At 39.2% G+C, this 72,089-nt stretch overlaps 2 protein-coding genes across 4 annotated transcripts in view; one reads left to right on the plus strand and one right to left on the minus strand.

Annotated features, from left to right (window-relative positions):
* Window positions 1-390: 390 nt before the first annotated feature.
* On the minus strand, window positions 391-40,824 carry PTPN21 (protein tyrosine phosphatase non-receptor type 21). Its single transcript, XM_075712511.1, has 18 exons — window positions 40,645-40,824; window positions 29,205-29,374; window positions 26,446-26,543; window positions 23,883-23,950; window positions 23,368-23,438; window positions 21,578-21,665; window positions 21,299-21,387; window positions 16,199-16,286; window positions 15,407-15,486; window positions 13,418-13,478; window positions 12,805-12,889; window positions 9,134-10,596; window positions 6,712-6,849; window positions 3,943-4,164; window positions 2,607-2,735; window positions 2,057-2,291; window positions 1,358-1,518; window positions 391-519 (listed from the first exon to the last, which is right to left on the minus strand). Exons 1-18 carry the CDS (start codon window positions 40,822-40,824, stop codon window positions 391-393), a joined length of 3,555 nt encoding a protein of 1,184 aa, XP_075568626.1.
* Window positions 40,825-49,672: 8,848 nt separating this feature from the next.
* Window positions 49,673-72,089, plus strand: part of ZC3H14 (zinc finger CCCH-type containing 14) — a 26,901-nt gene continuing 4,484 nt past the window's right edge. Inside the window, exons 1-12 of one of the 3 annotated variants that reach the window (XM_075711790.1) lie at window positions 49,673-49,724; window positions 50,622-50,664; window positions 53,940-54,054; window positions 57,895-57,935; window positions 58,276-58,471; window positions 58,828-59,248; window positions 61,149-61,309; window positions 62,430-62,530; window positions 65,757-65,912; window positions 67,336-67,410; window positions 67,878-68,034; window positions 69,773-69,996. In XM_075711790.1, coding sequence (XP_075567905.1) covers window positions 49,689-49,724; window positions 50,622-50,664; window positions 53,940-54,054; window positions 57,895-57,935; window positions 58,276-58,471; window positions 58,828-59,248; window positions 61,149-61,309; window positions 62,430-62,530; window positions 65,757-65,912; window positions 67,336-67,410; window positions 67,878-68,034; window positions 69,773-69,996 — 1,726 coding nt within the window. In that variant the 5' untranslated portion in view covers window positions 49,673-49,688. The remainder of the gene's footprint in view (window positions 49,725-50,621; window positions 50,665-53,939; window positions 54,055-57,894; window positions 57,936-58,275; window positions 58,472-58,827; window positions 59,249-61,148; window positions 61,310-62,429; window positions 62,531-65,756; window positions 65,913-67,335; window positions 67,411-67,877; window positions 68,035-69,772; window positions 69,997-72,089) is intronic. The other 2 variants (XM_075711791.1, XM_075711792.1) reach the window with 2 other exon arrangements.

Raw genomic sequence — 72,089 nt, forward strand, 5'->3', positions numbered from 1 at the left:
TCTACAGATTTTAGCTTTTGCACAGCTAACAATTATGCTTTAAAACATAATGTTAGTAAAATTGTGCCATGTACTTCCATTCCATTCCATAAGATACTTTTTTGCCCAGAGTAACACCACTCTAAAGAATGTATGCAAGTACTACAGACCAGTACAAGTAAAATCATTCCCTAATATAACTGCAGCTGAACATGGGAAAAATTTAGTCCAGCGAAGATCCTGCTTTGCAGGGACTGTTACACTGACTCGCATTTAACAGTCACGTACCAGCCCTAAAAGGGGACTGCGTGATTCATCATATGAAGAAAACACCAGTGAGAGCAGGTCTGCCTGGACAACTGTAATTTTCTTTCTGTAAACTCTTTCAGTGTCCCTTAGGAAGTGGCAGGATTATATAAGTCTAGAACTTTTGAGAAACTGAATGAGAACTCCATAGACAAAAGTGTACTGCGAAAGAGTCTGCACCATCATCATTCTCTGCTGCCTCAACATGTCCAGCACTCGTGGGATGTCCAGCATCTGGAGGAAGAGAACAAACCATTACAAATGACTGGTGAGCAAGGAGACTGGCTTGCACTTTCTCAGCAGGAGGTTCAGAGCAGTACCAGTGATCTAAGGGCAGAATCAGCTGCTCTAATTTCAGCTCTGACAATTCATTGCCCGTGCCTACAGTATGGACTGCACTACACCACTGTGAAATATGCATAATGTTAAATTTGCCTATCTCATGAGGTATGGGTCTTCATAAATCTAATGGCTGCAAAAGTTTGTCACAGTGTTAGGACAGGAATGTACAACGAAACAATCAGTTTGTTGAGTCTCAGCTAGCATATTATATTATTAATAAACACTTTACAGCTGTTCACTTCTGGCTAAAAGCTGACAGGACCAGGTTTTATTCTATTAAACTATCTCTTTGTCCTCTGCTGAGACTGCACTGCAAATATACTACACGTAGGAATAAAATATTTAATAACAAGCACAGAGACTGGCTACAAAGCATGTTCTTGAATATTATCAATTAAAATTAAGGCATGAAGTAAAAGTGGTAAAGTCAAGGCAAAATCCTGAAATATGCTTAGCAGCTTAGGGCATACCTTGTTCCACTCAGTGACTCAACATAAGATGTTGATCTTATGGAGTCAAGAATCCAAATGAGCATTCCAGTACCCAGTGTGTAAGTGGGCAACTCTAGAAGATTATTAACTTCTGTTGAATTGCCATATTTGTAAGGGCTCTTCCAAAGGCTGCATCTTGGGAAAGCTCAAATGAACAACCATAAAACGTTTATTAGGCAGGTTATTTACTCTTCCACTACCTAGTATTATTTAAAGCACGAGAAAGAAAAAGAGATCACCTCATTGTGTTCCAAGCAAGCGATCATGATCTCTGACAGTATGACCACTCCTGTTCGTCCTACACCTGCACTGCAGTGTACCAGTACAGGAGGATTAGAGTTTTTAGGATCCGCAGTGCTGTTCGTATGGCGCCGCACTGACTGTATCTCTTCCAAGTACGCTATTAAGTTCAACAAGATAAGAATAATAAATTTAGATGAAGCCCCGTAAGCCATGCTCTTACACTGTATGGCCACCAGAAAAGTAGTAATTTAGCAAATGACATCCCACAGAAAAATGACACACTGTATAAATCACAAGTCATATCCCAACCAAAGCAATACAGATCTGTAAAGATCATCTAACATTCGTAAGGCTTTTCTTGCCTTGTTCCCCTATTCCCCACCAAATGCAGCTCATGGCCGTCTTGCTACTGCTGGAACATACTCAAATGTGTAGTACGTGATGCAATTCTTTTTATCTATATGAACTTTCAGTAAATTATATATTTGGCTTCAGACATAAACAGTCACTTTAACAAACTGGCAAGTATATTCCTGCTAAAAATATAATTCAGTATCTTGCTGGTGTGAAGAAACCTTTTACAGCAGAATGCTTGGCATACTTATCAAAAGTTAATTCAAGTATAGCAGCCATTTTAGGAGGTATTAAAAAAAAAAACCACCCCACTCAAAACAAAGCTATTAAATACAACTTACAGAGAAATCCCTTTAAATCCTCTGGACAGCCATGCTCTGGCCAGTCAGTATACTGCAGATGCCAAACTGTTCTCTCCTGTCCTGTGAGAAGATGTTTAATCTTCAAACCCGTAGTTGCATAGCAGCCTGAGTCAGTACGGAATCGTGTGGTAATCTTAAATCTTCCATATGTTACAGTGTTGTGTCTTGAACCAAGACGTGGCCAGTATCGGAAGCTTTTTTCTCGCCCACTTTCCTTAAAAGTAAAACACTTGCTTAACAAGAAACATAAGAACACTCATATAACTAATGCTCCTGTAACAACTGTATCTCTCGTCTATTAAGTACTACTACAGTCTTATGGTTTCTCACTGAGTAAACCAACGTTCCAGCAGAAAGAGTGCAAAGTTACATCTTTCTGCCAAGGAAAGCAAGACAGAATGGCAAAGGGGTCACCAGAAATTTATCTTTGTTTGGTCTTCTTGTTGGAGCAAAGATACCCTTCCTCTAACAGATTGTAACAAAATCACTGTGGAATTTCTGGGAGAAACCTGGCTCAGTTTTTACTCACTTCCTCTGCCGTCACCATAGCTATGATGGCAATCCCTTGTTCCCAGATCATCTGCCAGAAATCCTGACATGTATTCTGCAAAGGTCCCTGTGTAGCAATGTAATCCCACTCTATGCCACCAACAGAGATCTGTAAAAAGAAAGACATTAGATTAGTAATTATTGAAAACTTCCTTTCCCCAATTCTTAAGTCAGCCATTTGAAGATGCATAAACTGAAAAAAGACAGCAACACTGCAGAAGTAGGAGCCCGTTGTGAGTCGTATCTGCCTCCCATTTTTTAGCTGCGTCTTATCACATTAGATGCAGAAGAGACACAATGTTTAAAATTGTATAGGCACATAGCTAGATAACCTATTTACATCATAAGTATAATGCAAAAGTAAGTAAATAAAATTGTATTGCTCTTTTGTGAATTTAAGTTTTCTAGCCAATTTGGGTTTAGAGAAGCTTTCATACCCTGGTGCTGTAAATGCTATTATTTGCACTAAAAAGTCAGAATTAGCTGATGTTTCCTCAAAAAATATTATCTTGTTTGAGAAAGGTCAGAAGAGTTACTCAACATATGTGAATGACTTCAAGTATAGAAACCATACTACCATGTCAGTGCACAAACAGATTTATTAAAAAAAGACAGCAACACAACTACAACTGCTGCTTTGATGATCTCAACTGTTTTCAGAGAAAGCATGAAGCCAATTGTAAGGTAAATGCACTGAAAATGAACGAACTGCCTTGAAGGTTCTTGAGATCACCCTGCAACTTCTTCACTTTTTGCAACAGAGTTTGAAGAGCTAAGGCTCGGGAAAGGAGGCAACTGAAGATTATGAAAGACCAGATTTCCCCCTGGCTCCATCTGTTCCTCTAACCAAACAAAAAAGCTTAAGCTGGGCGCTAGCTTACTTCCTGTTGTGGATCTGGTCTGAGAGTACAGAATAGGAAGAAATAACAAGGATTGTCACTGCAGTCCAAAAATATCATAATCATTGCAAAGGATCCCAGTTTGTTATAAAGCTATTTGCCTTCTTAACTCTGGGAAGAATGGACGTGCCATCTGTTAGCACCAATCCACAGAGAGACAAGACAGAGAGAGAAAGAATACAGTAGATCAATACACAAGCAAAAAGCAGATGACCTCTCTAATAATTAACCCTCCATTATTCTACATAATGAGGAAAACCAGGTTCCTCCTTTCCCAAAAAAAACTCTGCAGAAGGAGGGAAAAAGAGAGGAAAGCGAGGGATTCTTACTCATCTGACCAAACCAAAACTGATAGCCAAATCCATTTTTAGTTACCACATGAAATGGAAAATATTTCTCCAACGATATTTCTCTCACCTTGACATGAGATGCATTGATGTAACCTGTGTTATTTTCTTTGGTTGGGACAAGCTCTACTCTGGTATCATCATAAGGAAGGACATCCTGGAACCGGTTTCTTTCAGCATTTTCAGGAAGCCGAGCTACTGAGCACTCACCATCTATAAGTCTTTTTTTTTGAATGCGCTCATATTCAGTAAATACCGTCCCCTGCTCTAACCGTTGTTCCAGAACTTTACACTGAAAGACAGAACACAGATAACCATACAAAGTCATGTTCTAATATTTAACAGAGAATTTATGAAGGATAGAACGTATGTATTTTCCTCTCCTACATACTTTTTCAATGCTTTTCCAGCTATTAATGTTTTCACAAACATACCAGAATAAATTAGAAGGGACCCTAACCAGCAGGAATTTTGTTCAAGTGAAAACTAAGAAGCCTGTTATACTTCATTAGGTCACAAAGACTGTGGATACCACTGGTGAAATAAAAATTACTTCATAGTTTCTATGAAGACAACCCTGATAGGCAAAGAAATATTTGGCCAAACCAGATAGCTATGCTATACTACAAACTGCCTCAAATACCCTTGAACAAGAAATACTCATTAATCCTCCTGCTCAATACAGCATGTTAGATTACATAATTTGAAAAGGACGCCTTTAACCTTGTAATAAAAAGAAAAAAAAAATTAAGTCAACTTTGTCATTTGGATGGAGGAAAAACTCTAAAAATGTAAACCAAAACACTTGCCTCAGTCAATGAGCTAATAATTCACTACCAATATTCTACATTTTCTTAGGCTGAAGACACTAAACTTGATATACAGCAGCACAGCCTTCTTAGGACCTCTTGCTGCAGCTGAGGTATAAACCCAGGATTTTTTCTACTAGTATAATTCATTCTGTTCTATTTAATAAGCTGCTTCCTCCCCACCCACCCCACCCCCCACTGATTTATTCTTTTGAAACCAAGTTCCTTCTAAACCATAAGACACTTCTGGAATTCCAGCATCTCTCTGCCAAACAATAATTAGAGGAATAATATGTAAGATTTCAGCCAGAAAATTTCATCTATGTCACATGTCCCCAGCCTCTCACAGCAACTGCTCTGTGGTATCAGTTCAGAAAAGTGTCTTGTATCAAATAACCATAATGCCAAATGTTGCAGAGGAAGGTGTAAAACATCAATCATACGCAATTTGCACACCAATACATCAATACATCAACTTTACAAACTCCTTTATTATCTTTAGGCTAAATTTCCTCATTTAAACTGATAATAACATGAAGCTCAGCAATGAAACAGGCACTGAATCAACTTTAAAGTCATCTTCTAAAGTATCTGCAGTCTGGAATTCCTTTCATGTCACATGTCTGTTTTGCATTGCCTCTTCTCAACTGTTTTAGGAATTACTCACATTCATGGTATCTATTCTACCTCTACATGACTGCCTGAAGAGAAAGTGTAGGGATGTGTCTTTTTCATAACTTGACTTTATGGATTCTTCTTTTACCTCAACACTTTGGGCAGAGCTAGCTGAATAATAATATGGCTGAATTCAATAAAGGTCAATCCAGGAGGAGATGATGGAAGTAAGTAAAAGGAAATAACCAACACAGGTACTAAATGTAGAACTGTATCTCAGTAACACAATATTAATTTTTGTCCCTTAGCATCTTTAAGGAGTGTATATATAGTTCAAAAAGAACTTAAACTGTGTTGAGATGGAACAGTCAAAGCTGCCTCCTATGGATCTCACTCTAAGCTTTCAAACTCCAAGACTAAACTTCTACTGTCTGACTTGCAATTAATTTTCTTGACCTGTTCCTTAAAACTGAAGCTGGTGAGAGCAGGACTGGTCCTTCAGGTTTTAATCCCTGCCCAGTGACTGTCAACAAATTGACCTATAGGGGGTCTGCAGCTGAGGATGCCCAACCATGCTCAGAACCGGATTCTGAAGAGACCACTGGTCACAGAATGTACAATAACCACTGTAGACCTTGATGTATCTAGTTGCTCCCTGGTCAGATGTGTGATGAAAACACTGTTCTACGCAGCCCTTCACAGGCTGGATATTGACTGTATTTCACTTTTCTGCGCCTATTTAATGATATATGAGGCAGGCTCAAGTATATTTACTGACCTTGTTTACCCTGAAACAAGCAGATGGAGCCTGTTATTTCTCAAAGAATAATCCTCAAATTCTAGAACCTGATGTCCTCTCAGTGATCTGAGATCTTTTACTGAATTTAAAATTTCTGCATATCACACAAGTTACGTCTATATTTTCAGGGATCCACCTGAGGAAAACAGATATATACAATCTGCACAAGCAGATTGCACCCTGGGGATGCAATTTAACTACAACATTTATTGTAAAAATTGTATGAATTACTAATAATTACAACTAAGTTCAATCTCGCACTCAGAATTTTAATTTTCACATGTTTTCAGTCTGGAAAACCCAAAAATTAAGAGAGAAAACAGAAAGGCTTGGCATAAAAAATTATCAGTAGATACTAGTTCATTTGCTTCTTCTATGTTCAAAGGGTAAACTATAATCTGAATCACTGTCATCTTAAATCTTAAAGAAAAATCTGAGTTACACACAATACCTCTAGCAATGACTTAATCAGAAGTCTCATTCTTCATTTCGTTTCTATTCTCAGTATTTGAGTTGCTTTGAATCTGAAGCATTTTAAAGTCAACACAAAGCACCTTTCATTTTGAAAAACCACTAGCGTTAAAGAGAAATCAAGCATTAAAAAACTTCAACATACCCGTTCATCATTTGTTGCTCTCGTTGATTCTTCCTTCCCCTCATCTGGCAGAGGCATTCTAGTCAAAGCTAGTCCATTTAGGGCAGCTAGCTTTAGAGGCCCTATTTTTTTTGCATCATTTTTGTTCTTTTTCATACCCTGCAAAAGAAAAGCTAAAACTTGTAAATATTCTTAAATATCTGATGAATCTATAAAGCAGAAACCAGATGAGTTCAATTAAGCAAAGGATACTTCTTTGACCCCTTCTGCAAACAGCTCTGACCTTTTTTTTTTGATAAGCACTGCAGTGAGAGATTAGGGTGGTGGGACTACATTCCTCCAAGGACACAACACAAGTCTGTCTTCATTCCAGACAGGTTAATGAAACTGCATGAGAATGACAAATATTGTTCCCTACAAAGCTCACAACTGAGGGTGTGAGTTGACAACTCTGGATAATTAACATTCTTGAACGGTATTGAAATCACTTTCCAACTCCAAAAATACATAAAAATGATTCCTTGCTAGACAATTCAGTTTGCAGGCACTTTTCTTCCCTACAAGCAGGCACAACAATGAGCATGTACCTTTAAGATATTTGGATACAGTTAAATGTTTGACTAAGTTTGCAACAAACTGCACATACAAAACATGAACACAGATCTGCAGATAGATCCAAGCCCTGAACCAGCCATGAATCTAAATTATTGAAGTTACCATTCATTATTTGAGAAAAACACCAAAGGGGGATTTTTATGAAAGAATAAATTCAAATGACTCTTTTAAAAAGTGTAAGAGAAAACTTCATCATTCCTGCAGTTGCTAAGTTTGGTTGTTAACAAAAATACACTGAAAATGTTAGTGTATATGCTGCTTGAATGATAATCAATGTTTTCAAAAACTAAATGGTAGTAAGGAATAGGAAGACAAAGCTAAGAGGATGAGACCACATTTAAAAGTGAAGTGAACACAAACACAACAGTAAGAGTTCATTGAAAAGCAAAACGTGCAAAGATTGGTAGGGGCCAGCTTTGTTACCAGGATATTCATCTCAATATTGAATACAGAAGGGTAATAGTCTCTATTATGCAATGGCACTCTTAAATGTTACTGAACTAGGAAGTATTTTACTGAACACTTCCAGTGAAAAAGTTTTAATATCAATTTCATTTCAAAGGTTGACTTGAACATTTATACAGGCATCAGAAGGAAAAGGCAGTGCATGATTTTGGTAGACACATTGGTGTCTGAAAATGTATCTTTTGGAGAACAAGATACTAAGTGACTATCTAAATGTGAACACACCTTTTTTCCCTATATCCACATAACAAAGAAGAGGAAGGAGATTTAGAAAAACATACACAATTATAAAACGAATTGAAGCTGATGAAGGTTCATTTCATTGTGTTCATGTATAGCAAGTCTGACAGACAAAAAAATGTGAGAGCAGTAGCTATTTAAATACATAGCTTTTGCATAGGTTAGCTTTTGCAGCATCAGGTGTAACAGTTACTACAGCAGTAGAAGTTACACGGTAGTTCCACTGCAGTCCAATTTGTGCAGAAAACTGTTTGACACTAACTCAGGCAGGCAAAGTTAACAACCATCAATTTTAAAAGGCAAAATAATAAAAAAAAGGTCTTCCTCATTAGCACCTGAAATATGCCACAGACTACATAAAACTGAATAAAAGTTTAAAATAAAACAAGTGGTAAGGACTGCCAGTGAAATTGTACAGTCCCACACAGACCTTGATGTTTCTGTTAATTACAGGAAGGTGAAACTTGCAGTTGTTCACTATTTAGGGCTTTGTAAAATTGGAGTAGGAGAAAGAGACATGGCAAGCAAGAAATACCTTTAGTGGGATAAAAACAGCTTGAAAAGAAGGCAAAAGGGAAAGGATATGAAAAGGGGAAGGGATGGAGGAAAGAAGAGAATGCAAGGAAAGAATTTATTGCCTAACGCATCAGGTCCCCTCTTGGGTCAGAAGAAGAAAGCAAATGAATCAAAAAAAGTAAACATTCAGCTACATCCGATTTTTCAGTGAGAGGAAGATTAGAAAGCTGGTAGTGGAATGGGAAGAGTTGCTTCTGTTCCAGGATAGGTAGGGCAGAATTTGGGATCTAGAACTGACTTTAAATTAGCTCATTCTACAGTTGCTAGCCAGGTTAGGTGTATCAGACAGATGGAGGCTGCACAGCTGGATTTGTGCGGGAGGACTATACAAACAGAACTGGGACATGGCAGAGAAGGTGATAAAAGATAGCTAAGCAAAGTTAATCAGGGAAAAACAGAAAATAAAGGTCAAGCTTAAGGTAGCTTTTAATTCACATGTTTTAAAAGTATCGCAGGTTGATTAAAAAAAACCCCAAACTTCAAAGAAAAACCCCACACCACTCCCGCTACAGAACAACCCGAAACAAGAGGAATAGTATCCACTTACACCTAGCGGGGGAAGGCCTTCCACAATATTCTTCTTCCCAGACAAAAGATCGGACACAGGTCTCTTCTTTACTGAATCTTTCCTTACTCTGTATCTCCCTGACGTTGTAAGATCAGATTCCGACATAGATGGAGTAAGCAGTCCTTCCCCTCTTCTCTGTACCTGGCTTTCTACTAGTAAATGAACAGGGCTCATATCTTTCATTCTCTTTTCTGTCTCTGTAATATGTAATTTAGGCTCAAGAATATGCAAAGGGCCAGCAGATGAAGCAACAGAGCTATAAGGGTAGTTCAGTACTGAATCATGAGAATAACCACCCATAACAGGTGAAAGTTGTGTTTGATCTTCAGGGAGAGGAGAAAGACTTGTACTAGCCTTGTTTTCTTCTTCAAATTCTTCTTCCTCACTACTGTGAATCAGCATAGTGGCATCTGAAAGGGTTTTCTTATGATCACAGTTCACACTTTCTTCTTGCTCACTTTCTTTTTGCTTTGTTCTCTCCATCAGAATGTTGGGCTGTGACCCTTCTGAGATAACTCTCGGAAGAGCCACATCTGCTGCAGAAGCTGACATGGTCCTCTCTTTAATTCTTATTCCTTCAAAGCTGGGAGTCAAGCCTGCTATTTCAATACTGTTTCTTTTCTGCAGCTGAGCATGGCGTGCCGATGTTAGAGGTTCACTGACTTCCTGAAGAGAATGTGCCACAGGCAGGCTGTCTTCCTGAAATGTCTGGACAGAATGGTGCACTCGCCTTGTGATCAGATCTGGATTGCTGCTGCTAATGTAGATATGTCGTGAAAGGTCTGGAGTACTATTTGCAGGTCTTGGATATGGGTATGGGGGAGGTGGTCGATAGACTTGGGTCTTCATTATATTTGGTGCTGGATAGTCCTGAGCCTGAAGCTGCACATTTGTCAACTCAGGCACACTGACTGCCCCAACAACTGGGCGCTTTTCAGCAGGATAGGGATAGGGGGATTGGCTATGAAAACTGTAGTTCAAGTTAAATGGATAATGGTTAGATTGTGGGGAAGCAAAGTGAGCATGTTCTCGTATTTCAGGTTGACTGTAAACTAAGGCATCAGGCCTGCTGTAAGCATATGAATTGCCGATGTTAAGATTTCTCATTGAGTGGCTCTGTCTATCTGTGTGCACCATTCCCCTGTTCAGCTGTCTCATCACAGTCTCATAGTCTGGCGTGGGACGGTAAGAAGGTGGTATTAGTGCACTATGTCTGTGTGATGGGACATAATCAGTTCTGAGGATATCGCTTCCAGTAATGCTTGGGTTAGAGGACATGGGGGACGGCTGCAAGTAATGTTGTGGATTGTTCAAGGAGTTTGTGCTATGTGCACTATAGACACTACCATTGCGGATCCGACCACTGTAGTCATGAGGGGCTCTATCCAAGCTAGTCTGAGAGTGACAGTAGTATCCATTCTGATTGCTCACAAAGAGGTTATCTGAAAGTAAAGTTTAAGAACAATCTTTATGTCCAAGACATCAAACAAAGATATCCTCTGTTAAGACAAACAAAGATAGCCTCTTTTAAGACATAGCTAACCAATGTTTGAGATTTTCAAAATCTCAGTTATTCTTAGCTATGTATTGAAATGGGAAGGAAAAAAAACACAACCCCAGCTTCTTTGTTGTTGTTGATACCTAAAGTACGTATACCAGAATAACCTATTATATTCATTTAGATGATGCAAATTCCTATTGGAAAACATTGTCTCAGTTTAAGAATGGCTTTCTTCTGTTTAGGATAGGTTTGTTAAGCTTCAGTTCAAGTTAAACAAAATCCACATCAATCTTACACCACCCTAATTGAAAGAAAGGACATCTACACCACAGTTTGCACTAATGAGATCAGTTTAAACAGCAAGAAAGGAAAAAAAGCAACCAAAAAAGCACCAAAAACCTAAAAACAATCAAACAACACCAAGCAAAAAACCCCTCACTCTTCTCCCACCCCCAGTCCATAAGTAGATATAGTACAAGACCTTAAAAAAAAAAAAAAAAACCAAAAACAAATTAACTTTTCTCCAGAAATCTTGGAGATAGTTTAAACCACCACCATGTATTGTTTGCATATTAACATATACCCACTCTGATGGGTAAAGAAAATGAGCTAACAGTTTATACATCCAATATACATTTAATAATTCACCCATTAATTCATTGGATGTACAATTTTCCAAGCTCCAGAAGAGAACAATTCAGTCATTGCTTTAGATGCCTTTCATGATTTAACTCTTCAGGTTCACCATAGTAACTGCCACTCTTATGTTAATGAATTCGCTGACACTCAAAAAATTATTTTGTTTTTGAAAAAATTGTTCAGAAATAGGATGTGTACAGTAGCAAGTATCCAGCAATAATTCCAACACTAAATTGGAAAGAATTCAGCTACGTTCTGAATTTATACACCTGTACCTTCATAAATACTTGTGTAACTCTGCTTAATAGAAAATGTGCTTATTCCCTTACCAGTGAGTTGTTAGAGTATTTTTTTTTTATCCAGTTGATTTGTAGGACTGGAAGGTCCCTATCAAAACTGAGGCAACTTTGCAAAAGATTAGATTAAGCCCTTCAGGGCAGCAACTTTGTTAATTAAAGACACAATGTGTAACAATCAAAAAAAAGGAGAGAAAGCAGCCATGACTCCACTATAAAATGCTTAGATTAGGAGCGTGCATCCCTTGAGAATTCTAATTAAGGTTTGCCTGGGTTTTCTTCTTTCTTTTTTTCAATCAAATGTATACCAATTGAACATAACTTGCAGACTTCCTTAGCCTCTGCATTCCCCACCACCCTGTACTCTAGCGAACTCTGAGAGAAACTTCTCTCTTCCTGCATCCTGTGTTTAATTTTTTTTTTTTTGTTATTTTTTAATTGTCTGAATTGTCTGGGGGCTCAGTTACTTTTTGCAGCTATTAAGACCAATATTGACAAGGATCTCGCAATGCCACATACCAGTTTGGTACATGAACCAAAAAAACAACAATCAGCTTAAACTCACACAAGTCTATAGCTGCTGTATATGCTATCATAACTAACTTTGCTCATATCCCATAGGAGAGGATATGGAGGAGGAGCAGTTGAGGGAACTGGGGTTGTTTAGCCTGGATAAAAGGAGGCTGACGGGAGACCTTACCGCTCTCTACAACTACCTGAAAGGAGGTTGTAGCGAGGTGGGTGTTGGTCTCTTCTCCCAAGTAACAAGTGATAGGACAAGAGGAAATGGCCTCAAGTTGCACCAGGGCAGGTTTAGATCGGAGACTAGGAAAAATCTCTTCACAGAAAGGGTTGTCAAGTGTTGGAACAGGCTGCCCAGGGAAGCGGCTGAGCCACCATCCCTGGAGGTATTTAAAAGACGTGTAGATGTGGTGCTTAGGGACATGGTTTAGTGTGGACTTGGCAGTGCTAGGTTAACAGTTGGTCTCCATGATCTTAAAGGTCTTTTCTGACCTGAACAATTCTATGATTCTATTTCACGGTAGCCTATATGCCTAGAGTACCAGCAAGCACTTCAAGGAGTGTTGTAGTACAAACGTATCCCATGTTCACCCTATGAATTTATTCAGCTCTAGCTAAAGTAGCCATAAATGCAAATTATAGCTTTTACCTTCTGAAGTTGTGTAGCGTGGCCTTGGATTTAATGAACCTACCTTGGGAGGATGCATATTGTTCAGTGTAATGACCATTGTAATGCAGCTGAGGTGGTGGAGGCATCATATAAGGCTGAGGCTTGGGCTAAGAAAGCAAGCATCTTACTGTTAGTTAAAAACTCATTATTTTAAAAATAGATCTTAAAGATTTTTTTATATATAATGTATAATATTATAAGTATAATATATAGTGTATAATATACACACACACATACACAAAGCCTTAGTCTTAAACCATTTCTCTCTGCAATGTAAGCTTCTTCTGTGAGGTCATACAAGAAATAATAAAAAAAAGGAAACAAAACCAAAACCACACACCACCAACCCAAGACTGTATCTTGCCATCTGACATCTAGGAGAGTCTCCTAGATGAGTCTCCTAGAGACAGAGCAATCAAATTAATAATAGAAGTGTTTAAAATATTTTTCATTGTGATTATTTTCATTCCATTATTCAGATATTACATAGCAGCTTTTTCTACAAGTCAGAAACAGTTCCTCACATACTAGACTCATCTTTTTCACTGCTCATTTCACTGAAAGAAACTAATGTCTGATTCAAAGTCAACTGAAATCCATAAAAATGCAAATATAAAACTATTTGCTCTCCTTACCATAGACATCCTGGATGAAGACCGCCTTCTAACAGGATTCACTGTAACGGGCTGGGTTTGTCTACAGAAGAAATTTTATGATGAGAAATGATTCTTAACACCATGAAGACCTATTTCAAACCTTGGAAAGTGCTCCCAAGTTCAGTTAAAAATCACTCTACGTTTCTTGGAGCCAGGCCCTGTGTTAAATAGTCCTCCCCAACAGTCTCCAAAGGAAAGAGCTCTGTGCATAAACCACCCTCGCAGACAGTATGAGCAGAATCACAAAATCAGGATCAAAGTCCCTCAGTTATTTATTTGCCTCTTTTCTATGAAGCATAAAAAGGAGATGTCCCTGAAGCACTGCAGCAGGGCAGAAAAAGCACCAGAGTAACTGGAGACTAGTTCCAAATTTGAACCCCATATAAAATCTTATACTTTAAGTTACCTGTTCTACAAGACCAGACATAAAATTGTTTACAGATTAAGAAACATTACAGATGTTACAGGAACTGGAAAGTATGACTATACTGCATGAGCATTTGTATGTTCTAACATTCAAGCTAGTGGTAATAGATTTTCATAACTTGTTGGATTGCCTCCAGGATGTAAGGTTCAGAAACCTTAAGCTCCTTTTTCCTCACCCTACGCTGTACCTGTACATTTTGCAGCAAGACAGAGGTCAAAACACAGCAGAATACTACAAATGCAGGAACTGCCAGATTTCAGAAAGAAAGATGATTTTTCAGCTCACCCTTTGGGAAGTGAAGGACGAGAAAGGATTGGAAAGCGTGGAAGGGAAAGAATGAGGGAAGATTTCTGAGAGCCCTCCTCAGGTGGAGAGTCCAGGGAGTCTCTAAAGACAAGGTACGTACAGATAAAGAAAAAAAACCCTGAACTTAATACAGGCATGCATAAGACAGTTTTCAGCAGCAGGACCAGATGACAGGGAATCTTAGAGATAATCAGAAAAGTTTTTTTGAAGGCTTTACCTATTAATAAAACCATGTGAAATGGTAAAAATAAGTAAACTAGAGACTGACATTCAATACAGAACTATAGAACTGACATTATTCAGATAGCAATGCACAAGTCCCACGAATGCACTACTCTACCAATATTTCTTATCTCTGTCAAAAGGCAGCCAGGTTTACGCACCTAGAGGTAAGGTTCCAAATTAATCTTACTCTTCTAAAATAATTTAGCATTAAAGACACTAGTAAGTCATCTGTGGTACAAAATATTCCATTATCTTTCCACTGGCCTCAGCAAATTTTGGACCAAACCCTCCACAGCTATCTTCTTGTGTACGAAGAAGAGGAATGGAACATTTGGGAATCATGCTTTTTTTATGACAGACTATTCACTGGGTCTAATTCTCTATTCTTTGACTAAAGTAACTTAACTGAAGGAAAGCCATACCAGTGGAGTACCTCAAATTCCAGCCCTTGATTTACAAGTTGGAGACCAGCCCATTTAAATTTAATTTGATGAATTGTATTAAATTTACTTTGCACTGGTGCTACTTGAGCTATACAGATTCCATGGATATCCAAAGGACCACATACCTCTCAGCTGTCAATCCAGCACATTTCAGGAGTGCTTCACATACACTTCCCACCCTTTTAAAGGCCTCTAGAGTGTCCTTTCAGAGCAATTCACCCAAACCCAGGCCAAAATCCCAGTGATTCCAGTAGCTCACAAACATTCTAGCAGTAGTAGCCCCAAAGCAACTAAAGTCTGTCACAACAATTGAGATCCAGCAACAGGGGCCAAACACTATTACTTTTGGTAAGATTTCAGTGTTTAATATTGTCCTCTGTTATAAAGCAGAACATGTTTGAGAAACTGGTGATAAGTGTTTTCTCAAAAAAGATTAAGAAAAAACCCCAAGTCACTAGTTACTACATCTAAAAAGGACAGTAAAGACATTACAGAGGTTATAAAAGATTTCACTCCCCAATGGAAGCTTCAAGAGCACCAAGGGTTCTGCTACTGTATTCTACTTACAGGCTGCATTTATTTAGTCTGTAAAATTTGTGTCTAGCCACACACATCCTCCACACATATTTTGCTGTTTCCATATCTTCCTGCCAAAAAACAAAACCAAAATTTGCATATTAGGCTAAATATGCACACCCTTCACTTGCTTTCAGACAAGCCACGGAAATTTTTAAGATTAATTTAGCATTGACTGATTTCATTTTAATATAACTTCATTACTGTCACCAGGTTTGCCCTAAAACTGTATTTTGCAGGCCTGAACAAGCACTCTAGCCTAACAATTTTATTAGATTTATGAAAGTTTAAAGTAGAAGCCTTTTGTTGAAGACACCCATATCAGCTATAACACTAACACAGTTTACAGTATATATATATCATGCCATAAGATTGTCAACATCTGCTTTCTTGACAAAGGCAACTGGTAGATGCTACATAAAATCAATTCTGCAAGGAATGCCATGGCCCATTCCAGCAAAGCTCTAAGACCATGTTTATCTTTAAATGCCACTGACTTAAAAGTCAAAAAACCATGCTAGAAATTTTACTGGATTGGATGAAAATGTTTATGACCACCTGAACCAAACTTGTCAATGCACTCAACATAAAAGGTCAGATTTTTAATGCCTTCCTGTAGAAAGCTAGCCAGAGACAGTATTATTACTTTTGACTCACTCATACAATTCAAAGTTTCTAAATATATAAAAGTAGTTTTTATCCTTTGAGTTAAATTAGCAGTCTTAATTTGTGCTTTTATTTACCGATGCCTTAGTGAAAAAATAAAAGTAAAAATCTACTCACAGTTTGGAATTGGATTGTCTCTTCTTTGTTTGCCAGCTCTAATGCAAAAAAGGATTTGTTGTGGGACATGTTGGCAATATCATGCCACCTGCAGACAAAAGGGACAGAACATGACCAGTAAGCTCTGATTTTCAAACCACAGAAAATGCAACTGAGGAACATAACCACCACCAAGAATATGGATAAATAAAAGGTTCATCAATCTATCTGAACAAGTTGCAGACCACCAATTCCATATCCATTAAATGACTGCTGAAAGGAAAATATGTATGTGACTCTTCTGAAGATGCACAACATGTACTGTAGTAAGTTTATTACTTGTCTTCCACGTGAAATTCTTTCAAGTGTTCTTTAAAAAAAAAAAAAAAAAAAAATTTAGACAAATTTAGTTATCAGTAAATTATATTGTCCTGACTGCCTGAAAGCAAACTATACATTCTAGGGGGAAAAAAAAGATCTACACTAAAAAAAGCCATTAGGGCATTATTGTACATATTTTCTACAACTCTCCTACACACTGACAGATGAGAAAAAGTTAGATTGCAAGAAATATAATACCGTATATTTATTCAACTTGTTAAATATAAATGTAGTTTGATCCATTAGCATCATGTTAGTGTAAATAAAGCATGTATCATTGATTTATTAAAAGAATATTCTGCAGTGCACAAACACAGGTAAAAAGCATGATCTACATACAGGACTCTCTCTAAAGGTACTTATACAACTTACATTTTCATTATATAGATGTGGCTATAGTTGTGATTTAGCCCCAGTCGGCAACCAAGCACCACACAGCCACTCGCTCACCTTCTCCACCCCGGTGGGATGGGGTAGAGCATCAGAAAGGCAAAAGTAAGAAAACTTGTGGGTTGAGAAAAGAACAGTTTAGTAATTGAAATACAATTTAAAAAAAAAAAAATGCCCAGTCTGGGCAGGGCAAGATGTGAAAAAGGTGCTCTATACTGCAGCCAGGGAGAATGGCCCTACCTGGAGCCTCTGGCAGAAAGCACCAGGGGAGATGTGAGGTCGACCCCTAGGGTTTTGGAGTTGGGGATACAGAGGATCCCAGGCCTGCTGTACTCCAAGAGATATTGGCAGCGTATGAAGGAGTTTGAGCTGCTTCAGAAGTGATTGGTACTGAAGCACAGCTCCTCCTGGCACCCTGACTGCCAGTGCTCTGGGGTGGATGTTCTAAGGGAGGGTCCCCTGCACACATCATGCAACTGATCCTACGTGGAGTAAGTGGGTTGCACTAATCACGCAACAGGCTCGAACAGGAAACCCCAGTCGCCCAAGAATCTTGGAAGTGATCGTGGACTGGCCAGAAGGCAAAGATTTCGGAATATCACCAGAGGAAGATGACACGTGCTGAAGATGTCCCACTATAATAAACTGTGAGAAAATGAGAAGCAATATGCTCTGTCATATTGTGGGAGAGGACCCTGTCGATAGGTCCTGTCGTATTGTGGGAAAGCATCGGAGGTGGAAGGCTGCTGTATGGAGCCCTATACGACAAGTTGCAGAAAGAGCTGAAGGAGAAAGTGAATCGAGTCAGTTTGCAGAGGTGAAAGCCATCCAGCTAGTTTTAGACATTGCTGACAAGAAAAATGGCCAGTACTTTATCTCACTACTGACTCACGGATGCTGGCAAATGCCCTGTGGGGTGGTTGCACCAGCGGAAGCACAGCAGCGCAGAGGCAAACCCATCTGGGCTGCTGCGTTGTGGCAAGATATTGCTGCCCGGGTAGAGAACTTGGTTGTAAAAGTACGTCACGTAGATGCTCACGTACCCAAGAGTCAGGCCACTGAAGAACGTCAAAACAACCAGCAGGTGGATCAGCTGCTAAGATTGAAGCGGCTCAGGTAGATCTGGACTGGCAACATAAGGGTGAATTATTTATAGCTCGGTTGGGCCCATGACACCTCAGGCCATCAAGGAAGAGATGCAACATATAGATGGGCTCGTGATCAAGGCGTGGACTTGACCATGGACACTATTGCACAGCTTATCCATGAATGTGAAACATGCACTGCAATCAAACAAGCCAAGCGGTTAAAGCCTCTCTGGTGTGGAGGGAGATGGCTGAAATATAAATATGGGGAGGCCTGGCAGATTGATCATATCACGCTCCCGCAAACCCGTCAAGGCAAGTGCCATGTGCTTGGGCCTTGAAAAGCCACCCCAGAAAGAATCGAGTCAGGCAACGGGACTCATTTCCGAAACAACCTCATAGACACCTGGGCCAAAGAGCACGGCATTGAGTGGGTATGTCACATCCCCAATCATGCACCAGCCTCTGGGAAAGTCGAATGATACAATGGGCTGTTAAAGACTACCCTGACAGCAATGGGTGCTGGGACATTCAAACATTGGGATACACATTTAGCAAAGGCCACCTGGTTAGTCAACACTAGGGGATCTGCCAATCAAGCTGGCCCTGCCCGATCAAAACTTTTACATACTGTAGAAGGGGATAAAGTGCCTGTAGTGCACATAAAAAATATGCTGGGGAAGACAGTCTGGGTTACTCCTGCCTCAGGCAAAGGCAAACCCATTTGTGGGATTGCTTTTGCTCAAGGACCTGGGTGCACTTGGTGGGTGATGCAAAAGGATGGAGAATTCTGATGGCCTCAAGGGGATTTGATTTTGGGTGAAAATAGCCAATTAACTGAATTGTATGATATTAATTGCTATATAATTCTGTATGTCATCACTTTTATGGTGGCTATATGCCATATCAATGGTACTACAGTAAGAATTGCACAGATTAATGAAGAACGAACCTTGATGAAACTGAGCAAAGTGCAGCGATGGTAGAACAGGACAAGAGCAGAGATGATGGAACCAGAACTGGCTTCAGCATGCAACAGTCCAACACCACACACCATCTCTCCTGCCCTGAAAGACTGTTATGACAGATGGAGCCCAAAGTCATGGACTACATGAACTCAATGGACATTTTAGAGGGAGGGCCCATAGACTGAGAGAATGATATTTGTGTGTATATACCAAAAGATAGGAAAAGTGGTGGTGATTAATTGGAACGTATTGGAAAGTGTGGGACCTGGGCATGACGTAGATGGTATAGAATAAGGGGTGGATACTGTCCTGGTTTTGGCTGTGATAGAGTTAATTTTTTTTTCCTAGTAGCTGGCATAGTGCTGTGTTTTGGATTTAGTATGAGAATAATGTTGATAACACACCAATGTTTTAGTTGTTGCTAAGTAGTGCTGACACTAGTAAAAAGGACTTTTCAGCTTCCCATGCTCTGCCAGTGAGAATCTGGGAGGGGGCACAGGCAGGACAGGTGATCCGAACTGGTCAAAGGGATATTCCATACCACATGACGTCATGATCAGTATATAAACTGGAGGGAGTTGGCCAGGGGGCAGCGGTCGCTGCTTGGAGACTGGCTGTACATTGGTCAGCAGGTGGTGAGTGGTTGCATCACTTGTTTTTCCTGGGTTTTGTTTCTCTCTCTCTTGTTGTCTTCCTTTGCATTACAATTATTATTATTATGTCAATTATTAAGCTGTCTTTATCTCAACCCACAAGTTTTCTTAATTTTGCTCTTCAGATTCTCTCCCCAATCTCACTGGGGTGGGAGGGTGAGCAAGCTGCTTTGTGGTGCTTGATTGCCAACTGGGGCTAAACCACGACAGGCTGATAACATTCTCCATAGCTACTCACCATCACAAGCATGAGGTAGAGAAACATTAATGTCCCCATTTTGATGTAGAACAAAGACCCGTCAAATTTAAGACCTTGGTTCATAGGCATTTATGGATGCAATTATGAAATTACTTGAACCAACCTGAAGCATGACCCAGCCTTTGTAAATTGTACTAGTGAGGCATTTGTCTATGCTATTCTGCCACCCAAATACCATGATACATCTATCCCCAGTAGAACTGCCCATGGTCATTCTACAAATAAGCAATAGAGCAGAAAACTGGATCCTGAAATTGGAATATGAATACTTTCTGATGCTCTCCAATGTGCAACTTTTGTCTTATGTTTACACAGTCACTGTATCCACAATTCTTTGGGAAGTCATGTGAAATGCATGGACAAAGCTTTATTCCTCTTCCCTGTCTGCTTGGGAAGTCAGACAGCAGAGCTGTTGCTTCATTCTGCAAGAAAGCAGAGCAGGGCAGTTCTACCACTCTACACAATTAAAAAGAACTTGGCATCAGCTCTCCTATCAGCAGCAGAGATAGAGATTTTTGTGAAGGACAGTTAGCAGTACTGAATTTATAAATTGTTAAACAAAACCACTAATAGAAAGAAGCACAGTTGCTACTTTCTCTAACCCCAGAAACTCACCACAAGTTCCAGTAACTGTTGGACCACACGATTTCAAGATTCTGTTCATATTCAGCCAAAAAGTAAATTCTAGATGATTAAAGTTCACTAATAATCACACCTTTCTTGCTCTAGTGATAACTACAGATTACTAAGATTCATTAAAAAAAAAAAAATTCAATATGCATTTTTTTAAATTTATTCCAAATTCTGTCCAAAGATGCTCAAGGAACCCCTCTTGAAGTCAGTGGGAACCAGGCCATTTCGCATGAAGACTGAATTTTAACTGTTAGGTAAGTTGCAGACACGCCTGTGTCTACAATTCAACTATCAGAACATTAAACAATAAACTAAACCAATGTATGAATCCAAAATAATGAAACAAATGTTATCATGTGACTCTCCTCTGTTTCTTTTATAGACAATAGATGAAAGGAACTCCTGGAAAATTTTACAATGGAATATTTCTAAGTAAATTGATGTGCCCATCTCAGGACTTAAGATATTCTATGTGCAGAGAATTGCTCCTTTTTGACTCAATAAATGTTTTGTAATGGAATGTATATTAAATGTTCATCTCTTAGAATTAATCTGGCTTAAAGAGATTCATCCTGCAGTCAATACGTTGAAAAATTCCCATGGACTTCAGTATTCACTGTAGCATGACAAGACTACGTTCAGGTTTATCAAATGAATAAATACACATTATATCTGAGAGTCATTCATGCTAGTGAGGAACACACATAAAATGTGAAGTGCACAAAGATATTTTAAGAAAGAACAATACTAACCTAAATACAACAGGAGGACGACCATTTTTGTGTTTCACAAAGATACCATCAAGACATGCTCCAATGAATATGTCACTTCCTTGGCTGTCCTGTAAGAAGTTGCAAAAAACTATGCAAAAAGTCTTTGAAAGCAAAGCCACATCAGAAGCAACTACTTTTACAGTTCTGGGGGAGAAAAAGGGTGGTGTGGTTTTTGGTTTTTATTTATTTTTGGCAGGAAGTAACTCTTTTTACACAGGGAAAAAGAGCAACTGAGACAAAGATCAAAGCCCTGTTTACCTTTGCAGGATAGGTCTCTTCACCATAGCCCTCCATTCTCTCTACTTCTTGCATATATAACATTTCCGCATCAGGAGGAGTAAGGCCTCTACAAATGAAAACAACGATCAGGTAGTACTGTCAATAAGAAAATAATCATCTTTGTTTTACTCTGACACTGTCAAAGCTTGAAAACCATCCCCAACACATCCAGGCAACCATCAAATCATGCTGTTTTCATCTGTACCAATGGCCGATATATGTGTCTCAGCCTTTCCACTTTGATTCTAGTAACTTCTTTCTCTCAGGCATCTCTAGGGGTAAATGGCAACAAAGACCAGTTAAAATTATCGTCTCTGCTAATGGCAGACAATTATCACGTTCTTCTTCAAATCCATCATTGTCACCATATTTTCTCACTTTACCAGAATGATTATTCTGGCACATGTGTTCAAGACCTGAATTTCTCCTATTGCAGTACATGTTTAGGACCAAGATGAAGTGTGATGCTTCACATTTCAGGAAAGAGAGTCTCATTTTCTAAATGCTGTCTAGAGTTTTAACTGTAAGGGTCTGAAAACATGAGAAGGACAAGATCTGTAGGTAAAGGTAATATTTTTTTTAATTAGACCAAGTGGCAAAGACAGTTTTCTCACAGATTTGCAGTAGTGTCACAGTGATTAAAAGCTTGTGTTTCCCTGCCTACCTATCTCATAAAAGACATTATCTCTACCTGCAAAATCCTGTCATGCTCATTCATATGTCTCTCAATACTTTTTCAAACATCAATCTCTGTTTCTTCACTTTTTCTTTATGTCATGCAGATTACTGCCTGGTAAAATATTTATATTTAGACCTTATTGCTCTCTACAACTACCAGAAAGGAGGCTGTAGTGAGGTGGGGGTTGGTCTCTTCTCCCACGTAGTTAGCGATAGGACGAGAGGAAATGGGCTTAAGCTGCGCCAGGGGAGGTTTAGGTTGGATATTAGGAAAAATTTCTTTACGGAAAGGGTGGTCAAGCATTGGAACAGGCTGCCCAGAGAGGTGGTAGAGTCCCCATCCCTGGAAGTGTTTAAAAAACGGGTAGATGTGGCACTTCGGGACATGGTTTAGTCTAGTCTACCCTTGATTGGCTTAGAGTAGACTTGGTAGTGTGGGTTAATGGTTGGACTGGATGATCTTAAAGGTCTTTTCCAACTTAAACGATTCTAAGTCTTCTTTGCTGAACCTTAACCATGCAACCTTGTTATGAAAGCATTTCAAAGATAAATGGATTTGACATTTTCAAACTGTTGTTTTAAAACAATACAGGAAAAATCAGTATTACTCACATAGTCACAAACATTTTTCACTGATGAACTGACAACAGAGAATTTAACTTTCCTTTGTCTTGGACTACTGCATCTTAGCTACCTTTTACTTAAGATGATAAGCATTCTGGCACAGTGACTGTCTCTACATTTCTACTGCCCTCAGCATCTGCCAATGTTGTTTATCAAGAAACATCCTTACTGGGGTCACAACTTCACATAAACAAGTTTTAGAAACATTACAGAGGTGAAGTCACACTATTTAATTGTGTCCTGTATTCTTGATTTTCAAGCAGAATCTTCTTGTTTATTTTAATGGTTATTCTGTTCTCTTTTCACTTTCATTCAGCAAAAATTCTTCTAATTTTAATGCAGATGTATCAGTGAAAAACTCATTTAAATTGGAGGTGAAATTAGTCCAACTGTCTTCTGAGATTCCCAACTTCCTGAGCTACTGAAGCAATCATGTCAAAATTAAGCAACAGTTTTAGAAATGTTACCTGTATTTCTGATGCAGCAAGGCAACTTTCTGTGTCGCTTCTTCCAATATTTTTTCCTCCTGTAGCCAACCCTTAAGGTAAGATAGCATTTATAGAATGAAATACAAAAAATTCTACAAAATTAAATGGTTATAGTTCCTTTACACAGGCGAATCAACCCTCCACTAGCCTTGGAGCTTAGATGCTGTAATATGCACACAAACAAAAACAAAAAGCACAAACACTGTTTTGAAGTGGGTTTACTCACTTTCCCATCTCCACCCCAACCTTCTTTTCAGTGTAATATACAATAAAATTGAAAAGATCTTGCAACATCTTTGCTTCTGTGTAATATAAGGTATCATATCTCACTCCAGACTCAAAGAAAACCTTTACTGCATTTGACAATCTAGGAAGCAGTAAGCTAAATGGATCATGGAGTCTTTAATAATGATTTGCATTTAGCAATCTAAGGAAAGATTTAAATTTAAATTTATCAATTTAAGAATTTAAATTTACCAATTTAAAGTACTTACCACTGGAAACAAAGCAAATCTTTGTAGAAACTCCTGAGATTCATACTGATCATAGTCTCCAAAATCAGCTAAAAAATAAAAGATTTCTTGGAATCAAACATTTGTAACAAAAGGATTCAATACCCAATTAATTGCAGCAGGATCTCCAAGTAGCAAATCTCCATCCTATTGAACTACAATCTGAAAGTAAAACAGAACAAACTAACCAATAAGTTTATGAAGAGGAAAAGTAAAAAACACATCCCATCTTTTTACTTTGTTCAGAAAAATTGGTAACACTCCTTGTGGATAGGAAAGGAGAAGAAATGATAAAACAATCAGAGTTTTGCTCCAATTTCCTTGGGGTTTTATTTGTTTGGGTTTTTAATCACAGAATGGTTGAGGTGAGAAGGGGCCTCTGGTGTTCTAGCCCTAAGCAGGGTCAGCTACAGCAGATTATCTCAGAGCCTTCTCTGGTCAAGTTTTGAATACAGAGGATGGAGACTTTACAACTGCTCTGGGTAACCTGTTCCAGTGTCTCACCACTCTCACAATAGAAAACTTTTATTACGTTTAGATGAAATTTCCTGTATTTTAATTTGTGCCCATTTCCTGAGAAGAATCTGACTGCATCTTCTTTACTCCCTCCTGTCAGATACATAACTTGCAGTATAGCACCAGCAGACCACTGTAACTTGCAGCACTGCACAGAGCAGCTGGAGCACCCGTCTGCTCTCAAACCTTCTACAGCTCCCTGCACCCACACATGCAGAAAATGGGACCTAGAAGCCTTCCCAGATTCAGGGGCATGCTTGGAAGAAACTTAATAACATTTTTGATTTTAATAACAGTTTTGATTTTATGTCATGCCAAAGGGCATCCAAAGGAATTTGCCTCTTCTTCTGTTTCCAGGAAAAAACTAGCCAATGTTTCAAAGAAAAGAAACAAAAACAGTCTAAATTGGAAAAGTTATGTACCAGTCTCGCAGGAGAAACTGTGGAACAGCAGTCTGTACAGAATGGCTGCTCCCAGAAATATAAACACAGTCCCCAAGTATACAGATCCTATTTACATTACCACAGATTCTCATCCATAATAGTATATTTTTAGAGACATTTAGGAACCAAATTAGTATTAAGCATTAACAATTAATATGCAAGTTATTTACGATGAAAGGGGAGAACTTGTGACACACTACACCAACACAGCACTTGAGATAATGCAGTGTTTAGAATCACCCTATTGTAATTATTTCAAATACAGATCATTCTTGAAACCAGTTCACTCAAAACAGCAAACAACTGCCTCTGTTTGTTCACCAGCTAAAATTAACTAACCTACCCAGTATAAGCTACTTCAGTCACCGGAGCACATTAATTTAGAACCTGCATTTTTTTCTGAGTTGTTTTTTCACTGTGTTATCAACACATACAGTTTCTCTCTTATACAAGACTGAAAAAGGAATGTGAAAGCTAAAAGGATAACTATTTTCCATCTGGAAAGAGGATTATATTGAAAGATTTCTATAAACAACTCACCGAGCAGAGAGACATTTACACTGTCCAAAGATATGAAAATAACAAAGCAAGATTTTGTCAGTTGAAGACCATTAAATCCTGGCTTGGATTAAACAGATTCACTGTTATACAAACAGGGCACTAATATAATTCACCCCACTCCGCTGGTAACAACATTTTCAAAAAACATAATCATTGTCTTTAATGTGAGACTACCAACATGTATAATTAAAAAAAGACAAAAAAACTTAAGTTGTATGTACTGCCAATGATTTTAAGTCCCTTTCAATTTTGGCAGATTTACAATTGCTGTTAGATATACTGGAGTGGCATTCACTGTGAAGCAATATACAAACACACTAAACAAAGCTGTTGCCATTAAAAACTTTTATTTTGAGAGATTTAAGACTGAACAAGCATGTTAGCAGGGAACACACGATCAGTGCAGACAGACTTAGGACTGGTGTTTGTCTGGCGTATACTCTATCCCATCTGACCCCAGTTAGCAAAATTAAAGCAGCTGTTTTCAGGTAGGTATCACAGAAATGGGTCTTCAGGGGCGATTTGAACATAGGAATTGTTAACAGCCTTGCATTCCAACTTGAAATAATCTTAGGTGTTAGGATATTTGGGAGAAAAAGTGGAGATACAAGTACTACTGTACCTTCAAATTTGCTTATTTATTAAAACATGTCTCTCTCTCTTGTTACCACGTCAGAATAAAGAGTCTTCATTTACAGAAACAGATGAAAGGTCTGTCGATGTAAGCGGACAACTAAAGCCTTTGCCTCCAAAGGAACTCCGATGTCTAATTCAAACCCAGCTGCTGAAAATACATGTTAGATACCCAGGTACACCTCTGAGACTGCGAAGAAATACCAGCAAGTTTGAGGCCACTGATCCCACTGTTCCCCTTCCTCAGCCAATATGACAAAGTTGTAAGGAGCAAGCCTTTCATAACTTACTGAATTGGGTCTCTGAGTGATAAACAGAAAACATGCAATAGAAAATATATCACCAAAGTTTCTAACGCAACATTAGCTAATTGGCACAATTGCTTCACTTACCCTGAACAGCTAAACCAGCCAGATGTATTGCTTGTTCCAGTGTGCAAGGAATGTTGCCCTCCAAGATATCTTTCTTTAATTGCAAATAATACTGATACCTACATGGGAAAAAAAAGAAAAAGCTAACATGGGTTTCTTAACTTACAGAGAATGTAGAAGAATATGCCTGCATTTCCTATTCCTCTCCTAATCCTACTCCTATTCTCCAGTTTGTGTGGAGGGTAGTCTTCATCATTCGCACCCACTATTTCATGGTCTTTGTTAACTCCTCCCTTAGCTTTCACATACTGCAGAATAAAATACTGCTACCACTTAAAACAAAGAATCTCCACGATTTCTATCTACTGCCACACCCTCACAATTTTTTTTTTACCTCTTCCTTCCTTAGTATTATCTCATCTTTACAATGTTCAGTACACTGTTGCTGTATTGCTGCATTCTCTTCCAATGGATCTAACATTGCACATCCCTTCAATCACAATAGTGACTTTCATTTCTGCATTACAACTTCTGAGCACATTTTGTTCTCACTTTCAAGGCACCATTTTTTTTCCCTTAATCTGACCTTTTCCTGGGCCATCTCTTGTACATACAACCACTACCAGCTGTACCATTTGTCCACAGTCTGAATCACTATTTTCTTGAATCCTCCTGCCCCTTTCAGCTATCCATGGAACACCCTATCTTGAGCCCAAAACACCTCAAAACTCAAAAATGCCATTATAGCTACACAGACTGCCAAGAAGGACATTTGTCTTCTGTAAGTCTAATTTTAAAAGCTTCTTAACTTCCTCATATTGTATGTTAACTCTTGTGAAGTAAGGCTTTAATACTGAGAACATGGAAGCATGTGCTGCAATTCATTCAGTGATTAGAAAGGTCAGGTAAACTTCACACATTTTCATCAGGCTAAGACGGCTCCCTTCCCTCATTATTTAGCAGCCTGTTAAATACAGTGACATTTTATAAATATTGTTTAGACTATTCTGGATCCTACTACAGAAAAGCTGTATGCCATGTGACAGTAGATAACACCCTTAAACAACACACACAAGAACAGCTAGGACTAAACCCAGGCCTTAAAAAAAAGGAAAGGAAAAAGCCACCACTTATCAAGGCATTTGGGAAAATAAATCTTCCCAGTCAAGCAGCAGAACGTAAGCTCTTTCCACAGAACTACTATTAAAAGTAAACATAAAGACGAAGAATCTTGACACTACCTCGTGATAGTACAAATACCATCTCTTTTGTCTATGACATTTCCATTTCCCGGTATACTTTAAACATATAATTTGCTTAAACACACTCAATCTCATTTATATTGGAAAGGCATGAAAAAAATCCACAGATATCTGAACCTAATCCAGAGTCTCACTATGGTACATCAAAGCAAGTACCATCCTCTAGGACTTGAGTATAAGGTTGGCGCATAATTTCCTGCTTTCTATGTGGCAGCACACAGCAAAATTGCTGTTAAAGCTCCAGCATAAACATCACATTCTTTAAACAAATGCCAGAGAAGAATATTTAAGGTTTTCAGGCAATTTAGCTATTCAATGCAATACCATGACATTTATCTTACACTAATGCATCCTAGTACACCAACAAGCACAGAGTCTGAACCAAAGATTTATTAAAAAAAGAAAAAAGAAAGACTGCTAGAATGACTTTTTAAGCCAGTAAAATTGCTGAGAAACAGCCCAAAACTTCAGAGTTTTCAGAAATAATCTTGCAGAAATTACACAAAACCCAAAACCTAAAGCTGCCAGGCACTGAGCAATACATTACGGCACCAGTGCCTGCACCAAGAGGCTTATCTCCCTGAAAACCTTTCACACCACAATTAGTGGGAAAGGTCTCTGGCAAGGTATTTTAGCACCAGAGTATTAAAGACAGTTTCATATAACCACAGAATAAATTGAGCTGGAAAGGACCTCCAAGTGATCATCTGGTTCATCTCCCCACTCAAAGCAGGACCAACTTAAAGTTACCAGCTTAAAGGGGTTAATTAATGCAAACACATATTTCTGAAATAACAAATACATGTTTGTAATCCAGTTACTAGTTTTGTACTCATTTGCCTGTTAAAAATAATAATTAAATCAGAACAACTATACACATTAAGACACCAGAGACCAATGTATAGGCCCATAGGAATAACTGGCCAGTATATATGCTCAGTTTTACTTTTCCCCATTCACCACCACTCAGTGTGACATTCCCCAGATTCACAGTAGAAACGGATATACAACATCAAAGCTAACATCCATCTTCATTGCCCAGTGATACACAAAAATATCACAAGCTGAAGCTTAGCCTGTAGTTTGCCAATGTATTGTACTGAAAGTACAGAAAGTACTGAAAGCAAAATAAAGGAAAGCATAGCTTAATAAAATCTGCATGTGCTTTGTGCAGGATGGATGTCCCCAAAAGCAACATATGGCTCTTCAAAACAAAAAAAGAGAGAGACAAACATGAAGGGACTAAAACAATTACAAGTCTGACCATGCAAGCATGCCTATTACTGAAAACAGGTTTGAACAGATTCCTAAGATCACCAAAAAGTTAGTTGTTTGCTTAGTTTATCACATATTTCAAATATTTGAAAGGGAAATAAATACAGTTTGATCACAAGTTCTGCCTAAAATAATAATTTCCATTTCTATAGAGGTGGGGGAGAGGAAAGCAGACAATTTTTAAATAAACCATACATTTCAGAATGCTGAAAGCAAAATTACAGAGCCATGTATGAAGCTTACCTGGTAATCTCCTGCTGAAGCTGAGAAACAGTAGGCACATAGAACACTACTCCAAAATACACAGTTGGCTCCAAGGCATATTTGTCCAGCTGCTTTTTCAGAGGCTTGTCCAAATCTACCCATCTGCGCTGATTCTGCTTATTATAATACCACAGACTGAAATATGTAATCTGCAAAAGAGGCATTTCAATGATGAAAAAAAGTTAATATTGCGGTATTAGATAAAATATATTGTATGAAAGTCATGCTACTTAGAAATAAAAGTTTTAAAGGCTATGCGTTACTGAAAACTTAAAGAGAACCAGAGAGACATTTAATATCAAAAGCAGACATTACTTCCAGATAAGCAATCCACGTACATAAGGTCCTCCACCAAAAATATTACCAAGCCTACTCTTTATTTGCAAACAGTCCCTGACCCTGTTGTGGCAACTCACAGATGTTAGCAGTAAGCATTTATGTGTGACAGGAAAGCTGAGGGAAGTGAGGAGGGCAAATAGAAAATGACATTGTACAGCAGGAGAGCAAAGTATGGCTTCTCTGGGGACTGGCAGGCAGGCTCACTTGGGATGCTGAAGGACAAAAGAGCACAGGACAGCTGGTCAGTCAAAGACAAGCTCATTAAAGCACGTGTATGGCTCATCCCACGAGCAAGAAAATGACCGGGTACAGCAGCAAGCTACCTTGCCTGAGCAGGCAACTCTTGACCAAGCCAGAACACAAAATACAGTATGCACTGGAACAGATTGCCCCGAGAGGCTGAGGGATGTCCATCCCTGGAATGTCAAAATCCCACTGGACAACATCTTTAGCAACACAATCTAACTTTGATTAGATCTCTTCTGAGAAGGAATTTGGACCACAATATTTTTCTATCACTCCACAGTATAGTTCTAAATCCACACTGCAAAGCCACTCATTCAAATTTAAATTTCTCCACTATGTTTAAACTGATTAAAATCTGCTCCTGCAGTACTTATTCAGTTCTGGACCAGCAAACAGATGTGGACTGGAAAATATTCCTGTCATTATCATAGCAAAAATAGAAATCATAATTACAAGTTTTTTAATTGACCGAGGGAGACAGGGGAATGCTATGAATTACCAACTACATATGTAGGGATTTACATGGAAATTCTCCAAGTCCTTGCTACATACACATTATTATATATAGAAATGGTGGAAATACCAACACCTTTAATCCAACACTTTATATATCTTCAGATGTTTTTAACTTATACAAAATAAAGCTATTAAGGGTGAAATTTTATAAAACAAAGGACTATTCATCATAATGATTTTTTACATCAATAATTTCTGTGAATTAGACTTGGAAAAATTGTCCACCTATCAAACAAAGTATTAACTGTTGTTTTCTCAGAAGCTCTAGCATTTTGATGCTTTGGAGCACAGATTTGAAATTCATTGGGAGTGACAGCTGGTAGTAGAGAAAGGCCACTTTAGTACTTTCCTGTGAAAACTTGCCTATATACACATCTGAAAATTCATATACATACATCTCCTTAGTTTATAGTTTAAACAGGATGAAGAGTCTATCTTCATGGGATTCTGGCTATCCCTTATAGGTTTGACAGGCTGACTATGCATGTAACAACCACAGCATGGGCAGGTATGCTACATCCCAAACTTCAAGGACAGCAGTGAAGTCAATGCTCCATATCAGCACAGATCATTAAGTAATTTTGGGCACAAAAGTCAAGGTGTAGCATAAGATTAATAAAACCAGCTAGTCCATAAAAGCATTTTATCTGGGAAATTAGAGCCAATTCTAAGGCATAATGTTCCTTTGGTATTGCATACTGGCAAAGTGTACTTCTTTGCCCCTCTCTAAATTAGCATCAACACTGTTTTAAGTGCTTGTTCATAGGTTTTGGTGGGTTTTTTCATAGGTGGGTTTTTTCCCCCAATGTTTAAAAAAAAATCCTCTACATTAAAATTGCAATTGCAAAATCAGTATTCAGAAGATAAAAAAAATGTTAGGATTAAGTCTGCCCATTTAACCTTAATTAAGATCCCTTCTGCAAACTAAGACAACTCTGGTCCTATTTGATAAAAAGGCAGGCTGCAATACAAAAATTAAATTGAATTAGAACTGTTTATAGAAGAAAAAAGCATTTTTTCAGTATAGTGGAAGATATGTGGAGAAAAGGCAGAATGCTGACATATACAAAATAGTTAAATGGTTGGGAAAGTTTAAAAATCACCATAGAGAAACAGAATTCTCGTGTAAAGCAAATCCTACAAATCAAATTTTTCACAGGTGGGCACCGTGTGCTTTTCACTTCTGAATCCTGAAAACCAAGAGTCAAATTTAAATAGTCATAAATACTTCCAGTTTCAAGAGGACAAAAGGAATATGGCTCTGAATACAAATACTATAAACAACACTGTTTTCTAAATTTCTCAGTCCTGGTGCACAAAGTGTGCTGATACCTTAGACAACATTTGCTTTTATTTCTGTGCTTCAGTCCCCTAACCATAAGATATAGTGTGAGGTAACCTCTGCCACCCCACAAGGATATTGAGAAGACAGTATCTCAAGATTCCATAAGACATTAGGAATTATAACCACACAAACTCCATTAAGAAAGAAACATTATGTTCGCTAGAACATCACACACTGAAAAGGATAAAATGTACCGAATGACTACTCCTCAATCCTTCCTGCAGACTGAATGACGAAAGGAATGCATGTAAAAAGTTGTATTTCTCTTTCATTACAAGACTGTTAACACCATGTGCACAGTCACAGGAGCCAAAGTCAGACTGTGATGCTGACATCCTGTAACTTCCAAGTCTTATAAATATAATGTATATAAAATGCAAAATGGTAAGTAAATTAGAGGACCAAAAAATAAAAATAACAGTTAAAGTTGAACTATATGCCATGAGCTACTTGATCTCACTTGCTAGGAAGAGCTCAGAAAAAGAAAGCCTACTGTGCTGGGCCAGCCCACCTGCCCAATAGGTCCAACCGCATCAACTGTGCTATCTGAAATGTCAAAACACAGCACAGCCTTCTGCGTGAGAGCAGAGGCCAAGGCAGAGGCTGAAACCTAAGGGTAACAGCTACAGAACGACAAAAGCACGCCAACAAAGATGAAAGACTTCTATAAAAGATACCACACAAACACTTTCGGACACCAACTAAAAATGCAACTGTTTGAGTAACTTTCATCTACAGCGTTGGTGTATTTAAGCCTCAAAGAAGCACAGATGTGTAACAGAAAGGTAAGGAAAGAACAAGCACAAACTTCTGTTAACACCGCCACTGTTTCAAACCCCATGATCTAAGTTACTCCTGGTTCTGCATCCTGAAGGCTAAATTGAACGTATAGCCTATTTTTAAGGCACGATGATCACTTGCACTGGTCTGTTTCCTTAAAACACTGACGACTTTTTCTTGCCTACACACAGAATCAAGTAGTTACTGGCACAACAGACTAAGAAAAACTTTTCCGTATTTTAAAATATTCTCTGGAATCCAGCATATCTTTAAACAAGGTTTTTCTGCCATGGTATTTTTCCCTTACAAACTCCTCCGATCTGGACTATCAAAAATAAAATGAAAGCCAAGCAAAACGCTATGGACCAAAGCCTGTCTTCTGACTTGTATGCAAACCTTTCACTTGACTTCAAGGGCAGAATTTGATCCTGTGAGTTTTCAGAGGAGCTTATGCACGCTGGAATATTCACACTGATTAAAATAGAATCCATTTTTATTCATTGCTAAAACATTTTATTATTAGCAGCTCAGGACAACACCCAATTCTAAAAAGAATGTCATGACATAGTTCTCAAAATATGTTAAGCTGTTAAGATTAACACTACTTTGAGGTTCATTTATTTTAGTGACTTATTCATGACCCAACCCCTTTGAAGAAAATCAAATAGAAATAAAAAGAACATATAATTTCTGCACAGTTACTTTCTACCTAGCTGCTTTCTGTCACTACAGACAGGAATAGTAAGCATTTTTGCATAAAAGTTCAAGAGTTATCAAGAACGCAAAAGTACCAAAAGCCCAACACAGTATTACAGCTCACAAGTTGGTGGGAATAGAGTGACTTCATCTATGAAGTCAACCAGACTTCATAAGCTAAGCAGAGGAGCTTTGTCAGGTACGAGTGCCACAAAACTACATGACTGTAGGTGACTATTATATCTTTTGGCATGATGTATGATGAGAGTCAGAGAAGTGGGGCTGATCGGTCTTAAGAAGAGACCAAAGTAAAATCCTGCTGTGGACTTCAATTGCTTAATAGCAGGGTATAGAGAAGACAGAGCCAGACTCTTTTTGGAAGTGCTCACTGCAAGTATGAGAAGCACTGAACACCCGCTGCAATGTGGGAAATTCCAATTAGATCAGGAAAAAAATTTCACAACAAGACTAGCCAAACACTGGAACAGGTAGCCCAAAAAGGTGTCAAACCTCTATCCTTGGAGGCACTCAAACTCACCCAGGCAATCCCTGAGCCATCTGATCCAAGCTGGCCTTCCTGAGCAGAGGGTGGGATCATGCAACCCCCAGAGGTCCCTTCCAACTCAAACTATTATGTGATTCTATGTCATTGGTGCTGAAAAAGAGAAACAGCTTACTGAGAAATTCTTGGATGTAAATTAAGTAACACAGGTTTTTTGTTTTTTTTTTTTAAAGTGTTATCTTTTACAAACCCATTAAAAACAGAGCTTTAAATCTTAAAATTCTCATCAGTTTCCACATCTATTGAGCACACTTTGCTGTTCCTCACCTGTTTTATAATTTGAAATGGAATCAATGACATAGTCCTTGTACCAACTGCCTGACATTAGTTGGCTACAACTAAGTGCTGCATTTCATTTTATTTTCCTTAATATAGATCAGCCTCATCCCTAATATAATTCCACTTTGGCTCTAATCTAAACATCATTAGTATATATCAGTTATTCTGATTAGCAGTAGAAAAAAAGAATGTTTTAATATAGAATCTCAGGGTCTATTTTGGACACAGTTTACACTATCAAATGACTATCAATGACAAACATATATGCCAGATATCAAATGTGTGTAATCTTCTCACTTGAGCTTAACAGCATCTCCAAACTTGACACTGCCTTCCATTTTTTGGCAATATAATATAAAGAAGAAGTTATGGTCCCTAGGATTTTGAGAAACAATATTACTGCCATCTTTAAAAAAAAAAAAAACACACACAGAAAAAAGAAAAAAAACCCCATTCTCTATAAAACCTCAAAGAAAAAAAAAAGCCAACCACTTTTTGTGGATGGAAGCAAAAGGACAAATAGACTCTACCACATGTTCCCCTGAGGCATAGCAGTGTTCAACGTTTACTTCAAACTTATGTATTTAATTATGTATTTCCCAGCTCATTTCCATATCCTGTATTACAAATCTTACAGAATATCTCACAGGTTACAAACAGACTGAAAAAGAGAATTGTTTTCTAATTGTTAATATATTGTTAATTAATGTGATCTGTTACCTGCCTCAAGGGTACAGTGACCTAAGGAATCAGCATCCTAAGACGCGAGGCAAGAAATTAAAAAAAAAAGAAAATAATAACAGGGTTTACAGAAGAATGCAATCAAAATATATTTTCAGACTTTTCCTCTTTTACACTGGTACGTACAAATAAAACAAGCCATAAGACTTCCCTGAACAGAGTGCTGAAAACACCTTCTCATTACTGAAGGATAAGCACTGCAGTCGGACTTTATAAAATCCGTTATCCCAAGGGCTCCACTGCGTCACTACTGAAGGATAAGCACTGCAGTCAGACTTTATAAAATCCCAGTTAGCCCAAGGGCTCCACTGCGTCTAGCTTTATTATATGCTTGGATACAAAACAGCTCCTGCCATCAGCATATCACAGTTTAAATAAACTGTATGCAGGAGAACTGGGTCAATAATCTTGTACTATGTACAACTGCCAGATACCAAGTGAAAGCTTTACCCTACGCCCGATGTTAAGAACTATGGAAGGAGATGAGAGGCCCTGAAAATTCTCCAGAAACTCCACTCTTATCACAGCAGACAACCTCCTCCACAAATCTTCCCAATCTCTAGGAGAGAAAGGATTTGGAGCAGCCTGGACTGGCCAGCGTGCAACATCCAAGACTTTCTGGAAGTGGTGGAGAAAAAAACAGTAAGTCTTGCCACGTACCAGCCACCAGAGTGGAAAGTTGCACTTGTCTACATTCTACCGTGACCAATTCTTCCTGCTGAAAAAGGAGGACCGCTGGGTAGCCTCATAAAAATCCTTCTCTTTTCCCCATCTTGAAGCTACTCACTTTAGGGTACTTTCACTTATACTATTTTTGTTGTTCTAGTACTGACAAGATCTTCAACTGTAGCTACAGGAGGGAGTATTTAGCAGGGTAGCTACACAAATACAGACAGAAGTCAGTCTTAAGTCTTAGTTCTTTCATCATGGAAACCTTTTTTCCAACACCCACCCAGACACAGTTATGTTCTCCTAACTACTCCAGTATGTGTTTCACAAATGCTATTTAAACAAAGCAACTGCCAACTGTAGCTTGAAGCAAAACAGCGGGTATAAAAAATAAACAAACAAAATCAATACTTTGCAAGGTAATCTGACATATTCTAATCTACTCAAATTAAAACATTGCACGAATCACAATACACTGTGTTTTACATCCTTCAAATATCTTGAATAAACGGTCTTCTGACAGGCAAGGCAGATTCTACTCATCAGTACACTAGACAAAGGTAAACTGGCTAATTTACAAGCTAAAGAGCAACACTTTCATAGTGCATAGAAGACATTATATCCAAGACACATTTTAACCTCTTGCAGAAACAGGTCAGTTATCAACATGACCAAGAAATGTAGAAACATACTTTTTTTTTTTTAATCATGTTACTTTTTCCCACCACTGTCCAAGGCTCCGAGAAGAATAGACTCACATATCTGCTTTTGACTCACACCTTACACAGTACAGACATTAAAAGGCATATCCTGTTCCCATTCATCAGAGGCCTAAATTCTGACTGCTTTACAACAGGGAAAAGCAAAATTTCAAAGTAGTCTAAAAATACTAAACGATAAACTAATGTATTTGCTTCAGAAGTAAAGAAAACCTGTCAAAATTATAAAACTGTACAGCAATTCACAGACATTGTGACTGAAAAAATACAAATACGTAGTATATTCAAATTCTGACCTAACTTTATAAAAAAAGCTAAAGAAATCAAGGGCAAGGCTTCCTAATTGCCACTACTGCCTTCATGCAAAAACCATTAAGGTTTGTGCTGCTCAGCATAATAAGACTGAGTGCAAATCCTATACCTGAATGTATTGCTTTTTTCTCTTCAGAAAAAGGAGGAAGTACAATAATTGCACTGAGGCAATTATTGATTTTTGGCTGACTGCTCTGTCCTTCAGTTTATCTTGGTTCCTAAATTACAATTAGAGCACACTTAGAATTAATCTATATTTTAGATGGAGTCAAGTTTGGTTTTCAATGAAGTAGTATCTTTTAAATTAATTAGATTACACACTGAAGGTCTGCATTTTTATATACATTCCTCCATGACAATTTCTCCTTTCCTAATTTTAAGGAAGATGTGGTTCAGAGAGACCATAGCAGTTCAACTATGAGCACTGCTTCTCCTCTTATTTCTCCAAGCATTAGCTAAAATTTTGTCAGACTTTGATACAAGGCATAAACATAATATGTTAGTGACCCCTCTGTCATGACTTGGCCCAACTTTTATTTGCCAGTCAATATGTTTACTGGTACATATATATGTAAGAATATTTATGGTTGCACTTGGTCTTATTTTAAAAACACTCTTTACATATGCAAAACACACATTTACAAAACCACCACACTGAATTAAAGGTATTTTTTTGTGTTTTCTCCAAACAAGACCTGATATTTTAGATTTCAGAGCAAAGTTTTACAGCATAGCTCAAGCATTTCTGAAGCACTGTTTCAGAACTTCAAAGTTATTCAGGATCCGGATAACCTTGATTCCTTCTTTCCTATTCACGTCCAAAACAAACACAGGAACTTGCATATGCACAACACATACTCTCCACAGAAGTTCCTTACCATTAGTTGTTGTACTTGGGCCCAAATCTCTACCATGTATCTGCAGTTAAGTCAGACTCTGCTTGTACACAGTAGCAGAAATTTGCCCCTTCTTTCTGGTTTAGAAGTGTTATTAGAAAACAGAAATAAAAGGAGATCCAGCAAGAGAGGTAAATGTGTTGTAACATCTCCTGCCAAACATACTATAGATATCTAGCTGTATTAACATTTAAAAAAAAATTCTGTATTTTCAAGTATTTAATTTGTATACTAATGCCCTAGGTGCGAGATGAGCAGTGTTGCACATACTTTTTAAGGTAGTTAACAATCAGAGCTCTCAGCAGTTTTTCAAAACTTGTAATTCCAGAATGGTTTTCCGCAACAAATACAGCTTTTCGCATAAATCAAGTTTAGTTATAGTCCTCTCACAGGATAAAAGACAGGCTGCGCTACAAAGGCTAAGTAACTTACGTTCCCTGTTCCCTTTGGCTTCTTTTCCCAGTTCCTCAGTTCCAGAGAGCTGGATTACATACCTATTGCTGATGAGTCACATTCTGGGAATACCAGAAGATGTTGTTCTTAGCTTAATGCATTCATTTCACTTTTCTGCAAAGTCTACCATTCAGTAAAAAATAAAATTGTCAATGTACTTAAAACTTTCTAAACCCTAATTATGTGTCCTTACTAGTATAAAACTTGGAAATTGAGAAGTACTAATTGGAAAATCAAAAGAAAAACAGTGTTTAGCCACCCAAAGCATAATTTGAAGACTACTCATTTACATAAAGATCTGTTAAAACAAGTATCTTAAAAGATGGCACAGCATTAAAAATAAGCCGTTCAATTCCCTGTCCAAATTCAGTAATTGCAGACTACACCAGAGAGAAAGAGGTGTTTACAAATTTTACCATTCAATGTGTAAGAAGGTAGAGATTGCCCTCATACCTTCTGCAATAAACTATTTGGAAGGTGCATGAGAACTGCATGTCGTAACTGCATAGCCCATATACAGCAATCCAAAACTGATGCCTTGGTTTTCATAACTGCATTAAGTCTCAGTATTCAAATGAACAGTCATACTTTCACTCTGAATTCACACTCATGCCTTAAGGGTGCTTAGTGCATTAACAACATGCAACATCTTATAGAAAGTACTGAGTATTTTACAGTAGCAGGGACTAATGTTGTTCTTGCAGATTTAAGCAAAGTGCTGAGCAAATTTTTCTTTCTGAAAACTTTCTACTAAGCAAGCAGTCAGGAATAATCCAGTATCTGCTTGGCAAATCTGACTATTTAAAGGCAGAACAGCATTTTTTGAATGCAAGCTCTGGAAAGTAATTTATATCCCTATTTTCCATTTCCTTTTATTGCAACACATTTTCCTGCCAAAATAATCCATGCAAGAATGCATGACTGAAGGAATCTGCTCAGAGTTCAATAGCGTACTGTCAACTCCCTTAGTCTGATATATGACTCTTAATTGAGGGAATTGCCATCTTTTTTTTTTTTTTAAACAGATTTTTACGAGTAGCTCCAAAGAAAGAGATAATGAAGAATAGCTGAAAAAACCTGCATCTCCAACACTCTGTGACTAGTTCAATAAAAGCCAGCAGTCATCATTCAGGAAGACAAAGCCTGTGTGTTTTGCAAACCAAATATAGTGAAAATTCTTTACCTTCTGTTGACTTAGAAGTGACATCTGAAAGTGGACAGATAAAATTGACAAACTCTATTCACACAACAATAACTGAATTCTAACTATATGATATCTGATGTGTTCTAAGTAAACACTAAGGCTACAAGAGTCATTAGATTCTCCCTTTGCTAGAAGGAGCAAGATAAAAAAAGAAGTCATACTGTTGCACAGAATTGCATTTTTCCAGAATAACTGTACACTAAAAAATAGTTGGAGAATCTACAAGAATGCATATTGGGATTGAAAACAATCACAGTAAAGAAACACTTAGAGATTAATGGATTCACATTTATTTCATTTCTTTATTATTCTCCAAGCAGAAAAAAAAAAATATTTCTGAAAACAACTGACTTTATATAACATTTCCTACTGAGAAATCCTACAGTAATGCATGCTGTGTACAGTAATAGATGTTTGCAGGATTGAGCCTTAAATGTATTTGCTCAGTATTTGAGCAAAGTTATAAGCAGTTGCCATTGCTTGACAATGAAAATGTGACATTTCAAAAAAATCACAGTTATTAGACAACAATTATTTCCATGATTACTCTTATTTTGGTTACCTAAGTCTAGGGTTTTCATCCTGTATTTGAATCCCATATTCAAAACATCCTTATATGGCAGACCACATAACAGAGCAAAAGCAACTTTTTCAGAACAGTGTTAGCAACTCTAAATTTTTATTACAAGTTTTCTCTCTCGTGCAGCCCAAAAGTGCACATGCTGGCACAGTTTAATGACTACAAAATTAACTAAACCTTTTGAGACTGTAGTGGGAAATGTCAGTTTACACAGGATCAAGAGCATTCAATTACTGCAACCAAATCCACCTGTGTTCAACAAAATTATAAAACAAGACATTGGTTCATATGTTGGTAATCTACGTAAATTTCTACAAACATTTCACAGCTCAGCATTTCAGAAGTCATTCACTCAATACAGAGATGTATGAATAATCACTATATCTGTGGGAGAAGAGTAAATTTCAGTTGCAAAAGGATTCTTCAAAATATCAAGTAAGGAATTTTGGGGGAAAAAGGCAGGTTACACAGATATATACAGATTCAACTAGTGCAAACCATGTTTCCTCATGAGGCCAGCACTCGCTCTAAATGACTACATGCTTGCTCTAAGACAGTGTCTGCAAACATGTTTGTGGTATTTGAACAAGCAATACAAATAGTTGGTCACTGGTACACTTATCACATTTTGTGCTTTAGGTTCTTTCCACAGCACTAATCCATCAGGAAAAAAAATACACACACACAAATAACGATCTCTTTCATATCCTTAGCTATCAGTTGTCTCAAGTCTTGCAGTAATTCTTAACCACGTTTGCTTAGGCAGAAAAATTTTTTTGTTGCTTTGTGGGTTTTTTAAACAGCATTTTCAGCATTGTCGCTTTGTTTATCACTCTAAGTGTCTATTCACTGCCAATTCTCTCATGTCTTCCCCTTGGGCATTCCCTAGCTCTGTAATGTAAATTTTGCAACTGTTTTGGAGCAATCCAAGTCCCCATCAAGACCAGAAGCTGAAGAAACAAGGGGGACACAGGATAGATGGTCCAGTAAATAAACTGATTGCCCCAAATGGTAAGGATTCACCACGCAGGTCATCTAGCACCAGAGACAAAAATCACGCCTTCGCTCGACAGTTCACTTACCTCCCGCAATTCAAGCCTCTGAGCCACTGCTTCCAGACTTTCCTGGCCCGTGCTTTCCACCGACAGCGTGAACTCCACGAATTCATTGTTGAGCAGCTGGATACGAGCCACCAAGCAACTCTTGCTGGATACTGTGTAACGTCGAGTTCGTTTCAATTTTAACCCAAAAGGTAGAGGCATCTTCTTTTTCCCCCCACAGATGGTCACTGATAGAAAGCTACTTCCACTGGGACCTTGACAGGGGACAAGTAGCTATCTCCTCTCAAAAGGTAAGAAGATGTAAAGTCTCCAGAGATCAACCAGCAGCAGCAGTATCCATTAAAGACAAGCAAGTTTTCCACCAGGAGACAAGTAAAAGGGGCATCCACTGGAATCCTAGTGAGGAGCAAAAGAAAGAGAATAAATACAAGAATCAGAACTACTTTGACTGAAAGGGGAATGGTAACATGGGAAAAATAACGTGTATTTTTTCTAAGTATAAATAATCAGTGTACTTTTCCAAAATGCAGAGCTGTTATGCATTCAAATAATGAAATAAGCACCAGAGTTTCTGGTCTTTCCACAGATGACACTGCTCTTTGGCAAGTTTTTTTTTAAACTCGCAAGTGAATAATGAGTTTTAATCAAATGTGGCTGCAATGTCTTAAAATAAGTATTTCTAAACTGAACCAGTATTTAAATGAAATACCTCTACAAAGTCCGAGTTGCCTAAGGTATTTCCAAATACTGAACAAAGCCATTTTCTTTACGAGCAAAACCAGCAATCTGGCTTGTTTTTCAGAGCGGCGTGCAGCCTCAGCCGCTACGTGTTGGATTAAACACAAAACCAAGCTCCATAAACGATTAAGGAAAAAAAAAGAAAGGCAGGAAGAGAGGCATTAAAGCTCACACCTTAGCCATTTCCTACCAGACAATTAAAATCTAATTCCTCTAATTTTCCCTGAATTACAGCTAGCTGTACCAATATTTCTTATGCTAGATTGCTGTATGATGTGTCAGGTTACGCTCTGCCTCACGCAGAGAGTATGCGAATTCCGAGAACCATTTACTTTCCAATTTTTCCCTCAAAAACACACCTACTCCCCGTCTAAAGGTAGTCACCCATTTCCCCGCCTTTTGCAAACACCTTCCCGCCTCCTCTCCTGTCACCCCCGTAACAGACAAGCTTCGCCTTTCTCCTCTTTCGAGCGTTTTCCTACCGCACGCACCCTAGCCTCGGAAATTTGTCGCTTTTAATAGTGCTGGTTTTCAGTAGGACATGCAAAATAAAAACATTCTCTAAAGGGCTTCCCCCCACCACCACCACCCGTATAAATACGTGTGTTGTTGAGGGTGGTCGCTACGGCGAGGCTGGCCACGGGGGCTACCACCGAGGCGAAAGCGCTTCACACACGCGAGATGAAGTCGCCGCCGTCGCCTCCGGGGGGCGGGGGGGGCCGCACCGCACCGCCCCGCCTCCCTCACGGCGACGCGGGACCGGACCGGACGGGACAGGGCCGAGACGCACCGCGGCGCGAGCCGAGCTGGTGCGGGCCCAGGCAGCGGCCCCCGCGCGCCCTCGGGAGGGAGCAAGCGCCGTGCGCGTGGCGGCCGTTGGCCCTGCCCGCGCCGCGCCGAGCCGGCAGCCGCGCCCTGGCCCGCGCTGCCCGCGGCCCGTGCCGTGCCGTGCCGTGCCCCTGGGCCGGGCCGGGCCCCTGGGCCGCGCCGGGCCGTGCCCGTGGGCCAGGCCGGGCCGGGCCGCACGGCGCCGCCCGTGGGAGAGCCAGGCTTCTTCCTCTCATTGTTAAGCTGCTGCTGGCGTGGGGCGCTCTGCCTGCGGACCTCTAGTGGCAGCGCCCCACCGCCTGAAAGGGGAAAGAAAACAGGCACCTACTTTTTTTTCCGGCTGCTATGTATTAGGAGCACACTGGGAAAGGCATAATTTGATTTCTGAAGGCTCTTAGCGGGACAGGAATAACACAAAGACGTTCATTTATTTGGAGTAGGAGAATCGGAAGAAGTATTCTTCCTAGCACACCTGTTTTTAAACTCAAAGGTTATAGCTATAAACAAATAGCCACTTGCTACTTGTACATTTATATACATACCTAGAAACTGAATCTTATTCAGGATAACCACAAACTCTTTAAGTTGAAAACCTCGTATCAGACTCCCTACTCCCTTGTAAGCAGCACGGCAAAGAAGAAAGGGAGGCGGAAAGACGCTAAAGGCCTAAAACGGGGAGAAACCGGAGGCAGCATGGCATTTTTCCTCAATGACATCTTTGCAACCCTACTCCAAAGAATGACCACAAGCATAATTCATGACTGCTTTTCTAATAATCTGGAAGCAGTTCTACCATCCTACACAATCCCCATCCTCAACAGATACCCCCTGAAATCTTAACTGAATCAAAAAAACCCTGACCCGAACACCAACTAATTTATTTGTGGGTGCAGCTGCAGAATAAATAATAACTGATAGCAACAGGTTCCCTGAAAAATTTGGGGATACACAGGGACTCCTCACTTTATTACTCGCTCTGCACTTTGATCCTCCAAATCCTGCCCCCCTGGAGCAGCACGCAGGGAATGCTCTACAGACAGAAGCTTTTAGTTTCCTGCCCACTGCCAGCAGAATCTCACACTGGGTTTATTCCTGGCAGAGCAACTTTTGACTGACTGACCTCAGCTCACGTCCCCGGGGCCCATTTTCCAATACATTCTTTACACAGTTAGGCACTTTCTTCGGTGCTACAGCAGTGAGAGAAACCAACTTACTCATCTTTTTGAAAGCTGCAGTCAGAAGTGCAGTGCTGTTTTATTCTCAGTTTTTATGTAGTACCACTGAATATGAAAGACTTTCAAACTTTTATGCCCCCAACAGGCCCTTAGAAAAGTATTCTAAGGGCATGGAAAAAATAAATTTAAAAATCACTAACCAGAGGCTGACCTGACAGGTGAAATTTCCAAACCATCTAATGCTGACATTAGGCAATCACAGACTTTCAGTTATTTCACTGTGCAGGCAGGTAGCCATGCAAGCATAGGAAGTTAGTTTAGAGCAGAATTTTCAGAACGTGCCAGGAGCGTGTTCAGGTTATGATCTGTTGTTTGCATTTATTGCTCTACTGAGCATTTACGCTAACCGATTTCATTCTATCTCAGTGTATGTCTGACATAATCTTCCTTACTTCTGAAACACATTTATAATATCAAAAACTTAAGTAAGTAATTTCCAGTCCGTGTCATAAAAGATCAACTAAAAAAAAAAAAAAATTCCTGACATATTGTAGAATAAAGGCAAGTTTGACGAATAACACTGAGGTATCATTCAGTAACGTCTACTGCTAGCCATGTGTACTTCTTGCAAACACAGCTGTGCTGTTTTTATTCAGCAGCTGTGCATTCTGCAATGCTGGGTGCTTGCGTATTTGCCTTCTGCACTACTTTACATTTGGACACATCTGCGTTGTTAAAAAGCTACTTTAGCCAAAAGGAACTACATACCGCCAAGAGTTGCAAATCCAATTGACGACCTCTACAATAACAAGCGTTTATTTATCATGCCTGGATTTTTCACGCAACAGCTAGAAATGTCTTTAGTGGCCAAACTTTGTACATTTATATTTCAACACAAACACGTAGTTTCAAAAATGTTGTATCAGAATTTCGGCAACATGGCTGTGACTGACGCACGATTACTGAGCGCTGTGGTATCTTTCCCCTTTACCTACACCTCCCACTCCCCCCTCAATAGTTAGCATTTTACTTTAGGGAAATTTTTTAAACAGCCTGCATGAATGACAGCGTGCGAAATCAAACTGCAATATATGATGGTGAAAAAGGGTTTGTATTGTTTCAAATGCTTAAAATACATATATTTGTTTCAGAAATATTTGGGGAGCCAAAAGAATTAGAATAGTCCACCCTCCCCTTGTTTTACCAGTTAATCTTTGACATGACTCTTGGACTGAAAGAGCAGCAATAAGTGCACAACCCACACCTCCCCTACCTCCAGAACCACAGTTCTACAGCCTTTACTTTTCAAAAAGCAAACGCGTGAAACTCCTCAATCTTACAGTATACAGCAGAGGAGATCACCGGGTATTCTTTGACTGTGCCTGCTCTTTTCCCCTTACCTTGTGCAGCGATCCAAAGACACCGAGTCTCCTTTCACATACGTGTAGCTGAAAAAAACCCACAGCGCTCCAAGACTTTTTCTCCCGGAGCCATCTCATCTGTATTCCTCAGGAACTGACTTACTGTGTTGCTCTTGTCCGAAACAGCTGCTATCTCGGCTAACCCACCTTCTTCTCAGATCACTCATAGTGAAAACATTCCTCACTTCCTGTCTCAAAAAACTTGCTCTGGGTATCATTCCACTGGGTAAAGAGCTGGGGGTGGAAGAAAATATTGCAACAAAATAAACCTGTGCCAGCCGGCTCTTCGGGCAGCCTCCTTCACGTGACGCTGCGCGGCATGAGCGCAAATTGCGTTCTTGGGAATATTTTCAAATCACCCGTCTCTGTGTGCCTCTCTGTGTGTGCATTTAATTTCTTTCCCTGGAGGCGTTCCCCTCTCCCGATCCATGCGGAAGGATACGCTGAAAGAATTAAAGCGAAGGCCCGTATGCTTGTAGCCCATTACCTCAGAGAGTTGGAATGCCTGGCAGGGAGAATGTCAGCAATGAACAGCTGCTTCTCTGGCTACAGAGGCATTACAGAAATAGGGGTTACAACAAATAGCAGGCAATCCGTGCTTTTTTTAATCATATGATCATTTATTTTAAGCCTTTCCAATTAAGGCAAATCTCTTACCAAAAATTCTGTTGGTCTTATTTTCACCCAGCTTGGAAAGATTTTCAAGGTTTAATCCGTATGTGTCATATCGAATGACCTATGCACATACATTTATGCCTGCGGCTAAAAACAAAAGTCCTTGAAAAGCTTCAGCTGTTGGTAATACACACAGCAAGAAAATGCAGAGTAAAGACTGATCTTCCAGCCCTTGTCTGGGCTTAAAACTCCCAGAGGTGTCAGTAGAAATTACGCCCTCAATAACAACTGTCTTAGCAAGCATTAAACGCGTATCAATTAAGTAATATTTGTAGTGTTTAACCAATGCAAACATCGTATAAGGGGCTGCGCTCCAGTCCCACAAATGCACGGAGACCTCTGCGTATGTGTTTGCGCGCATGTGAAATTGGCGCTCGTTGTATGCAATTTGGAATTTTATGGCTCTCCACATTGTGTGAGCCAGGCAAAAGTATATACAAACTTGAAATGGGTCAGGGGTGAGGAAAAACGTAAAAAGTGAGTATGTCAACGCTGACTCATAACTGTAAAACTTAGAAAGTGTTTTGGTAATGTAAAGTGCACAAACATGCTACTGTCTGAGCAGGCCTAACCTGCAGATCCACTACGCAAATAGCATGTTACTCAGGAGGACACCAATCTCAGCTGAAATACGTAGGTAATTTTGTACTACGAGGAATTCTTCTGAATTCTTCTGAGTTATTTCTCTTAAACACAATGGTCTTTCCTCAGACCAGGGGAGTATCTCTTTTTTGCCTCCATACATCAGCCACAGTTATGATGAGCAGTCCATCATAAGAAGAACTAATTCAGGGGAATTTTATATTGAGTAAAATAAACTAACTTTGAACTAACCTAAATGGACACCCTTTTCTAATGGTATCTGCTACAGGCCAGAACTACAGTTACTTGCCAGAGAAAACTGACTGATACAACACATGACAAACCCAAGTCATGAAAATTCAGGGTAACAGAGGCAACCCCTCCTATTTCTAAACAATTCATACTGGAAACAAGGTCTCAATTCTCTTATCTGCCGTATTTCCTGTTCTAAATCTCACTCACACCCATTTCCTGCCTGATTCCCTGCCTAGAAGTTGCATTTATTAAACTTTTCTTACTTTCCATAGTTAGTCCTTGCTGCATTTTCTTTCTTCACATTTACATTAAAGACAACACCTCATCTAAAAAGAGACAGCTAGGACATTGTCAATATTCTCCTCTGCAGCCTACATTTTCTCCTTTTGAACCTCATCAAACTTTTATTCCTGAATTAAATTTTTTTTCTTCTGCTTCCTATAACCCCAGTTTTTATCCTAACTTTGTGTTTTTCTGCACTTTCTCCATTTTGCCCTATCTCATTTTTCCCCTCATCAGCTTTCCATTACCTGCTTTGCTCCAGCTACCAGTTCTAATAAAAATGACAAAGGGACAAAGGCATCCATGAACATGTGATGAGCTCTGATAAAGACACATCAATAAGACACAGAGCGATTGCCTCAGGGCACTATACTGTGCTTCTGCTGCTCCCCTTTAACCCCTGGTCAACACTCATAACATGCATGGGTAGAAAAACCCGCATCTTTTGCTGTACTCTTTACTTGCTTGTTGAAGATTATGGGAAGAAAAGACTAATATCCTACAGCTGAATGTTGCAGCCCATGTTCTATAAGTACAAAGAAAAGTTTCTGCCCATTGGGTTGAACACTGCCTGCCCATAGTGGAACAGGGATAAACCTATTTTGGTCTTACTGACATCTTCCCTTCTGGGACAGTTTTGATTTTTTCCCATCCTGGTCCAAATACGTGATTGCAGTTGAGTGTATTGGCCAAAGGGGTGAAGCTTGACGCAAGTATTCACCTTGTTCCAATTCTGGGAATTTTGTCCAGCATCAGGTCTTTGCATTGGCTAATAGTAAGACAGAAAGTTGGAAGTGAGCCAAATAGGAAGCAGAATCAGTCACCCTCCAGGCAGAAAAGTGATATGCATGTACATGTCCTCAGCCTAGTGGAGAGTTACCCATTTGTGATAAAAACACAGGCAGGATAATCCAGAACCTACTAGTTAAAGGGGCATTCCCAGGATGCTGAAACAATGAAGAAGTCATGTGGAAAAGTATCTTGATTTACTCACTAGCCATGCAAAATAGTGACTTCATGAACTGAAAAGTCAGAATACCTCTGATTCTACACGTGACTCTTAAAGCTGTTCTCTGAACAAATTCACTTGATCGCTTCCATGTTTTGGCTCTGTGTCTGAAGCCTCCCTGTTTTTTCATCATTCCATTTCTTATCTGTGAAAAAGCAAGAGATAGCTGGGTCTTTATGCATCATTGTGTATTTCTTGATGGTAGTGGAGAGAATGGAAGGTGCTAGAAAAATGAGCATACGATATGACATGCTTGAAGTCTGAAATTTCATGTTTGCAAGATTCATTTTTACTTACAAGGCACTGTAAAACGTTGAACCATGTTCTACTAAATAACTAATTAAGGTTAGAGAATTTTCCTATTAGAAGAAAACAGGCAGTTCTACATGTATTGCAGTGCTGAACTTGAAGCAATGAGGTCCTGTTGTTATTCACAAAGGATACATATTTTTAAACACAATATTTCTTTCTAAAGTAAATCCATTAGTTAGTTACGAAATAAACTCAATTCCTATTTCTGTCCTTCAATAATTAAGTAATACAACTTACTTGAAATCTTAAGAGCAAAATCTGTCTCTTGAAGGTTAAAATGGAATGTTGTAATTAAACTAATCTGTTACTAGTTGCATCTCACTGTAACACCAGTATATTATAAGTATAGCCAGGCAAACAGCTCAGATCATTAGCAATAATTAGTCTAGGCTATCTCTGTATGATGTTTGGTTTATATTAGGAGCCATGATGCAGAGAGAGATTAATACAGCTGTTAACTACAACGCCTGGAGTTTACTTTACCCAGCGGCATTGCTTGTAAAAGACCCTTTATCTGTAGGCCGGGCTTTCTATAATGTTACTACTCACTAAATCAGGTGAAGTGAAGCTGGGACATTGGTGCAAAAGGTATGCCTCAAACACGACTTCTTTTCTGCTTACTGATATCTGCCCTGTAGGGTTTTCTCTGCACAGTTCTTCCTCCCTCTGCAACTGATCCCCTGTAGCAGTAAGACTAGTAGATGCTGCAACCTCTTTCTTGGGGGGGGGGGGGGGGGGGGGGGAAGAGCATGTTTTTTTAAGGCTTCTTATCAGTCTAACGTCAGGTCACAAAGCTAAATTCAATACTAAAATACTTTTATAGTATAGCTGTAGTACGGCATTAAAAGTTACTTTGATACTTTGTGTATTGGTATACCATAATTTATTTGTTCTTTAACAAATAGGTATTTAAATCTTCAATTTTTGTACTTTTTAAGAAAGAGCATTAACATTACAATAACCTTGTAGCTAATCTTGTGGCATTGACACTTATCCTAAGACATGCGGCAGGACTTTATAACCAGTTTTGTAAAAAACAGGAACGAAGAAAGAGGCAACTTAAAAAAGGCTGTGTGTCACTTGAGTAATTAAGAGCAGACCCGCCACTACTTAGAAAGACGGTAGAAGATACATTTATATGATTTTCTCTGCTCTAGGGCCAGGCTCCGGTGCGTCCGCGGCTGCCCGGTGCTGGCAGCCCAAGCCAGGCCGCAGCCAGCGCCTCAGCGGCCGCTTGCGCTGACGGGCGGCCCAGGGCGGCCCAGGGCGGCCCAGCCTCCCCGCCCGCCGGCTCCCGGCCGGGGCTCCGCGTCCCCTCCTCCCCGCGGCCGCCGCAGCGGGGGGACGCCGACCCACCAGGCCAGGCCGCCCGCGGCGCCGTGCGAGCGGCGAGGCCCGGAGCGCTGACAGGGCGTGCCGAGGTACGTGGAAGAGGCGCCGAGGGGCTGGCTGGGGCAGCGGGGCAAGAAGGGGCGCGGGGGTTGCTGAGCGGCCTCCGAGAGAGCTCGGCCACCGCCCGCCCCAGCGCCGGCCGCTCCCCGCCGCCCGCCGTGCGCACCCGGCCGCGGGGGCGGGGGCGGGGGCGGCGCGGAGGCCCCGCCGCGGCCCGGCAGGGGGCGCCGCAGGCGGAGGCCGCGCACTCTCTGCGCCGCGCTCCAGAGCCGGCGCGGCCTGCGGCGGGAGCGGAGCCGGGAGGCCGCGGTGGGAGGGGAGGGGAGGGGAGGGGAGGGGAGGGGGCACGGCACGGCGCGACGGGAAGGGACTGGCCGGGACCGGGGCTGCGCGACCATGGAGATCGGCACCGAGATCAGCCGCAAGATCCGGGTGAGAGAGAAGCGGCCGGGGCGCCCCCTCTCCACCCGCGGCAGGGCCTGGCCCTGCTTGTGGGGAGCAGGCCTGGCCGAATGCTGCGGCGCCGGGGTCCCCCCGGCCGCCCCCCAGACGCGGGGGTGGCGGGGGCAATGCGGCCCCGGCACCGCCGAGCCCCCTCCCCCCGGCGGAAGGAAGCGGCGGGGTTGAACCCCCGGCCCGGCCGGGGGTTAGCGGGGGCTCCCGGCGGCGTGCGGCCTTCGGCCTCGGGGCTCCCCGGGGAGGGGTACGAACAGGAGAGTCGTTGTTTTGGGAAGCGGAGTCGGGGGCCTGCCGCGCCCCGGAGGACAGCTGCCATCTCTCCCGCGGAGCTGGAGTTTCCGGCCCGCAGCGGCCCGCCTGGGATTCAGGCCCGGAACCGGGAGCTGCCCGGGAGAGGGAGCAGCCGTAGCCGGGCGTTCTGGTGTAAGCCACCGTTCCCTCAGGGCTTGTCAGCTGCTCCCACTCAACGAGCACAGTTTGAAAGTCCTGGCAGGCTTTTTTTCTTCCTGAAGCCGGGAATGACCTTTTATCAAACCATCCGGGAATCATTTTCTTTGCACCTTATGAGCCCGCATGGTCTCTGCTTAAAAAAGGACAGCTGGGACTTGGAGGTTGTCTGGTAGCACCAGGAACTTATATATAGGGATTATGGTAGAGACTGTGAGATGCCTGGCAGTTCTTGCTATTCTGCTGTCAGTCCCTCACTGTTACAACATTTGTATCACGAGCAGTGGGTAATAGGAAAAGTAACATATTAAACCAACATGTTCAAACAGTTAACCAGAAAATCTTTGCTAAGCCACCCACCATTTTGCAGTTAGAAAATACTTTGTTGCTCCATCCCTTAAATGCTGTTTCATTATTTTTTAGGGTGCTATAAAAGGAAAGTTGCAGGAGCTGGGGGCTTATGTTGGTAAGTTTTATCACGTGTTTAGCAATCTTCTTTAGGTTCATTGTTCTTAGCTAGGAAACAACCAGGTAGTTAATACATTTATTTATATTTACTTATTATTACTCATGTTACTGCATACAGAGGCCTTAAGCATGAGATGAATTATCTGAAGTGCCGGACTAGTATGGAAGAAAAAGACTTACTTCACAAAATACGTATAGTCTAAGCATCAGAGGAGATAGTACATGGACATTGATGTATGAAGAACTAAAAGGAAATAACTAAGAAGGCTGTGTCCCGTTTCAAGGAGAAATGGTGGCAAAGGATTTGAAAGAAAAACAAACAAACAATGATGCGTCTGTGAATATTTAAGGAAGTTTCTTTGAAACACAAGGAGAAACATATAAAGCAAGATCGTTGCAAATATAACAGCAGCTACCTGTGGCCACTCTGAGATGGAGTCAGTCTTTCTTAGGCATCTTTTCAGCCTTCTGAATTCAGGGTGAGATGTTTGTCAAAATTAGGAGAAAGGATATTACTGTAAGACAGAGATAGGCTGACTCTTTTAGGAGGTGGAAAGGCCGTGACAGAAACATTATGCAGGACAAATCTGCAAAATGTAAGAGCCTGACTGCTAAGGGGAAAACTTAAGAGCTATATTAAGCTAATGTTGATGAAACATTTAACCGAATCTTAGAGGCAGGGTGAGATTTTATTTTGGATTGTGAGGAGAGAGATATGAGCAGTGTGAATGTCTGGTTTTTTTTTTCCCCTGAATCCAGGATTAAATGGATGTTGCACTTAAGAGCAGCTAGTTTTTACAGCAGTAAAAGTTGGTAACTTAACACAGTGTTCTGTTGGAAGCAGAATACCTCAGTCCTGCAACTGCCTTCTTGTCTGTGATACTTCTTGGATTTCAGATGAAGAAAAGGAATTGAGAGCATAGTTAAGAGATCACATGAGTTGCAGGACCAAGTTCAAAGTTTGTAGTTTGATCTTGAATTAATCTTATTTCCTATTTAAAAGGGGCCATTGTATTTATGAAATCAGAATGTATTGACTCCATAGAAGGGAGTTACCTATGAACTGACATTCTGAACTCATCAGGTGCCAAGGAACCATGTTTAGAATTTTTTCATTGTAAGGTTGTCTTTTTCACCATCTCAAAAGTTGTCTTTTTCAGTAACTTGTTTTTGGTTTTTTACTGTCATTCCAGGTTTCAGTTTCTCAGTCCTTGATTCTTTGTCTGCTTTTTCCTGCATTTCTGGGAAAAAAAAAACCAAACCAAACTTATCTCTAATACCAAGATGCTGGTAGAATACTAGTAATCTTTGATTCCAAGTATGGCTGATTATTCTTTCTCTGTTTTTCTTTTCTTTCTGTTTCCTGTATTCAGAAGGCAGTTCCCAAGATCAGCATACAATGCCTGCACTTTCTTCTCAGTCAGCTTCTGAATGTCTTTAAATAACTTTGTGTTCTTTATCGCCAAATCTGACTTCCCTTGGCCTCTCTTTTGTTTTTAAACCACTGTTTCCAAATTTCTGACATTTTTCAGGTTTCTTTTCTTGTCTAGAGTATTTTGGACAACTTTCCAAGTAATGTTTTTCAAAAACTCTCTAGTTCTTTTAGGTAACTGGTGAAAATCGGTTCTCCTGCATTCTAACCTCTGTGAGCAAGAACCATGCTTTTGTTTCTTTCTGTAACTGCTAGTTCTTTTCCTTTGAAAAGTCTTCTACAGCAAGACATGTTGAAACTTATTTGTTGTGTAGAACTTACAAAGGAAAAATTCATATCTGTGAAGCAAAACCAAAGATAGTTAAATATTCATCAACTATCAACATTTTCAAAAGGCTGTAGTTTTGCATACAATTTAAGTTGGCATAAGCCAACACAGTCACTGAGAGAAGCAGTTGTTTTCTTTCTTTCCTTCTTCTTTTGTACTCTTGCAGGTAATTGTTATAACTTATGTTTTGATCTATACTTCAAGTATCTTCTTCTTTACTTTATAATGTGTTGAACCACCTGAGGAGCTGATGAGGTTTAAAAGTAGCTTGGCCAAAAAAACCCACTTAATTTTAAGTTCCAAGATCTCGGTATCCATCTGTCTTGTGCAACTTGCAGTTTACATTAACCAAAAAAAAAAAAAAAAAATCAAAAGAAAGATAGAGTTTAGGCTAGGAATGTGTTTTGTTGGAACACTTGAATAGTGGTAGTCGAGTGTAGGTGCAATGTATTAACATTATTTCTGTAGTCTAGGGTACAGGTGAATTATTTACAGGGTACATAGAGACACATAGAAGAAAGGCAATTCCTTTGATTTGTATTTTGATTTCTATTTAAGATTTTTCTTTTTAGGTCTTTTAGTGTTGTGTACAGACTTGATGAAATGAGTACAGCTGTATTAGTGCCTTGGTTCAAATTCACAATTTGAAGTGGATTTCCCAACTATCTTCACTTACTGTTGTTATGTTCGTGTCATGGAGTGGTATTGGAGAGCATGAGGTGTTTGATTAAGCTAAATTGATACCTGATGCCCTCGAGCAACAAATGTGTCATTCAGGCCTTCAGAGTAGATCAGAGCTAGGCCAAAGTAAAAACCCAAATACCAAACTCCCCAAACCCTTCATGTATTAGTGTCAGATTCTGAGCACCTTCCTATCCATTCTGATGAGTAGGCATACCCTGTGTGTGAGCCGTCCAGCAGGGGAATGGATTTCTCACTGTGTATGAAATTGCATGTTAGGGAGTTAGAGAATCAGACTCTTGGGGTGGCTGGTTTTTTTTTTTTTTTTTTAAAGGCCATTCATTGTTTTTGTAGATGGAAAATCTGGAAGTTAATACACTTGTGATTTGTTTAATGCACAAATCAGAAAGGGATATTTATCTGCTTGGTCTTTGTAACTAAAGGAAATTTGACAAGGATAAGGTGCTATATTTGCCAATATTTGAAGTGATGAAAATTGTAGATGGTTATTAGTGTTCAAGTAAAAGGATGTAGGCAGCAGAGTGGCTTTCCTTTATCTTGTCCTTTTTGTGTTTTATTTACTCACCTTTTTAAATACTTTGGTCTTCTTCAGCTTATGCTCTGGTGAAGTTGACGATCTTTTATTCCTCACTCATAGCTGAAACTTGTATCGAACCTCAGAAGAAATGGAAGTCTTGTTAATTTGCTTACCTAATCCTCTGCCTATGGAGTCTTTATAGTAAAACTGGAAGAAAAAATCCAGTTACATGTTTAAGGATGTTTGCTATGTCTTTTATTATACTTTAAAACAACATATTTCTCTTTCTATTAGATGAAGAGCTCCCTGATTATATTATGGTTATGGTGGCCAATAAGAAGAGTCAGGAGCAGATGACAGAAGACCTTTCCCTTTTCCTTGGAAACAATACTGTCAGGTTTACTGTCTGGTATGTTTGTAAGCTACTTGTCACACTTCTTACCAGTAATTAGGAATGCTTTCTGTAAGTGAAATCTGAGAATTTAAGAAGTTACTTATCTTCCCACTGTGTAAGTTACATTAATCAAAACTTTTACTTTGCGGGTCTAATAAGTAAATTATTTTTAGTCTGTCAAGTTAGTCTATTGCAGTGATAATTAAGTGGCAAAGGTCTGGAGGGCTTATATTCTTTATTTGCTCATAAGTCCAGTCAAATTTTTGAATGAAGTGTGAAATGCTCAGGTAAGTGAGGGCCATATGTTGACTTAAAAATATTATTCCTACAAAGCCCACTGTGAGCATGAGAGTGTTATTCACTGTAGTTAGATGCAAAATAGTTCTTCAAAGGCAAACTTCCTTGCTTTTATGCTAATAGTGTTTCAGATTGTTGTTGTGCATGGGAATTACTATATCAGGACAGATGAGCAGTGGATCTAATTCTGTATACCGTCTTTGACAAGGCTTAGCACCAAATGCTTAGGTATTCCCACCTCTCAGGCTGTTTATTTATTACCATTACCCAGCTCTACAAAACGAAAGCAGAACCCCAGAATTATTGTGAGCAGGACAAATTAGCAACAGATGAACGCTTTCTAAACTCCTGACAGTGTGGATTAATTTATGCTGTGCTGCATGACAGCCTTAGCCATTATATTTCTCATGCATTTTCTAATACTGAATTTGGCTTACAGTATAAACCTTTAGTTAACTCCATGTTTCAGAGTATCTAAACAGATATTTTGCTCCAGAGATTTTTCTTGCTTTCAGAGTTGTGTATTTTTTTCAAGTTAATCTTATTTCTGAGTCTCTAACCTAACCTAGTTTTAAGGAATGTTATTTTGTTTTGAATAGATTAGAGAAATACTACATTTTTTTCCTGCTTTTTCAGTTTGCTTCCTTTGAAATTCTCATACTGACTGGTTACATTAACTTCCAGTATTTCTTCTATGTCAAGTTCCCCTTTATTTGGTGAGGAACTTTTATGCTATTAAATAGCAGAGCGAAACATTTTAGAACTTGGCTATGTTATGAAACCATAAACATTGACAAAAAGTGAAAATTAGTTCCAGCTATTACAATTCACTGTATTAACTATGTGACAGTGTTACTTGTATGCATATAATTTGAGTTTGCTTTCAAAGTTTTCAGTTTTTTCCCAGCATTTGTAAAAAATACAAGAAATGAGTGCAATTAAGTATGCACCCCTTTTTTTAAAAGTACACAGGCAGTTCTGTTCTTTGTTCCCTCTTGTGGCCTGCCTAGGCAAAACTTTTGGGTTTCACTGTATCTATAAGTCACGCAGTTGTCTGTCTTACAGTAGTTTTGGGAATCAGTTAGACAACATCTGGGGGTGTTGGTTGACAGCCGGCTGAACATGAGCCAGCAGTGTGCCCAGGTGGCCAAGAAGGCCAACAGCATCCTGGCTTGTATCAGGAATAGTGTGGCCAGCAGGAGCAGGGAGGTTGATTGTCCCCCTCTACACGGCGCTGGTGAGGCCACATCTCAAATACTGCGTCCAGTTTTGGGCCCCTCACTACAAGAAAGACATTGAGGTGCTGGAGCATGTCCAGAGAAGGGCAATGAAGCTGGTGAAGGGTCTGGAGCACAGGCCTTATGAGGAGCGGCTGAGGGAACTGGGGCTGTTTAGCCTGGAGAAGAGGAGGCTGAGGGGAGACCTTATTGCTCTCTACAGCTACCTGAAAGGAGGCTGTAGTGAGGTGGGTGTTGGTCTCTTCTCCCAAGTAGCTAGTGATAGGACAAGAGGAAATGGACTCAAGCTGCACCAGGGGAGGCTTAGGTTGGAAATTAGGAAAAATTTCTTCACGGAAAGGGTAGTCAAGCATTGGAACAGGCTGCCCAGAGAGGTGGTGGAGTCACCATCCCTAGAAGTGTTCAAAAAACCAGGTAGACGTGGCACTTTGGGACATGGTGTAGTGGGCATGGTGGTGTTGGGTTGATGGTTGGACTGATGATCTTAGAGGTCCATTCCAACCTTAATGATTCTATTCCAGTTTTACTTTCATTAAAAAATAACTAGCCACCAAGCCAGGAAACATGAAATTGCTACTTTACCCTTAACTGGTTTAGTGGTGGACTTGGTAATGTTAGGTTAGTGGTTGGACTGGATGATCTTAAAGGTCTTTTCCAACCTAAACAATTCTATGATTCTAAATTAGTGAAGTTTACAAGTTGATGAAGGTAACTCCAGTACTAGGGTTTTGACTGAATCCTGATACACAGTAAGAAATAACACAATAATATGTAGCAGAAAACACTTTTATGGATTTGTAAATGTAACTAAAACTTCATTGAAAAAAATAATAAAGATGTAGAGAAAGTAAATTTCAGCAGGGAAGAGAAATGAAGATTTTTTTTTTTTATATACATATATATTTAGAACTGGATATCAACTATATGTGGATATTATACCTCCTGCTGGTTTTGACACCTGCTTAAATTCTGAATGTAATGAGTCTTTTATTTTCAATTCAGTATCCAGATTTGCTTATAAAGACAAATTCCATTTCAGAGTGCTTTATCAGGTAATGTAGTAGGTATTGGTTAAAAGAATGATGGAAGACAAGATGAAACCTCTGCAATAAGGTGTAAGAGGACTGGTGGAAAAAAGTTAAATAGCATTGTAGTTGGGAGTTCGGCATGCTTTAATTTCTTCTAAAGGCGACCCAGAATGTTTACATTCTTAAGCATTGGGTCTCTCGCTAAATACAATACTCAACAAGGTCTGCTTTCCTTGGTTTGTCTCTGCAGCTGGTAATTTGGGGTCATCTAGCAAAAGTTTCACAGCAATTCTGTACAGACCTGGCAATCCTGCTGGTTGGCCAGCATTTCTTTCTCTGAAGCAACTGTCGGGTCATAGTTATCCAGAGGTCAGTGTGAAAACTGATACGCATCAGCAGAGTTAAGTTAATGAAACTTTTAAGAGTGTTTGAGTGAAAACTTGCAAGGAGGTTTGAGAAGCCAGCCTTATACTTGCATGCAGTCTTACTTTTCCCAGTTTTCATTGTTTTTGTTCCTTAACTCCTTTCTAATACTCAGTCTAAATTATGGAGATGCCCACGATGAGGTTTGAATTCCAAGTAGGATATGCATTTAAATGTTGGGAATTTTTTCCTTTTTTTTTCTTTTCACTGTAATGTGTGTTTATTTTTAAACAGCAGTATTTTATAGCCTTTTGATTATCTGTATTGCTTCAGCTTGGTGCCTTTTTCACAGGCAAACAGCAAATTTTGTACCTCACTGAAATGTTTTTGCCCACCAACATGCCTCAAAGAATATTGTTGGTATACGCAAAGCATGCTGAAAGAATCCCGAGTATGTTAAGTGCTGTGAATTGTATATTGTTTAGGTTTGTATTTACAATTATGTTTAACTTTGCTGTGTAATTAAAGTTTCGTACATGAAGTAAAATTTTCAGCTATACTTTAGGTTTCCAACAGGTTTTTGAATCACTCCTTTTGAAGACACTTAACTCACACTAGCGATTGTAGTGAAACAGTGGGAAGTACTGGCTTTAATTATGTCATCCAATTAAATGCTAAAAGTAAATGATGTGATGAATACCCTACCTGCATGTATGAAGCTTAACTGGCAATAAGATACTTCAAGCCTCCCTTTTGAGGTTAAACAAAAGTCAGCTGATGGAAAGTGAAGTCTTGGATAAATGAGGTGCTTGTTATAGGGGCAGAAAGGCAGTTGGTTTCTGAAAGATTATTATTCTGAACTTGAGTTAAATTTCTTTTATTTCTCCTTTTTCTCTTTTGCTTCCTTCCCTGTCCCCCGTGTATTTCAGGCTCCATGGTGTTCTGGATAAGCTGCGATCTGTGACTACTGGTAAGTAAGAAAATCAATTTTGGGTGAAAGTAGGTTTATCTTCTCTGTGTAGTGCTGCATGTCTAATGAGTTTCAAAAAAGAGCTGTTTTGTTAATTTTCAATTTATATGGTCTTTTGGGTCCTGACTCTTTAGAAAATTGCTTTATATTTTGAGATAATTTATTTCTGGGTGTGGAATTTATTTCTGGGTGTTTCTTCCTGATGTTTTCAGCTGAAACAGCTTTCAGCTTGTGTGTTCAGATCTACACAATGTCTTGTTTGCAGTTTCTTAGCTACCTTTACTGCAAAATCTGTATTGCTGTGCTTTGATGTAAAAATGAAAGGTACCTGTCTCCACAGAATCAACTAGTGTAAAATCTTCAGAATCTAATATCTTTGAGAGCAGCCTGCCTTCCAGCAAAAGCAGTTCATGTGTGAGTGATGAGAGGAGGCGTGAGGATATCTTGCCACCTCTTGCAGTTTCCAGCACTCGGACTGAAAGAAATGACTCAAGAGTTTCAACTAGCTCACAGGAACAAAGGAACACTGCTTCACGGTAAAGTTTCTGGTTACTTACTAACACACATTCAGACATTAGTAGTTGCGTGACTGTAGTAGTTGTTCTGAAGAGCACAGATACTGGGAAAGATCAAAGTAGTTTTGAAGAGTAAAGCATTGCTACAATTTGTTGCATAAAAAAACATTAAATCAGGAATTTAGTTCCATTTCTTTAAGCAACGGATGGGCTTAGATTAATTAACCAAACTAAAAATAGTGATCAGTGTGTTAAATTTGTATAAACAATAATACCTTAATGATTCTTCCCTGCTGGCTTTGTTTAAAAGACAGTTCTCATTTTCCAGAACTTTATTTGCAGATCAGTTAATAGTTGGCAATTTCTTATTTTATCAGGCAGTCTTGTGAAGATGGTTCTGCATCCCGCTTAACATCTACAGTCAAGCCTTTGAGGGAATTGTCACCTTCTGAAGCTGTAATTGACATTAAACCTGAACCAGATGATCTAATTGACGAAGACCTAAACTTCGTGCAGGAGAATCCTTTGTCACGGAAGAAACCTATTGTAACTGTAACTTATGGTTCTTCTCGTCCTTCCGCTGAAATCTACCGTCCACCAGCTAGCAGGAGTGCAGATGGCAATATACATGTGCACAGATTGTCACAGCAGGGCAACTTACAGGGGAGCCGGCAGTTAGACACACAAAGCTGCAGGTCTTTGGAAACAGGCCAGCTGTGCAATCCAGAAGCATTTGGCAGCTTAGCAGACAGTTACAGACCCACCTCCAAACTTAGTGCCGATAAAGTAGGCAGTGAGGTTAGTACGAGCTGAACCATTGCAGTATTTTACGCTTGCTAGGAACCTCAGTTGCTACGTACACGTCCAGTAGAATCTTGACCTCAGAAATTGAGGACTTCTGTCACTGATACCAGTCTGTTTGGGATTTCATTCTTTGGGTCCACTGATAAAAAGAGATTGCATAGTTTAACATCATCACCTGACAGGTTGCTGCATCTCAGGGTTAAGTGGCTTGTACAATCTTCATGCCGTATTGAGTTGGACTAGTGGGTTAGCACATTGTTATGATGCACGTGATGAATCAGAAATAATCATTTTGATCTCTAGATCATTAGAAACAGCATGGTCTTCCATAAGTGCTGTGTAAATCTCCAGCTTTACACAGTTCTTTAAATCTGTGGGTTTTGGATGCTGTTTATTCATACCTGTGCTAGATATATCTTAGTCTCTAAAGCCTGGCTATGTTGCTTACTAGGATTATTATTATGCTATTTAGAACCATGGCATTTAAGAACTCTTTGGGATGGTTGTTGTATAAGGACAAACTAAAAGGTGATTGCTGCACTACATACTTTGGAGGCCAGACTAAGGCAGGCAGGGTGATGGTCCTAGCTGATAGCTTTAAGACTATCCGTATGAATCAGTTAAGAGCCCTTTGTGAGAGGAATGAAGATGGTTTTGGCTGCTAATGTTGTAATGAAGCAGGAATTTTACATACCTTGTATTCCCAGTGCATCTGTGTTTGTTACTGCTTGTATAGTTCTCTGCCTTTGCTACTACTTACTTAGTTCTGTATAAAGGACAACAAATTTTATTCGGAAATCTAGAATGCTTTACGAAGATATGTGCTGATGTCTTTGTTTTTTAAGATGGGAGAACTGAGAATGGGAATGTAGTGATTTGTTTAAGGCTGTACATAAGTCATTGATGAATGACAGTCACATCTCTCATTGGAAATGTTAGGAAAAGGTCTTGTGATAATTTTCTTCTATTACTATTTCATTTATAATGTCCAGAAGAGGGCTTTTTCAGGAGCGTTTCTTAGAACTGTGGACCTTTGCTGTATTTTACCTTCTCTTAGACAAGTTCTTGTGCTTTGGGAAGTTTTACCTTTAAAAAGGTCATTTCTGTAGGTATTGGGTTCTTTACTGTATGAATCTTCTGTATCGGTGTAGTCCAGGTCTATGCCTTAGGACATTTCCTTCTCCTTGGAGGATATAGGATCATTTAAAGGGTACTGTGTACAAACCTGGCATCCAGATGCCTCATTGTGCTCCTGTGTAGTTCAGCGCTGAGTGATGGTTCCTATAAGAATTATTGATGTGTGCTTTCTCCTGTGCTTTCAGGCAGCCTAGCATTTAAATTTGTCACTACCACATGCACTGTGGTGGCGGTGAGTGGCTGTGTCATAACAGGGACCTTGCACTGCCTAAACTGGACCATCCTGGATCTGCATAGCTATTAGCATCCTTTGGAATACCTCAGCTTGCTAGAAATTCATTCTTACAGTAATCTGAAATCGGAGTTGATACAGAGGAGAAAGTAATTCATACTGATTTCACTTTATCAGACTTTCAAGAGGTGCATCTTGAAGAGTAGTATGAATTTCTTTGGAAAACCCTGCTTTTTCTGTAGATGTTGGATAAATTGTCTGTACTTTAGACTTTTTTCTTCTCCTTTTCTAAATGTTATTTACAGTTACATTTTTAATGAGATGTTTCAGTGTAAATATGTCTGATTTTTGTATTCTCTAGTGCTGTCACTTGTTTCTGCAGACAGTACAGTAGTCCTAGACTCATCCAACTTGAATGGAAGTTCTCCATCTTCTGGCTATAGGTAGAATTGCAATATTTTTTTTGCTGGCTTATTAATACATGTTTTATGCTAAATGAATTGTTTTGGCTCCTGTTTGTTGTAGGAAGAAAGCTCCAGGAAGAGACGGTTGCCTGTTGTAAGCTCAGTAGTCAAAGTGAAAAAGTTCTGTAATGATGGGGAAGATGATGAGGAGGAGGAAGACTATGGATTGCGAACAGGAAGCATCTCCAGCAGTGTGTCTGTACCTGCAAAGCCAGAAAGAAGGTACTTAAAATCTCAGTGATTCTGTGTGGTTTCCAGAATGAGTTTAATGAACAAAAACTTTGAAAGTGGAAGTTGGGGAAATCTTTGCAGTTTTGAAAATTGGCAGACAAAATTCAGTAAGCTTTTTTTTTTTTTTTTGTACTACCTCACAACTCTGTGGGTGAGATGTCTGTTTATACCACCTTTTTTCCTCTGATTTTGTAACCTGTTTTTATTATTGTGCATAAGCTGCAATGGAATGTGAAATTTTACACTTATTTGGGAAAAGTTTACTGGCAAAAGAACATTAATGTTGGCATGTTTCAGACCAGGTATTTAATGTGGCAAAATACTTTTCCAGGAGTTTTAATTGCTTTGTTTTTATTTCGGGAATAGCTTTCAAACCAATTTTCACTTGTTCTTTAAGGTGACTTTAACTTTTCAAAAGACTTGAGAGGTTTTTTTCCTTTTTTTCTGCTCCCTAATTCTGGCTGAATGTCAGGTGTCAGTCAGAAGTACATCAATGGTTTGTACCTGATTTTCAACAATAAGAGGAAGAACATTTAAACTGCGGAAGAGGTGGTTCTACTGATCTGCAGTGCTAGCTTGTATAAGATTTGTTTTAAGCTAATACACTTTATTGAATTTATCTTCAGTGCCACAGCACGTTTATCTGATTTAAACTTCCTTATTGCTGATGTTCAAAGACAAACAGAAAGCTTTTTTCACAACTAATGTATTTTTGATAGAGTCAGTTTTCAGCTGGGTCTTACTCCCCTGAGCAGCTGTGTAATTACTAGTGCCAACACAAACTTAGCAACAGGCATGTGAGGGGCAGAGGTGGGAAGAAATGAATGGCAGAGTTTGTGCCTGTTAGATGCAGCATGGTTTTACAGCAGCTTAAGCTGAGATGTGAAATCATGCCTCTGGACTTCCATTTTTGAGAGTATTTTGTGGATCCCCATCCACTCAGAGAACAGATTACCAAGCTGAAAACAAAGATAGATGAAGTGATTTGGGATGATGATTTTTTCTATTAGTATTAGCATAACTCTGTTAACCTGTTGAAATGTCTGTGTTTAACATGGATACAGTTACTGTTGCAATTCATGTACAATTATTTTTTTTTTATCTCCCTTAGACCTTCATTGCCACCTTCAAAGCAGGCCAATAAGAATTTAATACTGAAAGCAATCTCTGAAGCCCAGGAATCGGTTACAAAAACAACCAATTATTCCACTGGTAATTAGCATTATTTTTGTTTGTCCTAAGCTATAATATTTCCAAGCCCTGTTTCATAAAGTGAAGCTAAAGATAGTGCTTAGAGATAAAACAGAATGTTAAATAGCTCATGGCAGTGATACACATAACGGGTTTTCCATGTCCTCTGAACATTATATTAGTCTTCAGTGATGAATTATGAAAGCATAAACAAGAGAGGAAAGAGTTGTTTAAAATATATTAATCAAGATAGTAAGTCTGTAAAGTGTACAGAGACAAAATGGAAGTGTCAGAAGTTTTCTGAAATTAATAGTTGCCATGGAGAAAGTGTTCAGTATTAGGCAGGTTGTTTGATCTAGTCGGTTGCTCTTTTTTCCCTTTCTGCACTCTCTCCCTTCATTCTGAGAGAGGAGGAGAAAAAAGCCAAACAGAAAAAAATCTAAATGCACTGGATACAGGTAATAGAAGTGCAAAATAACAAGCAACATACCAACTGATATATCAGCATATGTTGTATTTAAACAGTGAGGCTGCAATCTTAGTTCAGTGGTTTTAGGTATTAAGTTGCAATTGATACAGCAACTGAGCAGTTGCCTATGTGTAGGCGTTTAGTTCTCCTAGCTAGGACAGAATTCTGCTGAAGAAGGGCAAATCCAGCTGTTACCTCCTGTGCTTTCATTTCATTGGGTAGTAATCAATCTAGTGTTGTCAGCAGGAAGCACTGCACATTGCCAGGGAAGGAACATTCACTAAACTACCTAAACCATGGCTTTTATGCCATCTGGAGCAAGACTGAAAGCTATCCAAAATCTCTTGCCTGCTCTCTCTCAAAACCTGCAAACTAACTGTAAGAAACACTTATCTTCCTTCTACATTAACATATTTACAAAATAGTCATTGTGAACTTCTTCCCTGTTTTCTTGTCATTACTTGTATTTTCAAGGTCACAGAGGTGCTGATAAGTAGATCTAAAGGCATGGGACGTGTTCAAAGGCTCTTGAATTGGAGATGTCTGTGCATGTTAGAAGTGGGATACAGAGTGAGCTGGTTTTAAAACAGAATAAATTGTATGGATGACTACTAAAGATTGTTGCCAAATTAGAATTGAAGAAAAATTAACTAAGAATAATTCTAGTAAACTATTGAATTGCTTGACTACTTACAAAATGTATTTCATACAGTAAATGAACTTCTAAAAGAAAATGATGCTTCTTCATGAATAGCAAATAACGTAAGTGCCTCCCAGGCATTAAGAGCTTGTCTTCATTCTACATAGTAAGCAGAATGAGCAGTTTGTTAAGAAAAGAGGTAGGAACACTGATATTCCTGATTCCAGTTATCCAGCAAGGAGTGTTTATGGTAGATAAAGCAGCAACACAGGGAACAGTACTTTGAGGTGATGCAGGGAGCTCTTTCCTGTGTACATAGCAATATGGCAGGAAATAGAACACAGCCAGAAAATTTTGAAGTTAATTAAAACTATTGATTTTTAATAGTGGTGATCTTGTAGTTTGGCTTACCACACGAGAATATTTTAGTGGAGAGACCAAAAAGCACCACTTTGTGGTTTAATACAGAGGTGATTCGTGAATTTTATCTGAGGTATCATGCAGGTTCTTCCACTTCAGAGGCAATATTTCATGGGGTTTTTTTAAGTATTTTTAATAGAATATGTGTCGTGGTTCAATCCCAGTCAGTAACTAAGCACCACACAGCTGCTTGCTCACTCTCCCCCCTACCCCCGGAGGGATGGGGGAGAGAATCAGGAAAAAAGAGTAAAACCCATGGGTTGAGATAAAGGCAGTTTAATAGGACAGAAAAGGAAGAGATAATAATAATAACAATAAAGGAATATACAAAGCAAGTGATGTGCAATGCAACCGCTCACCACCCGCTGACCAATGCCCAGCCAGTCCCTGAGCAGCGATCGCTGCCTCCCGGCCATCTCCCCCCAGTTTCTATACTGAGCATGACATCGTATGGTATGGAATAGCTCTTTGGCCAGTTTGGGTCAGCTGTCCTGCCTGTGCCCCCTCCCAGCTCCTTGTGCACCTGGCAGAGCATGGGAAGCTGAAAAGTCCTTGACTAGTGTAAGCAGTACTTAGCAACAACTAAAACATCAGTGTGTTACCAAGGTTATTCTCAAACTAAATCCAAAACACAGCACTATGCCAGCTACTGGGAAGAAAATTAACTCTATCCCAGCCAAAACCAGGACAGTATGGAAATAAGCTGATTTGAAATACATAGGTAAAACAAAATGGCAAGATCGTAAATGATAAATCCAGTACTGAGTGGTACCTTTTAGTCTAATGTGTCAGAAGTTGAGTGCTGATGTGATATTTAGCCAAGGGAAGAATATGCTTAGCTTTTCACAATCAGTTCTGATGGTCTTAGCAGAAGCCAAGTAAAGAAGTCAACCTGTCGTCCTACTACCCCCAAATTCCATGCTACAACTACCTGAAATGGGGCCTACAACTATCTGAAAGGAGGTTGTGGTGAGGTGGTTGTCAGTCTCTTTTCCCAAGTAACAAGTGATGGGATGAGAAGAAACAACTTCAAGTTGCACCAGGGGAGTTTTAGATTGGATATTAGGAAATATTTCTTCACTGTGAAAGAGTTGTCATGCACTGCAACAGGCAACCACAGGAAGTGGTTGAGCCGCCATCCCTGGAGGTATTTAAAAGATGTGTAGATAAGGTGCTTAGGGACATGGCTTAGTGATGGACTTGGCAGTGCTAGGTTTTGGACTTGATCTTAAGGGTCTCTTCCAACCTAAATGATTCTGTGATTCTACTGTCATGAAGTTTTATATTCTATTTGCAAGCACCTTAGGATAGGGTAGATGGCACTATATGAAAAGTACACATTGATAATCCATGATTGTTTATATGAAAGGTGGAATGAAAAGTTATTTCAATACTATAAGAAGGTACCAAATTAATGATGTGTAGATGTGGATGAATGAATACTTTGCTGATGTGGATCTAATCCTTGTCATGCTGTTTTGTCTTGCAAGTAGATGTTCTGAGGTGCCAGAGTGCTCTATATACATGCATGAATGTGCTGTCACACTAAGAATTTTACAGGTAGCTAAAGATGATTTTTGTGGAGACAGATGCTTGGGATTTGTGTGTGTGTGGCGGGGGGGAATCTATTAGAGTTATTTCAACACCGTATGTAAAAATAATACTGTTGTGTGATTGGGTTTTATGTAAATGATTTACCATTGTCTCTTTATTTAAAGTTCCACAGAAACAGATGGTTCCAGTTGCACCAAGAACTCGAATTAGCCCAGAAGAATCTCAGTTAGAAGTAATCCATGTGCAAAACAGACTGCCTGCTCTTAGTTCTCAGCTTCAAGTAGAAGAGCCAAAGGAGCAGACAGTTGAAGGAATTCAAGGTCATCTGATAATGTTCTTTAAAAATTTATACCAGGGAATGTCACTTTACAATGGGCTGAGCACAGAAAAGAAATGCTTTTAATTTTTAAGTCAGCATCAAAAGTTGCATGTGGAAATGCCTTGAAAACCAAGAAGCTTTCTAAAGCGTGGCTGTAAGATAGATACACACCCATGCACCCACCCCTGGCATATCACTGAAGAATAATTTTGCATAAGCAAATACAATAAGCAAATGTATCCATTTATGTTGGGATAACTTCTCTTTTCCCCATCCTTTGCATTTTTGCTTCAACATCTTGTAGGAGTAATTCTGTCAAGCTTATGTGAGAGAATTAAGATACTCTACATTTGGAATAATTTTGCAGCATATGAAGTATGAAAAGATTTTTTTTCTAACATATTGTTACCACACAAATAGTTCTAATGTTTTCATTTTTTGTGTAAATATTGGAGTACTATATTTATAGCTGATACCAGGATAACTGTGTGAACAGTAAGCTTTGTTTTTACTTCTGTTACAAAACTCCTGAAGGAAAATGGCATGGAAGAAGTGTGTGTGTGTCTGTGTTAGTTACAAGGAATCATAGAAATAAGACGGTGGAAAAACACTTCTGTAAGAAGAAGTTAGTTTACTCTTGCTAAGTTTTTAGATATTTAGATTGTTGAGTAAAATTTGGTTTGAGTAAGATCTCTGTTACATCAGCTCACAGTCATTGTTAAAGAATGGCAAACATTCGTTATTAAAAAAAAAAAAGTCTATTTTTTCAGTCTCTTATTTCTCCTATAGATGTATTTGGAATCTTTCTGCCAACATAAAATATTGAAATTGTATCTGTAAAGTACGTAAGAAGCAGCTTTGTCAGTCTTTGAATTAATCTACAGAAAATATTTATGCTAAATATTTTTGCTCTTTTGCCATTGAAACGGAATTGACAGCTCAGGAAACATACAGAAAGCAAAATAAATTTTTTCAAACCGTAAGTCAAATGTAGAACAGTCCTACTCTGATTCGTTTCACCTTTTTTAAGATGACCATAAAGTAGTCCCTTGTAGTTAGCTGCTTTCCTCTGTGTGTATTCTCTGAATAGGCAACACCTCTACAAATGAGGAGGAAGAACTTGGTCTTCACAAGTTGCCATACCCACAGACCTAGTTTATACTGAGCAATGATTATGGGAAAGGCTAAAGTCTTTCAATATTTAGATTTTGCCATGCCATCTGGCTGGAGAAAACTTGTTACTGTTTCTGAAACAATGAAAAAGGGGTTCATAACAATGAGAATGGCTTCTTTTTGTTAGACGTGTGGATGTTTTTGTTGTTTTCTTTTTTTATCAAAGGAATTAGAAGAGTACGCTTCACGTCTCTAATCTATAGTTTCATTTTGACGTGCAGTAAAATATGCTTCTAATTATTTTTTTTTAGGAGCTGAACAAAAGGACCTCTCTTCTCGGCTCCAAATTGATCCTGTGATTGAAGATACCTTGCAAGTGACTCAAGGTTGAGTCTTGTCATCTTTTATTCCTAAATAAAAATTGCTAGTTTTCAAATTGAACACTACTGGTCAGTGAATGTTAAAATATAACTTCCTTTTCAATTAATTATACTGATTTCTAGTATTTTCCAGTTTCTACATCTCTAAGGAATAAAAGTGTTGCATCAGTAGCTGTTCAAAGCCTAAGAGATTCTGGGGGCATGTGGACCCCCTTCAGTGTTGTTTCAGCACAGCCATTCTAGTAACAGAGCTTCCTGGTCTGGCCTAATATGGCCTGTGGCTCCTGTTGATCCACTTCTGTGGAATAAGCAAGGAAGTAAAAATGTTTTCTGGAAGCTACTAGTAAGAAATGAAACCAAAATAAAATTAGCTTATCAGCCATGTAAATTGATATTAAAAAATATGCTATAAGTTAAGAGTACGACTACAACCTTTTTTTTCTCTTTTCTATGTAATTTTTCTCCCAATTCAGATTACTATGATGCAGAATCTATGGTCCATTCAGATGCTAGGTCATTTATCCTGAAGAAGCCCAAGTTATCTGAGGAAATAGTGCCGCAGACTCAGCAGCTGGGAAAGAGGCCTACAGAGGCAATACGAGTACTCTCAGGACGTCTCATACAGACACGGTAAAAAGTTACTGCTTTTAGGACTGTTATTAGTCAGAATGCCTAAACCTGTTTGTGGTTTAGATGGAATCATTCAGTCATACTTCTGCTTTGTCAGTCCAGTCAGGATCTGTGACATCATGGAAAATGGACAGAAGAAAAAAAGCAGGGGCAAAAAACTCCCAGAAATCCTCTAAACGGAAAATAATTCCCAGGGTCAATTGTAGCTTGAGCATGTCTTTGATTTGCAAGACAGAAGAAGAAGGAACTGAAAAGTACTGCTCTTTTTTGTCATAGCTGTTCTGATTTAAATCTTAGTTAAGTAACAATTTTGCTAAAATTTACACTGTTTCACCCTGAGATTACATTTCTTAAGAAATGTTGTTTAACTTAACATCGAGTATGGTGGATCCTGAGCTCTCAGTGCTGGAGGGAAAACAGCACGTTCTGCACGCAGGTGGCTCAGTACCTGTAAGCCAACAGTTAAGTGGCATGTGGGTCAAGTGATTTAAGGCTCCTTACTGGTGAGTTTGGCCAAGAGAAGTTTAAAGGTCATGTCAGCTCAAATTACGTGTTGTGGTTGTTTTTTCAAAAGGAACAATGAAAGGCCAGTGCACAGTCATTTTCTTAACTTGTTAAAGGCCTTGATAGTTCCTGCTACCAAATAGTTTTATGTATCTCACCCGTTAAGAGTTAAAAAACACTCAGAACAATGTGATGTACTTCATCACTGTGGGCTGCTGTCTTTGAGAAACTGTTAATGTTTCCTTTCCATGAGTGGCTTTAAACAGCCTGTTAATTAAAAATAAAACCAACAACGAACAAACCAACCCAAAAGATAACTTCGCAATGTCACAGTTGAAAACTGTCACCGTGCTACGGGAGAGTGGCAAATTTTTGCATGTGAATAGATCAGTTCCTGACCGCTTGAACTTGAAAGTTCTGGCTAGTGATGTTTTTAATGTGTTGGTTTTCTCTCTTCGTAAAGGCATTCTACACTGTAGTTGCTTTTAGCCTAATTTCATAGAGAAGCAAAGTTTATACTGTTTGTCAAAGTGAGAACTCCATAGTGTGTTTCCAAATATTTAGAATCACATGCCATTCAGGAAATCACTTGGGTGAAATGGCTAGGACAGTGGAAGAGTGGAGAAAACGTATGCATCCCCTGTTTTTATATTCCCTCTTTTATCCACACTAACTACTATCAGATACAGGGTACCAGGCTAGACTGATCCTTTGACCAGGCTGAGCATCAAAGTTCTTAGTGTCAGTATTTCAGTTCTCTTCTCCTAGCCCTAAAAAATTTTTACCCCGTTTCATAGTGCGCTGTTCCGTATTTTTGAGGAGACAACCTGGTTTTTGTGTTAAAAGGTTCATGATTCCAAGAATGGTATTTGCACTCGCTTTTTTTGTCTCAAAACTGTAAATTCCTGAAAAGATTAATCACTTTCCTTTATTCAACTCTGTCTGTAAATGAGCTTTTGGATCTAACTGTTGAGCAGGATGCAACAAACTGAAAGGTACCAGCTAAAATCTCTGTTGTATGCCATTGAAAGCTGTATTTCTTAGAAATGCTTGAGAGAGACTAGAAGGCAAACCGTTAATTGGAGTATATTATTAGTAGTATTAAAAGAAGGTTTGTTACTGCGTGATTCTCCATAGATTAGCTTGTACTACTTTTAGCTACTAGGGCAGCTCACTTTTACTCACGCCTCTGGAGTCAGAAAATCTATTTTTACTACATTTCTTTGTTTGATAGAGACCAGCTGGCACAGCCAGAGAAACCTGCTAGTCCCAAGTTCATCGTGACACTGGATGGTGTGCCTAGTCCACCAGGATACCTTTCTGATCAAGAAGAGGAAGATATGTGTATAACTGAAGGATTAAAGCCAGTTACCCAAAATATGTGTGCCAGCAAAGGATTAAAAGGCCTTCGAGCACAGCAGATGCAAATTGTAACCAGGCAGCTAGAGAGCTGTGATGGTAATTATGCTTACGAACAGGATCTAACATTAATGTGGTGGTTTGATTGTGGATAGAACTCTTGGATAGATCATGCTTAACAAATCAAAGTGATGGTGTTTATTATTCAAACTAGAACATTCTTTAGGCAAATGAATTGTGGTAGTTCAGTGGGGCCATATCTTTAGACACCTATATCTTGATAAACTAGAGCAATACAGCACATAGGTAATTCTCCACACATCTTAGTATTGGTGAAATGTGGGGTTTTTTCTTTTGAAAATGTAGTTTGTCTTCATTGCCCAAAATCTGCACTTCTTGTTGACCCATTATCATTTGTTCCCATGCTGATGGACAGGACATTTTATGACGATCGTTTTGCCGTGCCTTGAACTTTAAAAAATAAACAATTTTATTAATCTCGATGTTTCTGTCTAGGTTTGTGATCTCAAAAGGAGCCTGTTAAGTATAACGTGTTTAGGTAGAGTCAAGTTGCTAGAGTCTCTGCAAGTAGAACTTAAACAGTGTATGATTTTACTTGAACATTATATATTCAGGATACCTTTTGACTAATGTGGGAAATGGCTTGCTGAATCCTATGTTTGATTTATTTAGAATGCTGAAGTGGTGATGAAAGATATAGAGGATATTGTTTTGTCATAGACCTGCTGAATACTTGCCTTAGGGTCATGCTTGGATTCATTTTTTTTAGTTTTCTTATGAAAAGACCTTTATTTTCCATAGTGGCAGTGCATCCAAATTTTCTGAACTAAATATAGTATTTGATGCTATACAGACAGCTTAAATTTCATGGAGCCAGCTGTAAATGTGTAATGCAATTATGAGAGAACCATGGGGGAAAAGCAAAAGATCGTTTAAGTCCATGTCCTGTCGGTCTCACTGGCTTCCGAAGTACTACTCATATCAGGCAGTCTTAAAGAAGAAAGGAATGTTATATATCCATTGGCACATTTTTACTAGTACAATGGAATACATATTAGAGTACTACCCTTGCAAATCTGTGCTTTTACTAGTATAGTCTCTTTCACGCTCCTTACTAAAGCTCTTTGATACAGGAGAGTGTTGCTGATACAGTCATATCTCTGTTAGGGCTTCGTACTTGGTTAGCTACGTTAGCCACAAGTAGCACGGGTGTGACTCAAGTTCACACAGAATCAGGTCAGCGTGGAAGTGATTTGTACAAGCAGTGTGGTTTTACGATAGGATAGCATTATTTGGCTTTGATGCATTGCAAGGAGAAGGTATAAATGAGGCTGAGGATGGGACTGAAGCTGGAGCAAGTGTGATATGGTAACGTTAGAGAGGTTAAGTTTAGCAATCCCGGAAAGCTTTGAAAAGCCAAAGGTTTAGACAGATTTGGGAAAATACTGGACAACAGTGAAGGTATATACTTAATTGACTGCATGTGCAGAATGGAGTTTTTGAAATAATGTTGAATAGGAGAAAGTCGAAGTCCCAGTTTCCCGTAAGAGTGGTGAAGGTATTGAATATTTCAGCTTGGAATGTCTTAAAATACTTTTTGGATTGGAGTCTGGGTTCAGGTAACTGAAGTGAATGTGGTATCTGTCCGAGCAAATTACATGAAAGTGGTTCTTTTTCGGTGCGTGTCCTCATACTAATAAATTGTATCTGATTAGTGTAAAAATTGATTTTTTTTACTTTATCTCTTGAAATAATTTTCTAGAGCCAAAAAATATCTTGGAGAAAGCAAGCATAGCTATTATTAACACCTGGGTCAGCAGAACAGTCATAACTAAGGTTCAGCTGAAGAATCTTTGTCTTGTCTGGTCAAGATCTGGTCTGTTTGACTTTCACACCTCAGTTTGGATTTGTGAAGAAAACTAATTTATTTTGCTTGTAAACAGTGCAAGTTTGATCCAAAAGACAGCTGTCAGTCCAATATTATGGCTTCTTTTGCTCTGTAGTTTTGGAAATTTTCTTCAAATAATATGATTGTACGTAATATGATTTTACTGTCATGACTTTTTTGATTAATAGAGGCTTATCAATAATTGGGTTAAAAGGAGAGGGAGACTAGGAAATGTTGTGAATTCCAATTATGCTACATTGTGTATGCCAAATGGCATATAGAA

This window comes from Pelecanus crispus, chromosome 6, assembly GCF_030463565.1.
Source record: "Pelecanus crispus isolate bPelCri1 chromosome 6, bPelCri1.pri, whole genome shotgun sequence".
NCBI classification, from domain to species: Eukaryota; Metazoa; Chordata; class Aves; order Pelecaniformes; family Pelecanidae; genus Pelecanus; species Pelecanus crispus.

Coding starts and splice junctions, on each gene's coding strand:
- PTPN21 (XM_075712511.1), bottom strand. CDS start 40,824: ATGCCTCTACCTTTTGGGTTAAAATTGAAACGAACTCGACGTTACACA. Junction 6,850..9,133: donor AAGGCCTTCCCCCGCTAGGT/GTAAGTGGATAC, acceptor TTTCTTTTGCAG/GGTATGAAAAAGAACAAAAA. Junction 4,165..6,711: donor GAGCAACAAATGATGAACGG/GTATGTTGAAGT, acceptor TCTGTCTTTCAG/TGTAAAGTTCTGGAACAACG.